Raw genomic sequence first — 64,660 nt, forward strand, 5'->3', positions numbered from 1 at the left:
TTTGAGATGAAAGCAATCATTCCCATTAATTCTGGAACTAAACCTATTAGAAGGTAAAATAAATAAATAAACTGAATTTCGCATTGAACGGAAGCTAGTAATTCATTTTGTGGAAAAGTTTTGCCATTTTGTCCGAAACTTTTTTGATATAAAAGTAAGCAACTCAACGAATCTCTATCAATGGGAGTTTATATTCTTTGTCATTCAATGATCTTTGTGTTCTTTGGTATGCAAAGAAAACAAAGTGATCTTTGGTATGCAAGTGTATTGATGACGCCTCTCGTATGGCAATCATGAATATATCGTCAAACATGCGTCATTTTATGACAGATTCTAATCCCCAGATTACTATTTGCTACACTTGTAATCAGTGTACCCAGAATTGAAAGACAAAGTGCACTCTGCTCAGATAAATTTTATTCTAGCATTTTTGTTTACAATTGAGGTTAATACTTAGGACCAAAACATAACTGTACCAAATTGACAGTTGACAGCAACAGAATTTAAGTCACATCGTCAAGGAGATGTGTCCGAATCCACACAGGTCTTCTGTTTGTATAGTTGTCCCTCCAAATATGTTTCCAGGAGGAAGAAAGACTGTGTGTGTGTGTGTTATACATATATACAGTATATATAGAGTGAATGCATCACTTAATCTCTAGAATGTTCAAGAATAAAAAAATAAAAATAAATTACCGTTAAATTATCTTTGCAGTCCCTTCCTAAGGTGTCAAAGTCAATTTTTCTTATTGTGACAATAACCCCGTATCCATTCGGAGGTCTAATAATGACTGTACAGTTCCTTCCAGATCTGTAGTTGTCTGCTCGCTGCGGCCGCATTATTCCTGCCGATTGCCTACCACTTTTAGATAATTTGTAGATAATTGGAGGAAGAGTTGATCCCACACATTGATCTTCCAAGTAGACTAAAAAAAAGTAAAATAAATTTGATTAAGAACAGAATATTAGCATATGAACTAAAAGCTTGTTATTACTTTTATATTCTACTACAGATTTTTTTTCCCCAAGTACTGACATACACTGCCGTTGACTATAATTTGAGAAATGTTGCTTTATTACTATCAGAAGGTTCGTGATTTTGTATCTGCTTTAATTTCCCTAAAAATATTATCTTATGGATATCATCTGTCATGATCACTAGGATTCATTCAAAACATGTTTTAATGTTCGTCTAGATTACAAATATGACAGATAGTGTCGGGGGAAAAAAACAAAATAATATAATAAGAATTAATCAATGAAGATTTAATAAAATAACAACTTCTATGTTACCCAACCAAAGGAATCTGAGAGGTTTCCCCTCTAAGAGATTATTATCAAGTTCTTAAAAGAAGTGGGCGATGGACTGAGTCCTTGACGCTTTATCCCGTCATCTGAATGAAGAAAATCTGTGTGGATGGGGGTGTTATTGAACTAAAAGCTCTAGTCATGGCTGGGTAACTGCAATAGCCGAGCCGGGATAAGGTGTTATTGAGCTATTAAATCTCTGATCATGGCAGGAAGTTAATAGCAATAGCCGAGCCTCAGTTAGAGCTTCATTGGCTACAGCATTGCCATCCATTACCCTCCAAGGGAATTAATCACCGCATCTCAGTCCATATAGCATAACAGCAATGGCCGAGGCTCAGTTAGAACTTCATTGGCTACAGCATTGCCATCCATTGCCCTCCAGGGGTATTGATCACCACATCTCATGGTCGATTAATCAAAGGTCTATTCCAACCCCAGTCCATTATGTACAGAAATATAATAATGTATTAAATCAATGATTAATAATGACGGGTGTTGGAAATAAAAATATTCTTTATTTAAAAATAAATTATTTTGATTAAAATATTATTCTAATAATCTTATTATAAAATACAATTTTAAATATAATAATATATTTCATGAAAATTAATTAATTAATTTAAATGGTTTATTTATTAGTAAACAAACAAATAAATAAAAGTAAACAAATGAAATTTGGGACAAAATATTCCGTAACATGTTAAATAAAAAAAACTATCTTGGAGTAAAAAATAACAAAGTTCACATTCCTTTAATTATTTTTATTATTCTTTAGTATGCATAAATATTTGTCAGTTGTAATGCTTGATTATTAGGTTAAAAATATGCAGGAAAATAGTTCAACTATAACGGCAAATAAAAAGCACCAAATATTATATACACGTGCCAGCTTCCAAGCCATTGTTGATTGCCTTCTCATACACATTCTATAAAGCAAATAGAGATTTGTTCTGTTATAGCAATGTTGTTATGATGCCAGAACAGATACTGCATATATGTTACACTTCGATCTTTCATATTGTAATGATTTAAAAACATTCTTAAGACATCTTCGGAATTTTAGTAACGTAGCAACGCTGAAACGGCTATGATCGAAGTGTAGCATCTGATCTTATTGAGAATGGAAGATTTTTTTTTATTTGTTTTTCCTGTGTAAACCAGTTAGAGCAAACTTGAAGTATATCAAATACACTTCAAGTTTGCTTTATACAACATTGAAGAATATAAAATATACTTCGTTTTTCTCTAATAAAAATCAAACTTAATACATATTAAATGAAAGTAAAAGAAAAAAGAGTGGCACTTAAAAAAAAAAACGCATGACTCAAATAGAACTAAAAATCTTTCTTCACTAAAGAATAAAAGGTAGGGAGAGAAGAAGAGTCGTTTTTAGGACTTCCAGGGTAACGAATGGCAATGCTGTAGCCAATGAAGTTTTAACTGAGGCTCGGCTATTGCCGTTACCCAGCCATGACTAGAGCTTTTAGCTCAATAACACCCCATCCACACAGATTATCTTCATTCAGATGACGTCATAAAGAGTCAAGGACTCAGTCCATTTTCCAGTTCTTTTAAGAACTTTAAGAATTAAGAATAAAAAAATTAAATAACTGCCTAATTCATTTCACGACATATTAAAATAATATCTTTATAGAAACTTAATAAATGTATAACAATACGATTACTTACTTCTAATTGTATTTTTTTAATTTGCACATTGTTGAAAATTATATTAAAATTTTAAAGGCTATAGATTAGAAAAAAATAAGAAAAGGATAAACAAATTCCCACTCTCGCTACTTATTCATACAACTGTTCACGAGAACACACGAAAATTTCGCATGATTTTTCTCTTAAAAAGCTCGGATCTTTCAACCTAAAAAAAGGCAAACACTCGTACATAGTGTAGTTGCTTTTCATGGCAACCAGTACACTAGTACTAGTTGGAAAGGTGACAGGAAATAGCATTGATATTGAATACTTGCATTCAAATATACGGAAGTAAGCCAATTGTTGAGCAAAAAACAGGAAAAAATAAATAAAAAAAAGAGTGGGTGGAATTGTACTGTTAGTTTGCAATTCAACTGAAAAATATGCATTTTAACCAATGCTGCACTTAGAAGAAACATTATCCGCGCAGTGAGATAGTGAAAAAACACGTCATGAGTACAACGGAAAACATAACATTGTCCTGGGCCTTTGTTGTGAATATCTCTGAAGCATAAAACTTCATGTAGCTACGAGTGTTTGAAATAGATATTTGCATTCGCATTTTATTTCTTATAGGAGATTATTGTCATTGTTCATTATTTAAAATATATAGTGGTGTTTTCTAAAAAATAATAATATTATAAATTCAATTCCAACTTATTAAAATATTTATAATTAATCCAAATTAGATTTGAAGAGCAAGTAAATTGCTTATAAATTTTTAAATTATAAATATTATTTTTGCATATAAATTTTCCCTCAGATTCTTCAATATATTCTTTTAGTTTAGCTCATGTTTAAATATAATAAACCAATTTAAAAAATGATTTTGGTCAAGTTAGCAATAACTCAAGTCTGTAGTCTCAGCTAATAAGTATTTCGTAATGCAGAGGAATTACATAAAAGCAGATATTTATGTAATTCCTTCTGCAAGCGATGATTTCGTTAATCATGTGAAATGTTTTATTCTTCGAATTTATGGCATGGTTACGCATTATTTGTTGGAACTGCAACTAACCATGTCAGGAATATAAATTCTGCAACTAGAATAAATTATATGATTTGACAGAAGGAACAATGTTTTTTACTGTGTATCTGTTATATGCAATTTAAAAGAGTAAAAAGTACCTAATTCAATCATATCCCAATTTATTCCTTTTTTTCTGCATTCAATAGAGGAAAACATAAAGTGAGAAGAGAATTAGGAAGATAGTTTCGTTTCTAGTGATTTTAAAGCCAATAAATGACATTTTATTTAGATGATTACCATGTTTCCACGCCTTGGATTTCTATCAATGTCAAGTATGGTTCCGTACTTTCGCCCCCACTCTACCACTTATACTGTCTGACCATAGATGCGAGAACCTTGGCTGGCACAGTGCCAAAAAGAATCAATTCATGATCAAGGGAGAAAGGAATAAGGCGATGTAAGAATTCGTCACCAACACGAGAATTCATGCTTTTAATTTTAAAATTTTTCAATTGTTGTGCAAATAATAATAACACTCATCATTGATTATCCTATTATCGGAATGGATTCGCTTTCTTCTGCCACGTGCAGAAGTGTCCATGGGTCTTGCATCTGTGGTCGGACAGTACAGTGGTCAGTGAGCGTTTCTCACTAACATCAAATCCTGTTCATAGCTTCGCTGACGACACTGCACTTCAATTCCTCTTCGCTTTGCACTGCTCAAACCAAGAGCTTACACGACTAATGTCGTAAACGTTGATCTTCTTACCACGAGGAAGATAAGATAGTGAGGATAATCTAGCGATCGACAATGGTTCCAAAACATTGTCTCGATTTATCAAAGAAAGAGCCATGCGGTTTCATTTCGGAGATGTGAAGTAAATATTTATAAGGGATATTAGAGAGAAATTCAATCTTATTTCAAAGCCGAAAGTTTCGAAATTTTAACCAGAGAGTTTATGAAAGTACAATCCTCAGCTTCGGATTTGCCTTAGCTTGCACTACTTAAAAAACAGGAGCGACCTAGAGTTCACTTATGAAAAATATGACTCTCTGACATAGGATTGAGAATTTTTTTGCACTCTTCAGGTTTCTGCCTGGTCTCTGAAGAGATCAAACAAGTTGAAACAGCGCGTTCGTGTCTTTTAAGTAGCTTGCGCTACTTAAACGACAACAAAATTTTGCTTGATGCTATCCAGGAAAGGGCATTCTGCTCTTTAACAGACGCCCCCCCACCCCCGATTCATTCAAAACCTCTTTCCAGTCACTCTCGTTGACATGCTGATTCCGCGCTGTCCTTTTTATAAGTATTTCATGGACGCCTTATCCACATGCAAAAATACTGCAGCTGCTGGTGAACATCCATAGCTTGAAGCAGAATTGTGTATTGATGTTAACCATACAGCCAGCTGTTTATTCTCCTCCTATTTCATTACATCTACCTCTCTTCGTTGGAACAGCCGTCCCCATGTTGTTTTCCCAAAGTCTGCAACCTTCAGCTGTCCAAGGACATATTAACTTTTTTTTTCTTCTCTTTATTCACTTGCACCAACACGGAACTGTTACGGTATAGATTTTGTGTCATCTCGTGCATGGATATATATAAGGGTTAAAAAAAAAGTAATACATCTAAATTAGTGCTTACGTCATGAAATCAATGAAATGTAATAAAATTATTCTGCTTTCCGTATCGACTAAAAAAGGGAAATCTCAACATAACATTGATTTTTTTTTAATTTCATTGACCAACAAATAAACTATAAACATCCCTTTTAATTTTTAAATCTACGTCAAATGATTTATTTCCCAGCTATTCTTTGTATTATAATAAAGTCTAAAATGTAAAAAAAAATACTTTTAATTAAGATTTTAAAAGATTTTAATCGAACATTGTTAATTATTTATTATTAAGTGTATATTACTCTGGAATTCAAACTAGAAAAAAGATTCCCTTATTTTGTTTGCGGTTTTGGACACTGTCTAGGAAATATTCGCCATCACTGTTCTATAGATTCATCAATTATATATATATATATATATATATATATATATATATATATATATATATATATATATATATATATATATATATATATATATATATAATATTAAATAAACTTTTCTATTATTCGATGTTAATAAAAGATAGAATTCAATTTAAAGTTTAGATCTCATTGCTCATGCATATCAATATTAATACACCTTTTTGTTTTTTAGAAATAAACTTATAGAAAAGTTTGCATGGAAGATTTAATATTATATAAAATTATAATAACGAGGTTTAGATATATTATATATATCTATGGGTTTATTTCTAAAAAATAAAAAGGTGTATTAATATTGATATGCATGAGCAATGTAATCTAAACTTTGAATTGAATTCTATCTTTTATTAATATCGAATTTTTGTATTACCGTATATTTATAGCACTAAAATATATTTATACTCATATAGGTAGTACAAAAATGAAAATACTTATGAAACGTCTGAAAGTAAATAAATCCTGCTGTCATTGACGTGGTTTCCCCTGAAAGAGGGCGCTACCATCTATTACGATTGATATGAGAAACAGCCAACACATATTTGAGTATTAATATAGTACTATATTAATATATCTATTGCTCTGAAATGACCAATTAAAATAGATTAACAATATTCAACTGACCTTTAGTATAAGCTTCAAATCCTCGGCTGCAACATAAAATCGCAAATAAAATATACCACCACAGATACATTACATACTTTTTGTATAATTCCATTTTCATGCAACTGTTGGAGACGCTATGTAGTGATTATAAACTGCTTAAATGAGGTATCCGTATGAATGTTATAAAAGCACTCAAACTCGGTTACCTTGTAAAACGCACAAGTGTTGCGTTCTTAAAGGAAATACTCTTTCACAAGCTAATTGTACTATAGAGGAAATTCCATGACGTCATGGTTTTGAAGCACGATCTTTGGTTAGCACGAACAAACAAGGAACATGACGTAGTTTGTTTCTGAGAACAGAATGCATATCTTACTTAACTTCCCGTTCGTCACAGATGAAGTTTTTTGTGGTGGTTATTAAGTAATTTAGTGAACATATAATAGAAGTCGGTAAATAGAACGAATAGAAATTCTCGTGTACAGTTTTAGAAATATATTTTATATTTTGCATAATATATAAAATATAAATATATATTTCGTCGAAATAAGAATAAATAATATAAAACATTATAAAATGTATTTTTTAAATATATATAAAAATTCTTAAAATATAAACTATGTTATAAAATATTTTATAAACTTATAAAATATTTAATAAAATATAAAATATTTTGTAAAATATAAATATATTATATAAAATATTATTTGTTTGAAACCACAAAAATTTTAATAAAAAATTTATTAATAACACTTTTACGAATATAATAAAACAATGGAACATGAGAATCGACCGTGAGATGCGGTGATTAATACCCTGGGAGGGTAATGGATGGCAATGTTGTAGCCAATGAAGATCTAATCGAGGGTCGGCTATTGCTGTTACCCTCTTGCTATGATCAGAGCTTTAATAGCTCAATAACACCTTATCCCTGCACTGTCTTCTACAGATAACGGGGAAGATGAAAAGCATTCTTGCTTCGCCCCTTTAAACCAGTCCTTATCCTTATAAGGACTAATAAAACAATTTTAAAAATAAGGAAGACAATTTACAGAGAGCGATATATAATTTAAACATTATAGTGGAACAGTTTGGAATGAAAATTTCCATAGATAAAACTAAAACAATGGCATTTTGTGGACAAACTCCAGTTAGAAGCAAAATAGTTATTAATAATAAAATAATAGAACAGATAAATACTTTCAGTTATCTTGGATGTGAAATATCATATGAAGGAGAAAAAGACATAAAATTAAAAACTTCAAAATTTTTACAGATTATAGGCCTGATAAATAGAGCACTCAAGCCAAATATTGTACAAAAAGAAACACGCTTGAAAATATACAATACTTTAGCAGTGCTCACATTATTATATGAAAGTGAAATTTAGACAATAAACAAACAAGATAAACAAAGAATAAAAACAAGTGAAATGAGATTTATGAGAAGAACTGCAAAATACACATTATTAGATCAAAAAAGGAACGAAGACATTTTAAAAGAACTAAAAACAAAATCAGTAGAAGAAAAACTAAACAATTATAAACAAAAATAGATTGAACATGTAAACCGAATGGCCAACACCCGACATCCTAAACAAATGCTAAAATATAAGCCAATTGGAAAGAGAAGGCAGGGTAGACCTCAAAAAAGGATATTGGATGGATAATGAGACCGGAACAGATCAATATGGCCCATACCCGTATTTAGCGTTATGATGATAATGAAAATAAGGAGATAAACATGAATTGGGAAGTATGAGAGACCCAGAGTACTAATGCTGTAGCCAATGAAGTTTTAACTGAGGCTCGGCAATTGCCGTTACCCACCACGACTAGAGCTTTTAGCGCTATAACACCCTATCCATACATTTTTTTCTACAAATAACGGATAATATGAAAAGCATTCTTGCTTCACCCATCTACCAAAACAGAAAAAAAATATATATATATATTAGTCTCTCCAGGCTCTACAGGAGATTTGTATTGTTGTTAATGAGTCATATTCAATCTTATGACATCCCCAAACGATTGGAAACAGCGCATTAATACCTTGGGCGAGCTTTTCTGAAAAATTTGTTCTAGAAACCAAATGTATTTATTTAACGCTACGATCCGATAAGCAGGATAATGGTGTTACAAGGCGAAACGAAACATCTACTTCGTGAAAACTTTCGCAAGCATCAGTTCTCAATTGAATTCGGCTCACATTATGTTGGTAACACTGGGGAGACGATGCCCAACTCGTTTGTAGACTAACACAGATTTAAAATGTGACACCTTAAACTTTATTTCCGTAAAGATAAGACGCCACTCATAAAGTGAATGGGTTCCGAGATTAAATTCCTTTTAATAAAAAGGAATTAGAAGTATTACAAGTACAACATTAAAAGTTTGGTAATAATATTAGTAGTTAGTACATGATCATTCTTTATAATTTTGCTGTTCATATAAATCGACTAATAAATTTGTCCCTATTCTACTCGTGTGTAATTTATTGTCTTTCTTAAGAACAGCCATTAGTAATACTTTTACAATGTTTTGCTATATGAGGTGTAATAAAAAAAAAAATCAGGACTGCTCTCCAAACAATATTGCTAGATTTAATACCAAATTTCTCCGATAGGTGTAGGTAGAGTAGAATCTCCAGAATCATCACTATTTATTTCGGAGTTGTAGCTTGCGTTATTAACGAGTAATACCTTGCAAATCGTGACGGTGTGTTGCGATCGTCATTGAAAAAAAATGGGAAGGCTTCAAAGAATAGCACGTGGAAAAAGTTCTAATTCAAAACGAGGAAAGTTGTCACATAAACCTACGAGATGTGGAAACTTGTTTTAAGATAAATCACTGAAAAAAACACCCCTTTGACTGAATTTTCCGGGTTCAAAAGTGGAATGACGTCAGGTGACCATGGAGCATGTTCATCGATTAGCAAAAAAAAATAAAATGTCGTAGATCAACAAATCTCATCAAGTAAACAGGCATCGCTATCATCAAGGTGGTACTCAGTATTCTCGCCTTCTTAAAACTGTTAATGCTAAACTACTTCTAATAGCAAGCCAGACTTAATCATACAATACTGTCATATCCTGTACACCCCACCCACCTTCCAGTGATTATGGTTAGCTTAATTGATGTAGACTTCCCTAACCAATAGAGCACGTAAGTTGATGATGTTCTTCGGTCGGTTTATACGTTTTGTGGGATAAAAATCCCTTCCGTACGAGACCGACGAGTTCATTTTCACTTGAAAGGCCTTTATAAAGTTTCCTGGAATCTTAAACAGGATTTATTTCCAACAGTCCGGCTCCTGGTAAGGAACCAAGAGGATTTTGTCAAATAGGTTCCAGGAAAGGTATTCAACACGGCGCATGTGTGTGAGACTTATTTTCGGCGTGTGTGTGTGTGTGTGTGTGTGTGTGTGTGTGTGTGTGTGTGTGTGTGTTTTCTATTTTATTTATAAAAATATATAAAAATTTTGGAGATATTTATAAAACTACATAATTCGTTCCATAATAATAATAATAATAATACAATGTTTCAATCATGAATTGCCTTTAAATAAATTCCCCTTATTTCGACTTATCTTAGCTAAATCTTAGTAATGGCCATAAGTCTGTGCTTGCGATACTAGTATCGCAAGCACAGACTCGCTTGGTGGACATTGACACCGTGAATCAGAGCTTTTATCAAACTTTGTTATAACAGAGGAAGGAGGGGGGGGGGACATGTTGACTGTACTTCTCGAAGACAGGATAGTTTCACATTCCAGAACTTTTACGTTATCTTAAAGAGCACACTGAAATACCGCACGTATTCATATTACAGCCGGTATGGAAGCACTTTTAATATATCCGTTAGACTAAGAATATTTAACGTATAACTTCCACTTAAAAAAACTATTAAACTCATCAGATCATCAACTCATTTATGCGTGATTGCTTAATAACATTTCACATAAGATAATGTATGGCACTTATATAACGATGCATCCATTAACATTGTAGTGACATCACTGTAACTATAGCAACGGAACTTCCACGAAATAACAATACACGAACAAAGTACTAACCGGATTTTCCTTCTCGCATTACAAAGAAATGTGTACTGAATTAAAATTGACCTTTGTCTCTGCTAATTAGACTAGTTGCGCCAACAGAATTATAATTGACAAATCCATTCTGTACATTTATTTAAAAAAAGAGAGAAAAAAAAATCCATTGTCAACAAAAATCGTTAATGTTCAACGTTTGTGTATAACGACTGCGAACGATCGTTCCTGATTTAAACTTTTTTTTTTCCCTTACTATTTTCGGACCTATTTTTAATTGTCCTGGAGAGTCCGTTTCACAACTTACTTACAGTTAGTAACAACATTGTACTTCATTTACAATTGTTATAAATGAAGTACATGTAAATGTATAATTTACGGTTCCTTCAGCCTGCTGATGAATACCGAGCTATTGTTGATGGATGTGGATTGTAACTAAATAACACATAATGAATGTTTATTAATGTAATTTACTACGCCTACATGAATTAAATTATTTTTTTTTACTTTGCAGTACGCTGGCTACCCTACCTTAATTGACAAGCATTCATTCTTCTAAACTCCTGCAAGTTTTGAGTGATAACAATAGAATAATCGTATACTTTGTTTTTTTTTTTTTAAATAAATATTATTATTATTATCAGTAATAGAACACATATATCAACAGACATAAAATACTTACCCTTAGAGGGATGTAGCTGCTGTATTAAATTACCTAAAACCCCTAACCAGAGCCTCAACCTACCTCGGAAGGACTAGAATTGGTATTCATGTGATAATTGTCCTTATAAGGACTGGCTTACAGGGGCGAAGCAAGAATGCTTTTCATCTTCCCCGTTATCTGTAGAGAACAGTGTAGGGATAAGGTGTAATTGAGCTATTAAAGCTCTGATCATGGCAGGAGGGTAACAGCAATAGCCCAACCTCAGTTAGGACTTCATTGGCTACAGCATTGCCATTCATTACCCTCAAAGGGTTTCATCCTTCCATCCAACTATTCATGTGATATTCTTATAGTCCTTATAAGGACTGACTTAAAGGGGCGAAGCAAGAATGCTTTTCATCTTCCCCGTTATCTGTAGAGGACAGTGTACGGATAAGGTGTTTTTGAGCTATTAAAGCTCTGATCACGGCAAGAGGGTAACAGCAATAGCCGAGCCTCAGTTAGAACTTCATTGGCTGCAGCATTGCCATCCATTACCCTCTAAGGGAATCACCGCATCTCACGGTCGATTCTCACCCCTCTGTCTTCATCTGATATCCTTATAGTCCTTATATAAATAAGGACTGGCTTAAAGGGGCGAAGCAAGAATGCTTTTTTTATCTTCCCCGTTATCTGTAGAGGACAGTGTAGGGATAAGGTGTTATTGAGCTATTAAAGCTCTGATCATGGCAGGAGAGTAACAGCAATAGCCGAGCCTCTGTTAGAACTTCATTGGCTACAGCATTGCCATCCATTACCCTCCAAGGGTATTGGATTGAATGAATCAATCGATCCATCTCATGTGATATTGTGCTATTAAAGCTCTGATCATGGCAGGAGGGTAACAGCAATAGCCAAGCCTCAGTTAGAGCGTCATTGGCTACAGCACTACCGTTCATTACCTTCCAAGGATATTTAATCACCGCATCTCACGGTCGATCCAACCATCTCTCATGTGATATTCTTATAAGAACTGGGCGATGGGCTGAGTCCTTGATTCTTTATCCCGTCATCTGAATGAAGTAAATCTGTGTGGATGGAGTGTTATTGAGCTAAAAAGCTCTAGTCATGGCTGGGTAACGGCAATAGCCGAGCCTCAGTTAAAACTTCATTGGCTACAGCATTGCCATTTGTTACCCTGGAAGTCCTAAAAAGGACTTGTAATTACTCCTCTCATGTGATATCCTTATAAGGACTGGCTTAAAGGGGCGAAGCAAGAATGCTTTTCATCCTCCCCGTTATCTGTAAAGGACAGTGTAGGGATAAGGTGTTATTAAGCTATTAAAGCTCTGATCATGGCAGGAGGGTAACAGCAATAGCCAAGCCTCAGTTAGAACTTTATTGGCTACAGCATTGCCATCCATTGCCCTCCAAAGGTATTGGATTGAATGAATCAATCACCTCATCTCACGGTCGATTGATTACCCCTTCCTCATGTGATAGTCCTTATAAGGACTGGCTTAAAGGGGCGAAGCAAGAATGCTTTTCATCTTCCCCGTTATCTGTAGAGGACAGTGTAGGGATAAGGTGTTATTGAGCTATTAAAGCTCTGATCATGGCAGAAGGGTAACAGCAATAGCCGAGCCTCAGTTAGAACTTCATTAGCTACAGCATTGCCATCCATTACCCTCCAAGGGTATTGGATTGAATGAATCAATCACCGCATCTCACGGTTCCCCCCCCCCTCACCTCATGTGATATCTTTTACATAATATTATAAATTAGTTTGTCATCTAATAAAACAAATGGTGTGCTTTATAAATTTCGGTAATCTGGAAAATATCATAATTGTATTATAAATTTCGCCCTTTCCTAAGGAAAGAGTTACATATGTCTAATTTTTTTATAGAAATAAAAAATGTCTTATTGAACAGGAGTGAACAGAATGATTTGAATAGGATGGAATTGTGAAGAAATGTTAATGGATATCAATTTAATGTTAGTAAGTAACGCACTGTATCATGATTAGATTTCCAATAGAATATTATATTGATGGAATTATGTTCTGATAAATTGATGAGGCTAGGATCTTAAAGTTATCATGGATAGGAATTTGAAGTTGATAGTCACCTTACAAAAATAGCAAATAAACTCAGAGGATAATTGAGATGCTGAAACGGACCTTCACATGGAAGGATATGGAAGTCATTTTGCCTCTTTATTAGGCTTTGATAAAACCACATCCAGATTATTGTGCACAGATTTGTTCTCCTGGATTCCAAGGGGATAAGAAAGCTGTGGAAAGGGCGCAAAGAACAGTTACAAAAATTATATTTGGATTATGGGATTTAGATTATGAGGACAGATCGAGAGTATGTAGACTGTGGACATTAGTGAACAGGAGAAAGACAGATGATGCGATAGAAGCCTATGAAATTTTAAATGGGATGGGGGCATCAGTGGAAGGTAAGTTTGTATGCGGTCAAGAAAGTGTTGAGAGCTAAATTTTTCTCTCACAGAGCAGGGAATAAATGAGCGGAACAGTTTGCCTGCTGAGGCGGTGAATGTATCTAATAGGAATGAGTTTAAGAGAAGGTATGATAGATAGTGTGAGTGACCTTCCTCGATAAGCCCGTGACTCTCTGGAGGCTCTATTACTGCTAATAATAATAGCGTACTAAAATACAAACATTTCTGTATGTCCCGTGGGCCTGGTTTGCCAAGGCCTCGAGTTCGGAATCCATGGGCATGGTTGTTTTGTGAATGTCTTCAAGTGGTAGATAAATTTATCGTAGGTATCAGACCACCACCCTTCCTACTGAAAGTCTGAAGCGATTTGAACAAGTCCCATGTTTGGTGTTGCCAAACAAGAACTTTGAACTTGCCAAAGTTAGTCAAGAAAAAAAATATTCCGTATATCAAAAAGTTGATTGAGATAAAAATTCCAATTTCATCCTATACATACAACAAAGCATAATTGCGAATCAACCATGAAGCAATCTCATGACAATATCCTCCCTACTCTGTTCAAAATATACAAAAAAAATTAGCGCCCATCCTATATCGTTATACATTCTTTCATACTCATCTGGTCTATCACACAGATGATGGAAGAACGCCTACAATCAGCCCCCCTCCCTAAAAAACAGTAATAAAAATCAGTCGGTTTATTTTCCATTGATCCACAGTTCATTCGAAAGTTTGAAACAATAGAAAACATCAATATTCTATTTCTTCGCTACCTAGAGGTGGTCCACCAAATAATTACCGACCACCAATGCGGATTCTGCAATTCTCGATTGAATGATCCCGTTATTATTAATAATTACCGGTTAAAGTGAATATTTAGAATTAATCACTTTAACCGGTTAAAGTGAATAATTCCTAGAGGAGTCTGGTAAATGTAATAAAAACATGTTTATAGGATTTATATATAGGTTTTCATTCTCAATAGAAATTATAACAGCTTAGGTTAGGTTAGTTTATAATGAAAAAAGTAAAGAAAGTACTTCTTTTGGACTCAATGAAATCAGAAATCATTATAAACTAACCTAACCTACAGTAACCTGGATGTCGCATGTCGAACCAGAGTGTAGTCGTAGTTTGTCGTTGGCAGATTAATGGGGATGAAAGATAAACGTTGTTGTGGGCCGAGCTTAATGATTGCGGGATGATAAATGGGGATAACAAATAAAAGTTGTTGTGGGCAGATGAATGGAGATTATAGATAAATCAGAGAGGAGCTGATCAGTGTTTTTCTCCATTGATGATGAAAGAGGTGCAGCAACGACGTTTATCTATAAACCCCCATTCATCTGCCCACAACTTTTATTTGTTAACCCCATTTATCATCCCACAATCATTAAGCTCGGCCCACAACAACGTTTATCTTTCATCCCCATTAATCTGCCAACGACAAACTACGACTACACTCTGGTTCGACATGCGACATCCAGGTTACTTTAGGTTAGGTTAGTTTATAATGATTTCTGCTTTCATTGAGTACAAAAGAAGTACTTTCTTTTGTATATATATATATATATAACCTATAAACATGTTTTTATTACATTTACCAGACTCCTCTAGGAATTATTCACTTTAACCGGTTAAAGTGATTAATGCTCGTAAATTATTCACTTTAACCGGTAATTATTAATAATAACCGGATTTATCCCTTTAACCATAACCTCCTACATATAACCGTAACCGCCCACATACATATAATTATTAATAATAACCGGATTTATCACTTTAACCATAACCTCCCACATATACCTCCTATGGCAATCCAATTCAAGCGAAACGAACAACTTATATTGCAATCCAACTCAAACGAACCACTTATATAGTTCTTAAAGTTCTTAAAAGAACTGGGCGATGGACTGAGTCCTTGACTCTTTATCCCGTCTTTATCCCACACAGATTTACTTCATCTGAATGAAGTAAATCTGTGTGGATGGAGTGTTATTGAGCTAAAAAGCTCTAGTCATGGCTGGGTAACGGCAATAATCGAGCCTCAGTTAAAACTTCAATTATTAGAATAATTATTATATAATAATTATTCTTAAGTTTTTATATAAAAAATATCTGAAAAAATAAAAAGTGTATTAATATCTTTGATAAAAAAAAAAAAAAAAGATTTGTCAGTTTTCCAAAAAATAAATAACGTATTTTTATTTTAATATAATTTTATTTAATATACCATATGAAATATTTAATTTAATAAACAAACCATACAAAAACAGTTTTTTCTCTTTATAGACTCTGACCATAGTTATATAAAACAATAAACCTAAATTTTGATTGTGCTTTTATAAGATTTTTAGCACATCTGGAATTAGGTGATATAACCAGATTTTAAAATGTATTTTGTGTTTTTACAAATGAAATGGATTTTACAGTGGTAGTATACACTTACTTAGAGGAAATTTATTAGAGATAGATGCCTAATACCGTATTGGACCATTTTCAAAAAAAGTATAACGCACTGATGTGGTGCCATCTGTTGACTGTTACATTAAAAAATTAAGAGTTCTTTAGAAAACCATTCTCAGTTTTCTTTTGTAAATTCTTCTAAATAGTCTTTTATTTATTGTAAATTCCTGCAATTTCATTGTGCAAAAAAAAATTACAAGCATTTAAAATTATTTAGCACAATTTTTAAACGTATGTGCTCCTGAAATAAGTATAAAGAGGGAACATTAGTAATCTGTATTTCGTTACATATTCATTATAATATATGCAAACAGTATTTCCATTTATACTTGGTAACGACAACAAAAATGAAACAACAGTAGACTTAAAAACATGAGAACTGCACTGAATATTCATTGGAAAGTTTTTCAGGATTTGACTCAAAATTTCGTTATAAAAGTTTGCACTGAAATCACTGGCCTGGTGCCGCGATACTTCCTGAAGACGAAGTCTGCAATGATTAGGATTATCATAGGAACAGTTATTCCGGATATGAGAGCAGCTCCATGTGGAAAAAATATCAGGGCGTCCGGGCAAATAAAAAACAATCCCCATAATGAAATTCACCTGAATTTTGTACTCTCAACTACTAACATGCTAATCCTTACAGTCCTTATAAGGACAGGCTTAAAGGGGCGAAGCAATAATGCTTTTCATCTTCCCCGTTATCTGTAGAGGACAGTGTAGGGATAAGGCGTTATTGAGCTATTAAAGCTCTGATCATGACAGGAGGGTAAAAGCAATAGCCGAGCCTGAGTTAGAACTTCATTGGCTACAGCATTGCCATCCATTACCCTCCAAGGGAATTAATCCACAAACTCCAATGATCAACGCTAACATCTTTATCCTTATAAGAACTGGCTTAAAGGGACGAAAAAATAATGCTTTTCATCTTCCCCTTATATGTATAGGGTGTAGAGATAAGGTGTTATTGAGCTATTAAAGCTCTGATCATGGCAAGAGGGTTACGGAAATAGCCGAGCCTCAGTTAGAACTTCATTGGCGTCAGCATTGCATCCATTACCCTCCAAAGGTATAAATCACAGCATCTCACGGTCCAACTACTAACGTCCTTATAAGGACTGGCTTAAAGGGGTGAAGAAAGAATGCTTTTCATCTTCCCCGTTATCTGTAGAGGACAGTGTAGGGATAAGGCGTTATTGAGCTATTAAAGCTCTGATCATGACAGGAGGGTAACAGCAATATCCGAGCCTCAGTTAGAACTTCAATGGCTACAGCATTGCCATCCATTACCCTCCAAGGGTATTAATCCACAAACCCAATGATCAGCTGCTAACATCCTTATCCTTATAAGGACTGGCTTAAAGAGGCGAAGCAAGAATGCTTTTCATCTTCCCTGTTATCTGTAGAGGACAGTGTAGGGATAAGACGTTATTGAGCTATTAAAGCTCTGATCATGGCAGGAGGGTAAAAGCAATAGCCGAGCCTGAGTTAGAACTTCATTGGCTACAGCATTGCCATCCATTACCCTCCAAGGGAATTAATCCACAAACTCCAATGATCAACGCTAACATCTTTATCCTTATAAGAACTGGCTTAAAGGGACGAAAAAATAATGCTTTTCATCTTCCCCTTATATGTATAGGGTGTAGAGATAAGGTGTTATTGAGCTATTAAAGCTCTGATCATGGCAAGAGGGTTACGGAAATAGCCGAGCCTCAGTTAGAACTTCATTGGCGTCAGCATTGCATCCATTACCCTCCAAAGGTATAAATCACAGCATCTCACGGTCCAACTACTAACGTCCTTATAAGGACTGGCTTAAAGGGGTGAAGAAAGAATGCTTTTCATCTTCCCCGTTATCTGTAGAGGACAGTGTAGGGATAAGGCGTTATTGAGCTATTAAAGCTCTGATCATGACAGGAGGGTAACAGCAATATCCGAGCCTCAGTTAGAACTTCAATGGCTACAGCATTGCCATCCATTACCCTCCAAGGGTATTAATCCACAAACCCAATGATCAGCTGCTAACATCCTTATCCTTATAAGGACTGGCTTAAAGAGGCGAAGCAAGAATGCTTTTCATCTTCCCTGTTATCTGTAGAGGACAGTGTAGGGATAAGACGTTATTGAGCTATTAAAGCTCTGATCATGGCAGGAGGGTAACAGCAATTGCCGAGCCTCAGTTAGAACTTCATTGGCTACAGCATTGCCATCCATTACCCTCCAAGGGTATTGAATTTCGGTCAACTACTAACACCCTTAAAGTTCTCATAAGGGCTGTTTTAAAGGGGCGAATCAAGAATGCTTTTCAGCTTCCCTGTTATCTGTAGAGGACAGTGTAGGGATAAGGTGTCATTGAGCTATTAAAGCTCTGATCATAACAGGAGAGTAACAGCAATATTAAACCTCTGATTGTGGCAGGAGAGTAACAGCAATAGCTGAGCCTCAGTTAGAACTTCATTGGTTACAGTATTGTCATCCATTACGCTCCAAGGGTATTAAAACAATTCTCCTACTCCTCTACTAACATCCTTATCCTTATAAGGACTGGCTTAAAGGGGCGAAGCAAGAATGCTTTTTATCTTCCCCGTTATCTGTAGAGGAGAGTGTAGGGATAATGTGTTATTGAGCTATTAAAGCTCTGATCATGGCAGAAGGGTAACAGCAATAGCAGAGCCTCAGTTAGAGCTTCATTGGCTACAGCATTGCCATCGATTACCCTCCAAGGGTATAACAACCCAGTTTTCTCTACTAACATCAAATTTACTATTATTTAAAAATTAATTTGTCATCTAATAAAATAAATAAATGGTGTGCTTTATAAATTTCATTCTTGAAAATATCATATTTTTATTATAAATTTCGCCTTTTTCTAAGGAAAGAGTTACATATGTCTAATTTTTTATAGAAATAAAAAATGTATTATTTAATGATCCTAGGAAAAGTCCAATTTACAGTTTAGTACACTAAGAGCAACCGCTTCATGGAAAGCCTATCATAATAGGGAGCATTTTAATGCATAGAAATCTAGATAAATTATTATTATCATACGTAACACCTGCAAGGTGCCAAAGGACAAGTAGTGTGAGAGTACTTCGCTCCACGTGAACTTCGAAATCATCCACCATGCGGTGAAAGGGCAGGTCTTTGATATGCAAGCCTGTAATAACACTTCTTTCAAAGTCAGATTTGAAAAATTCTCCTCCAAGTAGCATTGATGGTATACAGATGTACAATCGACTTCAGCATATAGATCTGTTTTGTATAACAATACAGGCCATGTACGATGAGAGAAATATACGTAATGATATATTTCGTATCAAAACAAGAAGTTTCTCAATAATTAATTAAGAACATGAAAGTAAAAATAACTGTGTATAATAACTGTGCATATTATACAGCTCAGATTTCTGTCAGATAACTGTCACCATAGTTATTTCATCCATCGCAGGTTAATTCGTCCCAAATGCATCTTTTATTCCAACAAAGTACAGGATAAATAAGACATATGTTTCAATGGGCAGCGTCAACTTGTTTAGTGGTGTACCAATGTGTACAAAGAGACGCATTTACGAAATAACAAGAGAAAAATGTAATCCATATTGTTAATCTGTAATACATCTTATAATTATATTTTAAATGTACAGTTAAAAGTGAACAAAGATTAGTGTACCTCATCTTCAGTATTTGCCTCTATTAATTTACTGTTTCTTTATGTTCAGATTACTTGATGAACCTCTGTTAATTGTAAAATAATTGTAATTATATTTTTTTAATATTAATTGCCCTTAGTAGAATTACAGTTCGTATTTATTTGGATGGATATTGTACAGTATTATCAATCTGCCTGGTTTTCATGCCGCTTATAGTAAACAACTAACCAACCATAGGAAACTAGATAGGAGAACACTTGTAATTATGCACTGCTGCGTATTCTCTAATTGATTTTATTTAATTAAAAAATACAATTTTGAGTCTACAAAAAAATAAAACATTCTACACACTTCTGGTTGTATAATATTTAAATTACCAATAAAACCATCATAAAAAAATCGAAGTCTGTGAAGTGTTAATACATGCTTTAGCTTACTTAGTAGGGTCACTTTTTTAACACCAGCATTCTGTAGAATAGTGAAAACATTTATTTGTCTTTGAATGCAATTACTAATATCTGTTTCTAGTTGACGTTTTGACAGAGTGGTAGATTTCTTCTACGTATTCGAGTAGAAAAAAAAAATTCTTACGTCTTTGTTAATGATGAAAGAGGAAATGACAGTTGCTCGTTCCTCCACTTACGATATTTTTTGATAATTATCATGGCAAGCCATAAGTTGTCGCCATTTTGTTCTCGGATCTTCCTTATGTTTTGATCAGAATAAAGAACGCCCAGTTTCGAATAATCCTTCATGGTCTCTTGCGGAGGTAGCAAGGTTATTCAATCAAAACTTTTGCTTTTTCATCTCGTGAGCTGGAGAAAAACTCACGTATTTGCAAACAATACAAGAGGCTCACCTTATCTGATATTAAACATGATTTTAGTTTCAGAGCCGCTATTTTAAAAAAAATACATAAACCACAAGACTGGGTTCTGGACATTTGATAGAAAGGTATTTTTTACGCAATCACAAATTCCTAAAGGTGAGAATTGACAAACTAGGCATTAATTTCTTAACATTCAGTGGATAGTTCGGAAAATACTGCCTTAGCTGTGTCTTTTGTAACTGTTAACTATTGATAGGACTATTAATCAGTTGGAAAAGGTTATTCGTGTATAATAAAAACCCGATAGGTAATAGAAAAGAGCCATGGAGTCTTCTCAGATGACGGTAATCTCATTCCTGACAGATTTTTTTTAGGACCACAATTACGCCTCTTAGACAAGAAAAGTGGGTTATTTTTACACTGATTAAACACCCGGGATATCTCACCTTTTAACAAATCAGTTAGCTCTGCAGTTTTAAACTCGTGACTCCAGTCAGATGGACATCCACAATAAGCCCTTTATCGAATACCGAAAGATAGTTTTGTTTTTCCCATTTTGATCAACACTATTGAGGATTACTAACCAGAAATACTCCTAAATAGTTGCCTAGAACACGTGACCAAGTATTCTGCATATACGCTGGGAAAGTGACGTTTACGTACATATGCATCAAGGTTTCTAATTCAGCGGCCGATTTGTGTAGATCCATATATAAACATGAACGTTTACAAAATGCCGAAGCCCTATTACATCGACCTAACCTCAATCATAATCACTGCCTTCTACTCGTATTCCTAAATTGTGGTAAATTTTCATCTTCCACTGCACTGAATAAATTTGTATTCTCAAGTTGTTGTTTTTCAACTCATCTCTTTTAATTTTAATTTTCAACCTAGTAGTTTTAACATATGAACACATATACACAGAGACATTTCAATTTATATGCTCTACTGTTCTTTTAGTCAGATTTCTTGGTATTGATCACTGTTCACCCTAATGATGTCTTACGATAAGTATGACGAAATACTTGTATAATAAATTAAAATTTTATTGTGATACATGTGGGTTTATTTTTACACTGATTAAACACCCTGGATATCTCACCTTTTAAGAAATCAGTTAGCTCGGCGGTTTTCAATATCAATGCTTTGACTTCATTTAGCATGGAAGACGTGTATAATATTGTATATTTTGGCTCTTTCTGACATTTGGGTGTTGTTGTTTGGATCGTTTTAGTGAATATTAGTAGAATATGCAAGCAACAGAAACTGCACTAGTCCAACAAAAATATAATCACGTGTCTGTGTGACGCGATCTGTTGAGTATTTAGATTTAAAACAGAAACGTGTAATTTTCTTTTGTAAATTCCTCTAAATTTTATCATGAAACTGCAAGAAATCGAGCAAGACCTGTTATTTAAAAATTTTATTTAATAAAAGTAAAAACTGTGTGGTAGTACAGATAATATTAGTGATTTGTGTTTCTTCATATGTTTATTACTATATACAAACATATTATTTCTATTCATTTTATTGGTAACTACAACAAAATTGATACAACAGTAGACGTAAAAACATAAGGGGATTGTTCCGAATATAGATTCAAAAAAAGTTCTTGAGGATTTGATCCCGAAATTTCGTTGTAAAATGTTTCTCTCATATCACTTGTCTGTTACTGCGAAACTTCCAGAAGACATAGACGGCAACGATTATGATAATCATTATGATTATAGGAACAATGATTCCAGGTATGATAGCTTCTCCATGCGGAAAAATTATCCCAACTAATAAAGAAAAATTCAATAATAAAAGTTATTTGAATTTTGTTCAATACATCGTTTGCTAGCATCGATTTCATTGTTGTTTAAAGACTTTATTATTATTATTTGTTGTCTAATAAAACACAAATCGTATGCTTTATAAAATTCAATATTCTTGAAAATAACACTTTATGATTATAAATTATAATCTGTATAAATTTTGCATAAATCTAACTTTTATAGAAATAACCGGTTATGCGTTTAAATAAAAACGTATTAATAAATGTGATCCTGTTAAGTCCAATTCACACTTTAGACCATTGAAGGCAAACGTTTCATGGAAAACAAATAATAGCAGACAGAGTTTATAATTAATAATAATAATAATATTATTAAAAAAAACTAGATAAATTAGATGCGTTTTATGGATCACATTATGAAAGAAAATGGCATTAAACCTGATATCAGAATCGAAGATATTCATCTCAGTTCTTTACTTTATGCAGATAATCTTAGATTTATGAATAAATCCATTACAAGTCTTCAGAATCTCTGATAAATTTGGAATGAAAATCAACAAGACATGAAAAGAGGCAGGCACATAGAAAACTTAAACCGCATTCCCAATGGTGAACCTACAGCATAAAACAAGTAAAATATTCGAAATCTACGAAACATAAATACAGATCCTTGTCATATTCCGATGATTTCTCAATTGTTTGTCATAAAGGGAAAATCTGATCTTGACAATCTTGATTTGATCTGAACCGAGCTTGTTCTTCTCCGAGTTTCTCTTCGACAATTTTTCTTAGCCGTTTCTTAATGCTTGCTTATATCTTACTTGTGTCCTCAGCCAGCGTGAATATATCGCTTCTTATTTATTGTGTTGTCTTGTCTTTACGAGTATCTATGAATTTTTGCGCCTCTTCATGTCGGAAGATGGTATTAGTAATGACTGGTTCACATCCTGAAGAGATATGGTAAGTACTTGATGGATACTTGGGTACAACATGTTTCGTAAATTTTACTGCTGTGGATAAACTAAGGATTAGATTATCGTGATATCCTGCAGCAGAAACCAATCATGAACCTTTTTTTTCAAGCAGTCACTTCGGACCTCCGGTGATAACGATGGTTGTCAGGTAATGAAATTGATGTCCTATTAAGGACATCAAAAATATCCAAACACCAGGACCTATTGATTCACTACAGGAGACGCTAACCCCTCAGGATGACCTAATTAAATAATCAATTAAGCTAAGTAAATAAATATTTTTAATATTCAGGCAGCTGTAACGAAGCCTTTAAGTCGGAAAGACCTAGGTTCGATTCCTGTCAGTGACGTAAGGAACCTTTATCTGGTCTCTTTCGACTAAAGATGGGTTAACCGGTCTCATACGGTGATGGAGGGTTTTCCATTCCTCAAAGTAGGTAAACCTGTCCAGTGAACACACACACGGCCACAGGCGTAAGATATAGTACGGCAAGGAAGGCAACGGGAAACCACCTTGCTCATAATCATCTCCCTGGTATGGTAGCATATAGCTACCCGCACCAGCCGTATGGCTGAGGGAATAGGATAGGATAGAATGAAAATCAGAAACAATTAAATTGTCTAGTAAATGCTCCTATAAGAAATCAACAATGTTCGAATATACAAACCTACATACACATGCTGAAATATATTAGGAGGCAATATATATATATATATATATATCACATGGGACTAAACTCAAAGAGGACTCTCACCCTGATCACATTTTTCGGACCATTGTTTTTCAGCACAACAAATGAAGACATTCTAATTAGGCACACTTGTTTGTTTTTGCATGTGATTGTCTAGCTTCCAGCTATTGGGTTGACATCAGGACTCTGTGCAAGCCAATCAAGTTTCTCCATATTTTCCTCAAACTACAGCAATCGCGCTCTTACAATCTGTGTATTGTCGTGTTGAAACAGACATCGGTGTCTCTTCCACGAAAGTGTCACATGAAAAAAGCGATACATTATCTTGAGATGTTGTATATCCATCAGCCATTTACGTAACAACAAAGTTCTCAGTTTATAAACCAAGAGAAACTGCTCCCAACCCACCTCCGTTACTAAACGGCTGGAGTAATACATCCTGGCGACAAAGATTGTAGCTTTTCCCAGTGTGATATACTTCCAACACTCTATCCACCAGTAACTATACTCTCTAATAGCAGTCAACTCTGGGCTGTTAATTGTTTGGTTGGCGTCTGGTTTATATGCAATAGCCATTCCACAGAAATGAAGATCCTTTTCTACATATACGACGTAACTTGAATCCTCACTTTTTTATTTAATTCCAGATTCGGTAGTTCCAGATGGAACTACCGATATTTCTGCATCATCTTTCCAATATTTCTTCAATCACTTGGTGGGTTGCTTCGTCGGTTTTTTCTTGACTTAGATGGCACCCTCACAGTTCGATCGGCTGATATTGTTGCTTGCAGTTGATTTTACAATGATGAAGTTATGAACTATTTTGATGAAAAGGCAGGTTTTCGATTATGCAAGCCTATAAAAAAAGAACAAGTCTTTAATATACAAGCTGGTAATAACGCTTCTTTCGAATTCGAATTCCAAAAATATCTCCTCTACTTGTGCTATCGATTCCAGATGGAGATAGATCTGTTCTATATAACAATGTATATTAAGGTGATGAGAATAATGTACGTAATATGTTTCTTTCTTAAACATGAATTATCTCAATACTTAATTCAGCATATTAAAATAAAGATAGTGGTAAAATGCGCTCCTTACCACATCCTCCACCATTTCGGGAAAAGGACTCGTCCGATCTGTCACCACAGTTATCTCGTCCATCGCAGGTTAATTCGTCCCAAATGCATCTTTCATTCCAGCACCGGAAATGTTTAGAGTGGTCACAGAGTTCTGAAACACAATGCATGTTAGAGCAGATGTAGTTGAATGCGTAGTCATAAATTGTTTACTGATATACAATGTGTACACATTGTACACCAGTGTACTATGTGCAGAGAGGCGCATTTATGAAATAACAAGAGAAAAATATAATCTGTATTATTAAACTGTAATACCTCTTAAAAATAAAATATGAATCTTTTTCATTTGCAAGAGTTCTACCTTAATCTCATGTCAGCGGACTCAGTACTTGGTAAAAATAAAATTAAAAAAAAAAAACCGAATCCAAACTTTTCTACTTGCCACTTATAGAGCCTTCTTTATCTTAAAAAGATGAAAAAATTACCTTAAACCAAACTTGAATTAAAATATTGGTTAATAATACATCATCAGGAGCCTCCATAGCTCAGTCGGTATAGACGAAGCCCTTTGGGTCTTCGTCTATACCGACCAGGAAAGACCTAGGGTTCGATTCCCGTCTGTGACGTGAGTAACTTTATCTGGTCTCTTTCGACTAAAGGTGAGTAAACGGGTCTCATACGGGTCTCAACGGAGGTAGGAGGTTATTTTCAGCGGGAATCTCGAGTTTTTTATCCCTCAGAACAGGCAAACCAGCCCAGCGAACATACACGAATTACAGTCATGAATATTTACGACAATATGTGGAAGAGAGAGGGGTCCTCACCACATGTCGTTATGCTTGTAGTTAACCATGACTCACATCATGGTAGTCAACCTCCTAGATAGGAGATGGGACATGAATGGGATGAGAATACATTATCAATTAACCAGGGGCGAATTCTCCATGCTTGCTGCGCAAGCTGATTACTTGAGAAAGAAGTAATATTTATTTGTTAATAAATGCACGCATTTATAAGCATTCCATTTAGGCCTTTATTTTTGTAGACAGAAGACGTCTTAAGCTCGAGCGGCAATAATTGAGCTTTGCGTTGTGTATCGAAGGCCGATGCTTGCTCGTCTAGTCAAAACTACCTTGGCTCGCTCGGTTGTAGGAGTGCCCAGGTCCTTGCAGCAGCACTATAATTTCATACGCGCGCATAGCCATTTCACGTCGTCTCACTCCGTTGCTTAAACACAGGCCATACGCAGTCAAAGTAGCTCTAGCCAGTGAGCTTCAGCCAACCTTTACAAGTGTGCGTGTTACTTGGGAAAATTAATTTACAACCAACTTTTTATGAGGATATTATTGACCAGTTCATAAAGAAGAACCGTAGGGTAGAATTTGTATTCAAGTAGCTAAATTGAAAAAGATAGAATATCATTTGTAAAATAAACGTTGTATTTGTATGATTAAAGGTACATAAATTTCTAAATTTATAGTTTTAAATGGTCAGTAATTCATTATTCCGTTAATCAGACTTCAATCACACCTGTCACTCCCTGAATGATAACAAGAGCAAGAGTGAATTTCAAGACCAGCATTCTCCCCTGCAATTAACAGCGTTTGGGAAATGAAATGAAGCAATTTTTTTGTGCACATGCTCAGAGAGCGAGTTGCGTACTACTTCCAACCTAATTATAACAAAGAAATCTATGTTAAAAATCGTAACATGCACTGAAATTATTCAAGTTAAGCACAGTTAAAGAGAACGTGGGTTTTGTTTGAATTGTTTGCAAAGTAAATTCACTGATAGAACAAAACTAGAAAAACAAACAAAAACAATTTACCCATTGTGTAAACTGTGTAAATTAGTTCGAATCCAACTAACTTCCGTCTTCTTCCAGGCACTGTTGAATACGTAAGATTAATGTTTTCTCCTACTTTACTAAAATAAGACTTTTGCCGATAAGGTTTATTACCACAAAACAAGAGACTCGAAGATCCGTTAGTTATCTGTCGAGAAAAAAAACTACGTAACATATTTTAAAATATATTTGACAAAATTATCAAATTGCAACAGCTTTTAAGAAGATTGTCCTTAATATATGAATGCCTTTAATACACCAACTTTTATTCATTCTAAAATATGTGTCTATATTGTCATTGCAGCATCACTAATATCAAAGGTAGTGTATATCGTAAAGAGAGAAGTTGGTCGATTGAAATTTCCTACTTCGGTGATTAGTATGGTGAAGAGTCTGTTTTTTTTTTTTTTTCGAAAGCGTAATCATATTAATCATGTTCCTTGTACATTTTAGAATCCTGTAGTGCATTGCAGTCAAAATCACTGTATATTTGGGATTGATGAATTCATTATTTTAGCAAAAGACTACACTGGAGATTTGAAGAGATTTCTAATAAATTTTAAATTCAAAGATATTCGTGATTTTATCTAATAAATTTTTAAGATAATAATAGGGATTCTTTTCAAAAACTGTTGCTACACACATTAAAATGCACATATAATTATTTTTTTATTGTTATAACGAATTTCTTGTAAAATAAATTAAATTTAAAGGAATTACCTGTAAAGTATCACTGCAGTTGACAAAATTGATTCGTTTTATAGTAAGTACAATCCCGTGACCCTTTGGGGGACTTAGGATAGCAGTACAGTTCTTTCCTCCGCTGTATTCATTAATGAGTGTGGGTTTTATTAGCCCTGCTGATTGGGATATATTTGATGAGAGCTTATATGAGATCTTTGATGCCATCTGGGTGCAGTTTGCTTCCAAAGCAACTAAAAAAAAAATATATATATATATATATATATATATACAATCAAATGATCACATGGTATATACCCTCTACAACTATAACGAATTGTATATTATCAGTTGATATACTCACAATACGAACATAACAAATTTTAGTTTTTATTTCATCTTATATCTCTTTAAAATTCCTCTTTATATTATCGGTAGTTTCAGTGGTTGTTAAGCTTACTCGGAAAGCAGGGAACTTTCCTCAGACCTTTAACAAATACGAATTAGTCTAAAAGGATAGCGTGGTAAACATTACTATAAAAGAAATACTCTGATGGACCAAAACAGAATCACTCAGTCTGTTGCTGGCCAACCAGTTTGCACGGTTGGCCCGACACAGCGTAGTGGCGGTATCCTTGTATGAGGATTGTTTCTCATGGACAATACTGGGTTCCCTCATCCGCCAATGAACATGCCTTGATTAACTTCTTACCTGGGACTCTTTCAACAAGAGAATGCCTCGTGTCACAAGGCTTGCAATGTGCGAATATAGTTCGAAGATTCAATCCAAGTTCCGTGTGTTCCCCTGACTCCCAGTTTTATAGATATGAATCCCATTTAATTTGTCAGATCATGTGGAACGCACTAGCCGTCGGTCGATGCCATTTCCTCGCTGGTTGCTGGCCTCTGGGACGTTTTCCGTCTAGTTTGGCCAATACCTCAGGATACCTTCTGTGGTCTAGTGCAGAAAATGCCAAGATGCATCCGATCGATTATCTGTTCAAATAGAGGTCTAACACTCTACTAGGTAGGGAGGTGGTCGTAATGTTTTTGCTCATGAGTGTATATTAGTAACGTCAGAGTTCAGAAAGCAATTATGACTTATATTGTTGAGAGTGCGTGTCAACCTATCCTTTGCGGTAGTCAACCTAACGAAAACAGTTACGGCTATTTAGTATCTGTAGTACATTTGCACAGATCTCATAATCCGAAAACCCTTCTGTTGAAACCAAAGATGGAACTTCTTATTCAAGTCATTTTCAGGCCCCTAACCAGCATGCTGGTGGTCATATGCTAAGTGATGACAATCATTTCCCACCAAATCCATGCGTATGGATGTTTAGTCAACCAACTAGGCCTATCATTGTATAGCAAACCATGCAAATATTACAAACTTTAATTTATAAATTCTAGATCGCGAATTATCATCATTTTGTAGTAAGTAAACGAAATCATTCCAGCAGCAATTGTTGGAACATCCAGCAACTAACTACATTGAAACGGAAAGATTGACGATGATCACATCACATTATTCAGAATAACTGATTATGGAAAAGCAATACTGTTCTCATCAGTCAATACTATGTGACCTGCCTGTCACTGAAAAGTCGAAATACCCATATTTTTATTAAAATCGTTTTTTCAATATACGAAAAAAATACATAAAAATTAAACGAGGTGTCTCTTCATCTCAGTGTACAAAACCGTGGGTGATTTGTGCTGTCCCCTTTAGCACAAATATAAGACTCATATAACAAAAGTTGGCTATTTCAAAATACGAGCATCGAATGTTGTTATTTCAAATTACTGCGTAACTATGGCTAAGATAAGTCGTACCGTTTTATATCTGTAAATTCGTGTGTTTTTCTTGCCGATTTTTCTGGGTGAAAAATCTTGGTTTCGTTGAGGGAAAAAGCTTCAGTTAGTGAGTCTCATGCCTCCATATGAGATCAGCTAATTAACCTTCGAGTGAAGTTAGCTGATCCGGTGAAGTGATAATATCACATTCACAGGATGCGGAAAAAGGGAAAGTGTGACATGTTAAGAATACCTTCATTAGGTCCTCTTTCCATGTTTTATTTTTTTAATTAATAAACTATAATAGCTATTTTAGAAGACCTTAAAAATCAAGGAATTGAAAAAAAAAACTTACATTCATATACTTAGTTACATATATATGTGAGTGTGTGTGTGTGTGTGTGTCCCCGCGATTAGCCTAGTGGCTATTTCTTTCGCAACCATATGCCTAGGAAAGGAGGGTCCTTGGTTCGATTCGATTCCCGTCGCTGATGTGAGGAGCTTAGGATCTTTCTCAGACATATAGCCTGTCTTGGATGTGGTCATTTCTCCCCAGTTTATCTGGGATTTTTCGTCCCGCAAGCAAGCAAACCGACCCTTGAGAACTCAACGCCTCTGCAGACATAGGATACACCGGAAGGCGTAGGGTTAGGTGTCATATATATATACAGGGTGTTCGGGATAAATTTGACAGTTTCGTAAGGAAAAAGAAAATCTTCTTTGTATCTATTAAATTTAATGAATTGACAAAAAAACATTACAGGCAGAGTTAATTACAATACTATCAACAAGATTTACTCAAAATAACCACCATTAGCATCGATCACAGCTTCAATTCTGCTTCGGAACCTCGAACAAGCTGATGCTACAGTCTCCCTGGGAAGGGCCGCAAAAACTGTTTTAATTTTATCCATTAACTGGGCTTTTGTATTACTGGAAGTGCGATTGGTGTCTTTTTCAACTGCGCCCCATACAAAATAATCCATGGGGTTAAGGTCTGGGGAGTTTGGAGGCCAAACATTTGGACTGGTGAAGTCGTAGAAATTTTCAGACAACCAGTTTTGACTTTTCCCAGAGGTGTGGCAAGGGGCCGAATCCTGCTGCCATACATACGGCCTACCATTGGCTACCCTTGTTATCCAGGGCTTGACTACAGTTAGCAACTCCACGAACAAAGCCCGAATTCCAATGCCAGGGTTCTTCAACACCTGTTCCTGCAGATTTGCGAGGAATTCTGCTGTACGAACGCAATCAGATCGTCTGCTAGGGATCTTTCTTCTTGCTACATCCTCGTAGTCACCATTGCAAGTCTCTAGTTCATGCCTGATTGTTTTTACTGTATTCAGGGAGCATTGGGCAGCAGTCGTAATATCCTTATTTTGATGGCGGGCACGAATCATCATGATACAAGTTATTCTCTTCCATGATTCAGGTGGGTTCCAGCTATCCATCCTTTCTGACATCTTGTATATGAATGAAGAAGGGTCCAAACTTTTAAATGAAGAGAAGTGTGTGTTAATACATGTAACTTACGGAAAAATATAATTAATTATAAATATGTGAAATTTATCCCGAACACCCTGTATATATATATGACACCTAACTTATTTACAACAGCCCTAGAAGAAAATTTTTAAAACCTGGATTGGGAAAATAGAGGAATTGTGGTAAATGGGAAAGAACTAAATCACTATGATTTGTTGGTGATATTATTCTTTTAGGAAACTCTTCAGAACTTCAAGAAATGATCACTGAATTGGATGCATAAAGTAAAAAAGAAAGGATTAAATATAAACAAAGACAAAGCAAAAATAATGTATAATAAATACATTACCAAAAATCCAGTACAAATAGAACACCAGGAAATTGATATAATAACTTCCTATGTTTACCTGGGGCAAACGAGCAGAGTAGAGGGTGACTGAAAATAAGAAATTATACGCCGAATTCAACCTGGATGTATAGCCTTTGGAAAACATCGTGAAGCGCTCAACGGAAACCTCTTAATCTGCTTTAAAAGAAAAGTATTCGACAATTGCCTACTTTCAGTCATGTATATGGAAGCGAAACAAGCACACTTTGATACAAATATTAACGAACAAGTTGAGGATTACCCAGAGGAAAATGGAAAGATCATTACTTGGTATTACTGTTCTAAATAGAAAAGTTCAGACTATGGTGAGAGACATTGTAAGTATGAGATCCAAATCCAAGATAAAATGGCAATGAGAAAGTCATATTGCAAGAAGTAACACTCAAAATTGCATCCTAGAGATGGAAAGGGAGCTAGAGGAAGAGCTAAAGAGACTGTGGAAGGATGAGATTAAAAAGATAGTAAGAACTCAGTGGAATAGAAAGGCTCAAGATAGAAATGAGTGGACACAGAATTGATGATGATGAAATTAATGAGTGGTGGCCTGGATACCATGGAGTTTAACAAAATCATTCAAAATTATCAACTAGAAGCAGAATTTAAATTCTCCAGGCTTTTTTGTTCGGCCGATTCTAAAATTAATCGATGCCTGGTGCACACAAGTAAGATTTTTGTTTTCTCTCACTCTCTCTCTCTCTCTCACACACACACACACACACAGAGTGTAAACAATAAGTCATTGTTAGAACTACAACAATTCCACATAGCACGCCGAAGATAAGATAAATTTCATAGATAATGATTGATAGAGATATTCTACCAAACGTTAAAACAGTGCCAAGTAAAAAATAGGTTTTAAGAGGATTTATAAAATTAGTAAATTAATGTTGCTGCTTCCTAACTGACATCATGTCCGTAACAATTTATTACTAACATCTATGGCGAATATGACTGATTCTTTTTAACTTGTTTATAATGAAAGTTTGACTTTTTTTTTCTTCTCTTGATTGAATTATACATACCAGATGCAATTCAGGTTCTCTCTCATTCCGTATATTAATAATTTGTAATGACTTCATTTTGATTAATTTCTACCAATGGATTTTTGTATGTATAATAAACGTTATCAGATCACATTTTTTGGTATTATTTCTTTATAGAGAAAGAATAGCATAAAAAAATTATATCAGGCATAACCGTTCTCTCATCCATATAAGTTGGTCTTAAGACATTGATTTATAATTGATAATTAAACACATCCAGAAAGAGAAATGATGGTGAAAACTGTACTTACTTGTTTGGTATTTGGCTCCTTCGCATACATAGAGAACAACGAAGATAAAAAAGCACACAAAAAATGAACACCGGGTAGTACAATACGATCTCATCTTTACTCAGTAGAACGGCGCTATTATGTGTTACCACTCAATATTATGGCAGTGAAAGAAATCTTTTCTCGAGTACTCAGTTATCCCTTTCTTATCATTGCTTTTAAAAATGGCCTATCACCAATAACACATTCGCAACCACTTGTGATGATAAGATGTTCTATTGCCTGTCCGATAGTAAACTAATGTAAAGGTTTATCACAAGAATTAGTAAAAAATGACAAACTCAAATGTCTATTATTCAACTGTAGAATATTGGAAAATCTTCATAAATTACTGAAAGTAAGGAATAAATTTGATTCGGACTATGTTTCTTTCTAGTATCATTATTTATAACGCATTTTATATACAATTGTTTTCAATAGTTTTGAATAAATATACTTACGCATCATCCTGATGCTGGTAGAGATGCGCGCTGCTAACGGAGAATCTTATGTGTACAAAAATATAGGGTGTCCCAAAATTCACGCAAGATTTAAATTTAGCGCCATTTGTGCGGGGAAAAAAAGACAGCGTGACAGCTGACAGTTCAGGGTTATTAAAAATGGAGCGCTACACGAAAGAACAACGCATTTTCATTGTTGAGCAATATTTTAAAAATAATGAAGGTTTGGCAGCGCAATTTTCGTACAAAATATGGTCAGAATAGTGATTTAACTTCATCAACTGTGAAAAGATTAATTAAAAAATTCAAGGAAACTGGATCAATTAGTGATCTTGTACACTCTGGCCGTCCTTCAACAAGTCGTTCAACAGAAAACATCGAAGCAGTTCGTGAGAGTGTTGCTGAGAGTACAGGAACATCAATTCGGCACCGTGGTCTTGAATTGGGCATTTCGAGAAGCTCTCTACAGCGTATTCTCACGAAAGCTTTGCATCTTTATGCTTACAAAGTTCAATTGACTCAACAACTGAAGCCTACTGACCACGCACAGCGAAGAGAGTTCGTTGAATGGATTATGGAACAACAACAAGCGGATGCTTATTTTTCGAACAAAATCATCTTCAGCGATGAGGCTCATTTTCATCTTGATGGCTTCGTTAATCGACAAAATTGTCGCATTTGGGGTTCAGAAAATCCACGAGTGATTGTTGAGAAACAAATGCATCCACAACGTGTCACTGTTTGGTGCGGATTTTTGGCTGGAGGCATCATCGGTCCATTCTTCTTCGAAAATGCGGCTGGTAAGGCAATAACAGTTAATGGTGATCGCTATCGCGACATGATAATCCAGTTTTTGTACCTAAATTGCAAGATATGGATGTGGACGACATGTGGTTTCAACAAGACGGTGCGTGCTACATGCCATACAGCCCGAGAAACAATTCAATTACTGCATCAGTAATTTCCTGGTCTTGTAATTTCCAGATCATGTGACTTAACGCCGTTGGACTTTTTTCTTTGGGGTTTTTTGAAGTCTATGGTTTATGCCAACAAGCCCACGACCACCCACGCCTTGAAAGAGGAAATTGAGCGCGTATCAACGAAATTCAGCCACATTTATGCAAAACGGTCATGGAAAATTTCGACAAAAGAGTGCGTATGTGCCAGCAAAGCCGTGGAGGCCATTTACCCGATATTCTATTCCATGCATAACCCTATACTGTATACTTTATGAATCAATAAGAAATTACAATTTTTAATTAAAAACCTGTGTTTTCTATCAAAATTACTTCTTGCGTGAATTTTGGGACACCCTATAATAGCATATTATTCATTTAGCTATTTCTCAACATTAGTTTGGAAATGTGCAAAATTATTTTCACATGAAATGTTTATAAATGTTTATAGTTGCTAGTTTAATGCAATTCTTAAATAAATAAATATTTACGTAGTATTACTAGAATGTTTGAATATAAATAAGCAAAACAATGGTATGTTGCTATTCGATCCTTCTATATACTTGCTCAGAATCTACTCTATATTCAGCACTGTGAAAACGCTTGTTCATGCATAAAATACCTATTATATTTAGAAATTAACTGGCTTGTTGATTTTGTACTACAGTATAAAAGCAAATATACGTGATAGAGGATAAGTGATATGATGGTAAGATACCGGTTGAAAGGTAGGTGTAGGAAATTGCAAATATTTAGACTGTTTGCAAAAGTGCTGGAGTTAAGGTGATCCAAGAGCCGAAGGATAGTGGATGGACAGAACAGCTGTCCCTGGACCAGTGATAATCCCCAATGCGATATCCATGCTTAGGGTGAATGCAGGTTATCCAGCGTTATGCATGTTTACAGAATGAAAACTCTAGAGGCTGACCATGAAATTTAACTAAATTACGAATGTTAGTGTCTTCCAGATCAGGAACTGATGTATTCTCTTCATATGAAACTCCGAAGTAAGCTCCAAGTAAAGGTACCTATGCTTAACCTAATCAAAGAGGACTATGACTGCAGCCCGAAATTCAGAAACCTTGTCATTGGGTCATTGAAAACTGGATTTGATTCTATAATTCTGTCCATCATGAATACTCGTAGATCTATGGGATACAATCTCGAGCACGTGGTAAAGCATACTACAATGTTCCAATGTAATGAAGGGGGTTCTTTGATGTTTATCTGCCAGTAAGCGAAACTCAAAAAACTGTACAGATAAACATCAAAGAACCCCCTTCATTACTATTAAGGTTGCCAGAAAAATAGCCTTTTGGCTTTTATTCTATGTTATAATGTTCCAATGTATTTTAAGTCCATGCTACGCCTTGTCTGTATCGGCAAAAAAGGAGGTCTATTAAGATGGTGGTTATGATATTTTAACAGGACTTTATTTTCATTTTGCTTTATGATGCTTGGTGTTAATATTATAGATTTAAAACATTATTCTTTACTTTTTTTTAATTAATTCCTTAAAGAAATCCGCTAAAGTAGTTTGTTCCTCATAGGAAGTAAGAGAATTCGTTTAAGCTCGAATTTTTGGAGACTAAACAGATAAGTCAATGTAAACTGTTCGAAAGTCAGATATAATTAACCGAATACTATCACAAATTTTAAATTGCACCCGGTGAAGAGAGGAGGACAAGTGTCGTCATCTTATGGTTAACAATCCTATCAAAATATATTATTGTCTGAAATAGTTTGAGTCCTACGTCAATTTTGTTGAGTTATAGTACGAAACACCCGAATTTCCGGGGAGTACTTTGTCTATACCAGAGATCGACTCACTCCGTTCGAAAAAGGTTCTTCTGGTCGAACTTAGAACGCCTTTCTTCAGCAGTCTAGCGCTATGGGTACAAACGTATTTACACAGGGATACCTAAGATTTTTTTTTTTATTTTAATTAATCCTTTGTGGATCGATCATGTAAAAATGGCTGTTCCCAAAAAAATGAATATCTTATTAAAGAAACCATGGTTTCCTTATTTTTAAGTAACTAAACTAATCTTAAATTTAATTGAAGACGAGAAGAATAAAAGTCGGTTTATTCGCTTATTTAGAGAAACTACCTCCTATACTAAATATCTTAAGTGTTGGACTAGTGTCTGAACTTTTGCGAGGATTCTGAAACCTGCGTAACCAAAAATTTAATCTTAAAGATCTTAAAAGTGCAGGTAGGAGAAGAAATAGTGGAGTGATTCATCATATTTCTATTGTTTATTTATGTAATTCCGTCTACAGTGCAATGATCTCCTCCAAGCTGATAAGTGAGGATTTAAGACAAATTCCTTGAGACGACTCTCCATGCTTGTTGGCATTTGCTTACAGATACATAATAACGAAAGTAATTCCTTTGATAACTCTTAAATAGCTGTGTGAGTACCATCTAATGAAATGATTTTCTTGTTTAAAACACATCATTTGAATATATTAGATTTCAGAACTCAAATCTTATCGTTTTTAATGAATTTCTGTATAGTAGCGAAGTTACAAAAAACATTTTAAAGTAAGATGTAATAGATCACACAAAATTACCATTCCTTATCATCCTGTTTGAAGAATCTGGCGGGAAAAAAGATTGCTGTTTTCAGTATACAGGAAAATCTATCACAAGTGGAAGATTCCAGCATGCTGCTTGACATGCTAAGTCCGACAACTTACGAATCTTGAGGTGTTATATTATTTATTTTAATACAATTTATTTTTCTCTAAAAACAAGTGGTATCCATATTGAAAATTTAAAAAAGTTTTCATAATTCTTAGAATTATTCATTAACAAAATGTTTAATTAAAAAAAGTAAATACCCCCATTCTAGAAAAATATCATTTTATTATGAAATAGTCTAAGTTATATGTACATTTGAAATGTTTATCATGTATCACATCACGTATCACAGGAATCTTCATTCACCTCTATATTTTCTGATGAACCAGAATCGGAAATTTCAACTGCAAATTGATTCACTGAGACGGTACTGTGTACAGTCTTCTGGACTAAAGAGGTTTCTAAAGTTTTCCGCTTACATATTTTCCTGCAAAACTTCTTCACTCTGACGAGTATCATAGTGACAAAAAGTACACAAAATACTACAGCAAAAATCATTGCAGTTACAGTCCAATACTCCAGCACTGAAATAAGGAATAAAAAAAGAACTATTAATAACTAGAACATCGAAGAATTTTATGAATATGTTTAAAAGAATGTCATTTTAGATCTAATTTTTCATATTTTAATTAGATCCTGTGATTGTACGTACCACAAGTTGAGACCGATTCATCAGAACGATCTCCACAGTTATTATGGCCATCACACCTCAGATCGTTCCAAATACATTTTCCATTCCCACAGCGAAACTTAAAGGCATCATTGCATTCACCTAAAAATAAAATAAAATCATTACTTCAATAATATATAGGAACATGACTCAATTATTTAACACTAAAATTATTTTGTTTATGACAAGCTAAGCTAACTTACATATCAAGTATAAAATTCGTCGTGATTTGATCTCCGTAATACAGGTAAATATCAACACCAGCGAATACTTTCTTAAATTTGGAAAATGATACTGGACAGACCAAGATGGATTTAATCTACTTGCTAATGTTGAATTCTTTTCTAATCAGCAAATGCTTGCTTAATACGTAGTTCGGATTTTTTTTTCTTCTTGGTTTTGATGGGTAATGAGGAATCCAATTGTGGTTCCTCATTACCCTTTAGGTGGAAGACGAATTTCATTACCTGATGAGACCAGATAGATATACAGGTTGGCTATAACTTCCCCTATTCAGAGCCTTATCCAGCAACATTACAAAAAACTTCTCACCAAATGTGGTAGGAAGGGTAATCAAGAAGTGAAAGAAGGATGAAGCAAAAAAAGTTTGAAAAATTGAAAATAGGAGGAACATTAACCGTTAAAATTGACGAACAGACAAATGAATAAAAAAAACTGAAAGATTAACTTTATGTCTTACACTTATGCTTATATAACATTTAATATCAATTTAATTTAGCAGATAATTACATTACTGTCATAAACCTATTGGACAACTCCAGCACATTGAGTTCACCGATGCAGAAGAGGACCTGGTTCTGTAGCCACCGTTCTCATGCACCAGACATTGCATCTTGGACCCAGCATTCTCAACAGCAGAACGTGACATGTCTGAAGGAATGTTCGTCACAGTCCGTGATACATCCCACGATAGTCGTTGACCTTCAGTTAACCCACAAGCAAAAATCGCATGGGTGATATCAGGGGAGCAACTGGAAAGAAGCGACTAATCACGCTTTCCTCTGTGAAGTGGTGTTGTAAAAGCTGCTGTTACAGTCGTGCAGTGTGTACAGTTGCTCCTCCATCTTGCATAAAAATGGTCTCGTTCAGATGTCTCCGTTGCTGAAGTTGAGAAACAACGAAATTATTCAGCATATCGCGATATTTCGTGCGGCAATGGAACAAGTTACTAGTCTTGTCAGAGTGATATCCTCAAAGAATGGTCCTACTATAAAATCTGCTGTGAAGACATGCCAAACGGTGATTTTCGGGAGTTCCTGGACCATGGGAGTGATTAGGAAGTCCAAATTCGACAATTTTAGGTGTTTACCGTAGCGTTCAGAAAAAATGCCCCTCATCTCCCCTACAAAATTTTTCAAGGCTAAACATCATCGACTTCCAATCTGACCAAAAACGTCAAAGCAAATGTCAGTCACTTATCATAATCATCGTGTAGCATCTGATCTTTTATGGCAGCGCTAAATTGCAGCGCTACTCAACTGGCACTGCTTCTGCCGGCAACATTTTCGTGTGATCTGTCGATAATCGTGGTGGAAATTTCTACAATTACACGTGGTGGCACTGGTTTCCGTCCTCTGCCAGGTCAAACCTCCAAAGATTCTGTTTCTTCAAACTTCCGAATCATCGATCAAACTGCTTTAGCTGACAGAGGACCTTTCTGCAAATTCTAAATTCACCAAGAGCGATTGATGCATTGCACTCATTAAGGTAAAATAACTTTATAAGTAACGAGTTAAAATGAAGCGCATGTTAAACATGATTATCAACAGAAATGGGTTTATGAAGTTGTCCCTTTACTTTATGTCTTCAGTAATTCTACCGGACATACTTTCAAGAATCATACGACAGCGATTAATTAGCATATTGGACCATTCTTCCTGTAGGCGTGTAATGAGGTCCTACAGTGGACGTCTATTGACCTCATTCGACGCTCAGGTTCATCGCAGAGATGTTCAGTAGGGTTGAGATCAGGGTTCTGCGAAGGCCAGTCAAGCATGGTGAGGTTCATGTCCACAAACCACACAGTTACAACAGCAGTTCTGTAGAAACACCACAAAGTAAGAAGCATTGCATTGTCCAGAATATTCAGATATCTTTTTGAATTCAATGTTTGTGACACCATAAACAAAGGTCTAAGGCGAAACTACGACCATACTATCACACCTCCACCTCCAAATTTCATAGCTCGGGTTACGCACGGGACAACTGCATACCCACACCCGTTCATCTGCTTGCCACAGGGTGTAGTTCGATCCATCGCTCCATAATACAATCTTCCAAGTCCCACCACTGAAAAGACGACACTGCATGTTGGTGCGAGTAATGCAGAGCTTGCATATTGCAGTCCTACCATGAAACCCATCTTGTGACCTTAGTTCTGAATGTTTTTGGGGGCAGATTCGTTTTCTAGTCGATGCTAGGAACTCGACAATCAACGTGTCAGCCAAAGAATGGCATTTGTTTTCGTATTATCCTTCGTAGCATCCTACAGTTACGTTCGGAAAGTGTGGTGGGTCATCCACTGTGGGTAGTACTTGCAGTTTATTCCCTGCGCTTCCATCTCGGTATGGCGTCACTAGTTGTTGATCTGGAATAGCTGAATTTGACAACAATTTGCCGAACAAATAGACCTGCAACATGGCCTCCTATGACAATGCTTCCTTCAAACATATTAGTTCCCTTCTCATAGCCATTTCAGTGGCATCGTGTATATATATATATATACACACACACAGACACACACACACACACACATATGTGTGCGCGTTTCACTTTACTTATTTTTATTATATACTTCAATACGTTGTTTTTTATGATTATATATATATAAAGTTTTTTTTACCTTGGGTATACAATACGTTAAAGATACCAAAGCAGTTTTATATAAACTTGGTTTTTAATCCTATTTCCCAAGTAAGCAAACAGACATGTAAGTCAAGTTTGCGCCTCAACGTAGTTCAAGTCTGAGGCAACTCGTGCCTCACATCCTGAGATTTTATTTAGTAAGGTGAAAGCACCTTGTGGCAACTTTTTTAGGTAAAATTTATAAGCTCTGCATTACTTTAACCTTGGCATTTTTAGGTCTGGCTCCCACTGACAAGACCTCAATAAAGGTCGAAACCGGTCTGGGTAGGGGTCCTTGCCTTTAATGCATAGTATCATATATCACCGCAAGGAAATGTGCATGTGCTTTGTATTAGAGGAAAATACTAAGAAAAGTGATCGCAGCTTATCCAACTTTATCACGAGTTGCCTCAGACTTGAACTACGTTCAGGCGCAAACGTGACTTACTTGTCTGTTTGCTTACTTGGGAAATAGGATTAAAAACCAAGTTTATATATATATATATATATATATAATATATATATATATATAAATTCTATATGAAAATAATCCAATTGCCACATGCTACAAACAACCAACACGTATTCTTACCTTTCCAATATACAGTGTAAGAAATCCTAAATCCAACCAGAAAACGCTCTTTCCCTGGCATCGTAGTGTATATAAGTTTCATGTCTTTGTCACTGTAATAAGATTTCCTTTCGTCCGAATAATATTCATAATCACAGTGGGTAGGACCAAACATGTCATCGATAATCTAAAAAAAGAAACAATTATGTTTAGGGATTTGCAAAAAGGTAATAAAAATTATGCCGAATCCTTTAGTATAGTTGTTGTTATTTTGTAATGCAATAAATACAAACTGAATATTAAAACTATCAAATACACGCATAAAACTAAATAGCGCTACCAACTGCAATTTAGGGAGTTTCAATAGAACCAAGGAGATTCAACGTCTGTCTGTCACTGAGAAAAGAAAAGTGATCGGAGCTTTAAAAAAATCAGAGTTTTTTACATGTTTAAAGCAAAAATTAATCGCATAATAAAAACTATCGCACTTTACACGAGGTCGAAAATATATTTTTGCTACTGGACTCCTGCGTATAAGTTGAATCAAATTTGAAGCAAGCTGATTTTAATTGTTCCAGAGAGCATAAATCTAATTTTCTTTTTACTTTGGTTGTTGGGTAGCGGTAGTTAAAACTACGTTGAAATAAAAATATTGAGATAGCACTACGTTTCTGAAAACTTTAAAGTTCTTACAACAGCATGCTGTGTTGAATTCATTGGTTTGTGAATTCAAAACAGGTATTTTTCTTCGGTTGAGATCGGGACTCTGAGCCGCCCAGCTAAGTTTCTTCACATCATTTTCCTAAAAGTATGTCGCAAAGGAGTGTCTACAATATGACAATGTGTGTTGTTATGTTGAATGAGACATGCGTCTATTCGTTAAAGGTAAAACAACATAGGAAATATTGCATTCTCTAGAAACTGCTCCAAACCAATAAAACTGCCATGATTCTTGCAGAAGTAGCAAAATAAGCAAAACGACCAAACACACTTAGTTAAGGATATCTTTCATTGGCCTTATTGTCTTACTTTCTTTGGCTATAATTAAAAACAATAAGAACCCGACAAGTATAGATTCCATTGGGACTATCTATATGGACTAATTTCAGTTAAGTAGACATATCGCAAACATGCTTATTTCAGAATTTCTTCCAAGAAAAATAGATTATGTTCATATGTTGTAAAAATATCATTTTTTGACAAATTATGTGGTTTTATTTTTCCACAGAGAAAAAAATTTTAATCGGAATTAAATGTTTATTTATTTATTTTTTGACCAGACGGATGGCTGATTTTTAATATACCGTATTACAAATTTATGTGTAAAATATTTTTAAAAAAATAAGATTTAAAAAATCTGTTTGATTTCAAAACCGTTTACTAAAAAATTAATAAATAAACTAGAGAAAATTTAATACCGAACACTTGGTTCGAGGCTAAAATCCTGAAAGGATAAAGGAATCCTGTTCTTAGTCAAAGCCATTGCAATCGATAAGCACTTTGTTTTTACATATAAAATAATAAGTACATATTTTATAAAACAAAAATTAAAAGAAAATAGTAATCTTCAACAATCCCCAAAAGTATAGCAACCTAAATTTTTGTGTTCATTTCTTAACGCATGCGCACATGGAAAACAATCATTCGTGATCTGCAATATTAAAAATAATAAATATATTATAATGAACACATTATAATTGCGTTACTTACTGTTAAGCTATCTCTACATCTGCTGACAAACTGTATTTTCATTATAGAGACTATCACTCCATATCCCTCAGGAGGATGGAGAATGAATGTACAATTCATCCCGCCAGTATATCTATCAAGAAATTGGGGTTTTATGATTCCTGCTGATTTTCGATAGTTTGCAGAGAGATTGTAGATAACCGGAACATCCCAAGAACCACATTTTTCCTCCAAATGCACTAAATGGAAAAAAACAGAGAAAATATTATTACACTCAGTAAAAACAAATCAGAAAATAACAGTTATGGTCATTATGAGATCAGATCATCATATTTAAAAAACACCATTGTTATTGATACAAACTTCATCTTTTCCTAGGAACAATAGCCTAACAATGATAATTTTAAATGAGAGGGAGCCGGTACCATTAAAGAAATTATTTTCTTGATTTTACTGGAGTTTTTTTAGCAAAATCTATAGGGGTTTCTGAGCTCATAATTATCAGTGAACTTTGCTTAAAGAAAAAAAAATATCTATCCACAATAATAGTATGTGCTACTTACCTTTGTCATATAGTGCACCTTTACATTGGCTACCTAGCAGGAGATAAAGAACAGCCCTTAAGAAAACCCAGTTTTGGAAATATAAGCCCATATTGGCATACACTACAGGAACGAAAAATTTACCACACTGACTGAAGACTGAAGTCTCAAAAGTGACTGGAATTTCTTTGTGTATTGTGAAGTCCCATGATTACCTTAAGTTCCCTCTTGTAGGACACACTATTGGTCAGTATTCCGGGTCATAAAACTCCCGAGGGGGAAATAATGAAAGAACAGCCAACAGAATCTGCACATGCGCTAGACTAACCAGCCAATCAGAAATGCCCTTATGTTTATGTATTCAAGGATTTTTGCTAATCCTTAAGATTAGCAAAAATAAAATTAGAATAAATAAAATAATTCAAGACGTTTGCTAATCCTTAAGTTTATATTAGTCAAGGATTAGCAAACGTCTGATTTTTTTTTTTTTTGATAATTCTTGATCATAATGCATTTCCCCATCTTCTCTAATGATGTCCTGGGATGGTTAATGGGTCCACGATTTTACATTTTATTTTATTTATGTAATTTCATTTCGTTCGCAACTAATAAATTGTGATAGGTAGTATAAAGCAGATATTCAGATAACAGTTTCTGTAGGGTGTGGTAAAGATTAAATCAATCTATTAGCAAAATATTGACCTGAATGTATCTCTTCAACAGAAACTCGTGAAGTACAGATTATTTTAACTGGATTATTACTTCGATTTTGGATAATTACACAATGATTTCACTAAAATGCGAATTTATAGTAGCTTGTCTCAGAGACTGCTAACATATCTCATCAGAAGATGGGTAATGGCTAATGGTCACTTTGGACAACTTTCCTAAGAAAATAAGGAATCGTTCTTGATGACATTGACGGGTCTCATTTCTGTTGGTCTTGATCGGAAATCATATTTTTAAAAGTTTTCTTTTTCACAAATGAGCCATTTCGTTTTTTGTATCTTCTTCAGTATTCATGTTGTCATTCTGAGATCCTTTAAGTTCGTTTTGTTGTACTTTTCCCATTCTTACAGACTGAATACGATCTGCAGTTGCACTAATGAACGATATACATTTTATGGTAAAATATTTCATGAATTCCGACTAAATGTCAAAGGTTATTCTTGCTGTCTTCCTTGAAAATAATTGTAATTATTAATTCTTTCCCAGTTTGAACATATATTGTACTTTATCAATTGTAACCCACTTTTTATTTGTGTTTGGTTGTTAAACCCACTTTTAATGCAATACCCTCTGACCCAAAGGCTTAAAATACAAATAATTCGAACCTACAACCCTCTTTAACCACCCGGAATCCTATAACTCAGTGACTTGTTTAAGTACACAATCCTTATACCCAAAACAAATTTTATAGCTGATTCTAAATGAAATCACTGCTACCACTTTCACTAATGCAGAAATTTTAACTCGAGAGCAAAGAATTCTTGTAATCTTGCATACATCCGGATGTATTTTTTATTTACCTCCCATTCTAAAATTTTCTCACAGACAGCTATATCACGTTTTTGTAATGAGATTGTTTGCTTAGTCTAATAAAAGGGAAAATTTTCGATGACGCCAATCCAACTCTTGAACAAAAAAAAATACCAGGAAATATCCCTATTTATTAATAATTATTCAATATTAATTTTAGATTATTTACTCCATTTCATGTTATTATTAGTTTGCTTCAATTTTATTTTTATTTTATAAAAATCATTTTCATTTCCCGTAATGCACTTAATCTTCAGTACGTTTTTTTTTATCTTTGTGGGAAGATAGTATTGAAACATTTCTGGATGTTATCTTTTTTCGATATTTCTAATAACATTTACAGTAGCTGTCTTGAATTCTGTCACTGATATGATAACCTTCTGTCCTAGATTGTGATCCTCTGTCATTCAAATTCCTCTCATTATGACTTTTATCAGTGAGATTACCTGAAAGACAATATAATAGTTTTTCAGTTAATCTCACTGACAAATTTTAAGGACAGCGTTACATGTCATATTCAAACCATCTATTCTGATATTGCCATGAACTTGTAGATACATCAAAAAGGTTGTGGATTATTTGCTTATGATGACGATTTTTCTTTTTCACTTAGAGTGAAATTCTTTTTTTTTCTTTTATTCATTATGCCCTTCATGTTCTGAACAAATGATATGCGATTTCATGCACTTTAAGTATGAATTATTCTTTAGTTTAGCTGATTTTTTATAACGTATGGTATCTAACAATGATATCACTTGCGATACACATTAGCTATGTTATTCTTGTATGTAAATCAGAGTTTACTTTAAACAATTATAACTATTTTATACAAGATGTAGGTCACTGTAAAGAGATGGCCTATTTCTAAGGGAAATAGTTGATCGCTGAATGTGTAAATGTGCTTCAAAATTATATCAAATACAATATGGCAATGAGGAATCATTGATAAACAATCTCATTTATTCATAATCTGCAAATCACATGAAAAAAAAAGGCTTCACGAACTAATACAATAAAAGTAAGGTTATCCGGTGGTTTTTATTGCACTTAAATCCATTAACACTCAAATCAGCAACTCCGATATGGACAGACATTTGGTTTAAGGAAGTCGGCAAGTGTTGGAATTGGTCATGTTTTTTAGAGACACCTCAACAGGGAGAGTCCCATACGAAGGATTGTGTCGACTCATATGGAGGTTACATTTCGTAGTAACACCGTGACCTGGGGTGTCTATGTCTACGCACCCTCCGAAAGTCAAACGTGGTCCTCTTGTCTTTTTTCTTTTATTTTTTTGTATCCGAAACATTCCAAGGACTATCCCAATAATAAGAATTATTCCGAATGAGATGCCAGCAGCCAATTCTCCGACATTCCTATATTCGATTACTGTCAAAGAAAAAAAAAATCATTAAATGAAACATTCTTATAAGTCAGTAGTGAGAAAGAAATTGAAACACACACACACACACACACACACACACACACACACACACACACACACACACACTAATACGCATGAATTGCAAATTCTTAAATGAATAGATAAATAATTTATAGACCCACCCATGTTTTAATATACAATAGGATTACAACCTATCGTTAGTGGAAATCATATAACCAAAAAAGAAATTTATTTTATATTTTATTGTAATTATATATGAAAATTATTATATACGTTTTACATATTTATTTTTATTTCTAAAATTATTTATCAATAAAATAAAACTAAATATTTTTTATTAATTATTTAACGTTTAGCAAATTGAATAACTAATACCCTTTTATAAAGTTTATATACATAATTTTATAAGGATCTGAGGTGGTTGATTTTGTTGGCAAACGTTTTATGGTTTGTTCAGTCTTGTACGATAAATAAGATTGATAGAATATAGTTTACAATCTTGTAAAGATTGAAAACCACATTCTATCAATAAAATAAAATAATTCAATATAATAAAATAAAACTAAACATTTTTTATTAATTATTTAACGTTTAGTAAATTGAATAAGGACATGACACCATGCACGAAGCAGGAGTTGGCTTCCTTCTTAGTAAAAGAGCTCGAGAGGCACTGTTAGGCTACAAACCAGTTAATGAACGAATCATAGTAACAAGATTTCAGGCAAAACCATTCAACATATCAATAGTCCAGATATATGCACCCACATCTGACAGCACAGATGAGGATATTGACTTATTCTACAAAGATCTGATAGAGACAATAGAAACAATACCAAAGCAAGATGTGCTAATTATTGAAGGAGATTGGAATGCCAAAGTTGGAATAGATAATGATGGTTGGGAAAGAGTCATGGGAAAATATGGTTTTGGAGAAAGAAATGAACGAGGTGAAAAATTGGTAGAATTTGCTGTGGACCACAAGATGATGATCTGTAACACAAGACTCCAACAAAAAGAGTGTAGAAAATGGACGTGATGATCAAATGATGGGAAAACCAAAAACATGATTTATATGATTATGATTAAAAGAAGATGGATAACATCAGTACAGCAATGTCGAACTTTTCAAGGAGCGGATATAGACTCGGACCATAGTTTAGTGATTGCAAACATCAAGATGAAACTGAAAAAGAAATATAAACCCCAACATCAGAATAGAAGAGACACATCACGAATAAGTGAAGCAGAAATAGGAAGAAGGTACAGAGCAGTGTTAGAAGAGAAACTTAAAAGTGTGTAGAAAGAAAAAAAAACTCGAATTCAAGAGTGAAAAGAGTAGTGAAGGCGATAGAAGATGCAATTGAAGAAACAGTACCAGAAGAAGAGAAGATCAAGAAGAAATGGATTACACAAGAAACACTGAAGTTAGTACAGGAGAAAAGAATGTTGAAGATAAGAAGGGCTACATCAGAACAAATAGAAGAGCAATATAGAAGAAAGTGTAATGAGGTGAAAAAAGCAGTCAGAATGGATAAAATGAAATGGTTAGAAGCCCAATGCAACAATATAGAACAGTACTATGGAGAGCATAAAACAAGGGAGGTATACAAAATCATCAGAACCATTAATAGAAAGTGGCAACCAAAACAGACCACAATTAAAGATGAAAAAGGCAAAGTATTGATGAATAAAGAAAAAATTGCACAGCGGTGGACAAGATACTGTGGTGAGCTATATGAAGAAAAACTAGATTCAGATAGCATTGGGAAACTGACTGAAGAATTGAAGCAAATATCACCACCAGGTAATGAGCATGATATGGACATTTTAAGAGGAGAGGTAGAAAAAGCAATAGGACGGCTAAAACACACAACAAGAGTCCTGGTAACGATAACATTACTGGAGAAATGATTAAATATGGTGGTGAAAGTATGGTTACAGAAATGAACCAACTATGTAATATGGTATGGAAAGAAGGTAAAATGCCAGAGGAGTGGGTGAAATCAATATTAATGACACTATACAAGAAAGGAAATAAGCTAGAATGTAAAAATTATAGAACAATTGCCTTGATAAGTCACCTTGGTAAAGTGATAATGATCATATTGACAGAAAGATTGAGAACACAATTGGAAGCATACCTTGCAGACGAGCAAGCAGGATTTAGGGAGGATAGAACTACAATTCAACAGATTTTGACAATGAGGTTAATAGCAGAGAAAGCTAGGGAAAAAAACAAAACCATATATACTTGCTTTGTTGATTTTCAGAAAGCATTTGACAGTATTGACCAGAAAGTGATATTAGCAGTTCTGGAATCCTATGGAATTGATAAAAACTAATAGCTATATTAAAAAAATGTTTATCAGAATGCAGTTGCAACAGTTAGAATAGGTGATGATTTGGGGAAATGGTTTAAAACAAGCAGAGGTACTAGACAGGGAGACCCAATATCACCAAACATTTTCATCGCACATTTAGAAAGAGCAATGGACAAATTGAAGGAAGATGCCAAAGGAATATCTGTACGCGGAATGAGAATTAACAATCTGAGATTTGTAGATGACATTGTTATTATTGCAGAAGATGAAAGAGAACTACAAAAAACACTGCAACTGTTAAATGAGGAAGGGAAGAGATTTGGACTTGTTATGAACTTGGAAAAAACAAAGACAATGGTATTTGGTGAGAAGAACATGAAACAAAAGATACAAGTGCATGGAATTGATATAGAAAATGTAGAACAATTCACATATTTGGGAAGTAAACTGACATTATGACTTGGACTGTAAAAAAGAAATAAAGATCAGGATTGCAAAAGGAAGAACAAATCTGAAGGCCATGGATAACATCTGGAAAAGTAAAATGATCGGTCTGCAAACAAAACTAAGAGTATTGGAAACATGCATCTTCAGCGGTGTACTGTACGGATCTGAAACGTGGGTAATAAATAAAGAATCAAGAAAAAGAATTTTGGCATTTGAAAGAACTTGTTACAGGAAGATTCTAAGAATAGGATGGGTTTAGAAAATCACCACTGAAGAGCGCTATCAGAAGATACAACCAAACGAGAATCTAATGCAGAAGATTATAAAACGGAAGCTGCAATTATTTGGACATATCTGTAGAATGAGTGAAGACCGGAAGATAAAGACATTTATGTTTGGTATTTTGGATGGTTTAAACAGAACAGGAAGACCATACAGAGAATGGATAGACGATATAAAAGAGTGGTGGGGAATGGGTGTACAAAAACTGCGACACTGTGCATTGGACAAAGAAACGTGGAAGAAGATAGTGAAACAGGCATCAGACATCAACGGGCAGTGAGCCCATGGTTCGTGATGATGATGATGAAATTGAATAACTAATATAAAGATTGAAAACCATATTCTATCAATAAAATAAAATAATAAAATAATTTAATATGATAAAATAAAACTAAACAGTTTTTATTAATTATTTATTTAACCTTTAGCAAATTGAATAACTAATACATCTTTATATAATAAAATAAAATAAAACTTTTTTTTTATTAATTATTTAACGTTTAACAAATTGAATAACTAATACACCTTTAATCGTCTCACCATAAAACTTATTTTACGTTAAAATTTCTCTTAAAAATCTCGCTAATGATTAAGTGAATCAGTCTCACTTACTACATGTCTCTGTAGATTCGTCGGAAAGATCACCGCAGTTGTTATGGCCATCACATTTCAGATCGCTCCAAATGCAATTCCCATTGTTACATCGAAAGTTGTAGGCGTTATTGCAGCGACCTGGAAAACCATACAACTGCAATGTGGTTAACATATTAAAAGCAAGAATGTTTTAAAAAGTGAAATAAAATGCATTTAGAAGTTACAAAAAAAAAAGACCATAAATTCATAAAGAACCATAAATTCATCTCTCTCTCTTTTTTCTTTTTTTTTTGCAATAATCTCTTTTAAACAAGTCAAAATGTTTCAGTTGGCATAAATGAGATACTGAAATGGAACATATTATGGATCCATCCATATTTTATAGCCAAGTATAGAAAGAAATTTAAAATTGTCGAAATTTACTAGAGCGCTTATGATATATAATCTTAAAAATATAATCTTGGAAAATAGAACCTTAAGAAACCTTTTAATTTCTGATTGGTGTCTGGTGAGGACCAATTGGAACAGCTCTCATTTGAGTGAAATCTAATCTAAACACTAATAAAATACGAATATTCAAGCTCCTCATTGCAATACAAGGCTGCTCCACAAAGGTTATATTTTCATAAACTCTCTGATAATCGAAACTTTTAAGTTTATTTCTATATTTGACTATAAAACATGAATGTATTCATAATATTCTTTATTTTTTATCTCCATTTTAAGTTTCGTGATAATTTATAATTATATATAGAAATATTTCAATTTAATACTTTACCTGATATTATACTTTACCATACCGTAACGTATGCAATATAGATCGATTGTATGTGAATAATTTAAAATCATCACTCTGTAAATAGCATATGCCAATTAGAAAATTAAAAAAAAAAGAAAAGAAAAGATTTTGCATGGTCCACTTTACAATAAGAATCTACCTAGATACATTCAAATATTTGCTTACCTTTCCGATACACAGTATATGAGAGCTGAAATCCAGTGGTTTCAAAGTGTATTCCACCTGGTCCTGTAGAGTAGATTAATGTGATATTGTTGTTGCTGTAGTGTGATGGTCGTTCATCACGATAATATATAACCCCGCGATAAGTAGTTTTGTTCCTGCCGTTGACAATCTGCAGAAAAATAGAAAATAATTGAATAAATATTTTGATTTTTTTGTAAAGTACAATAAACATTTCGGTATCAGAGATAAATTAAAAGCTTTAATATCTTATTTTAGAAAATTCGAATAAAAAATAAATTCTTTGTGTCTGTGTGTCGCAATTTACGTCTATGCAAAAGGAACAAAAAATATCTGACAATACATTGGTTGTCCAAGCAGTTTTAACACGAGCATGGCGATATGAAGCTCAATCAAGGACTTGAGCCATCACTTACAACATTTGAATTGCGAGTATTCTACCATTTAAAGTAACAGACATTTCAAAACCATAGAGCATTGTTGATTATCTGTACATTTCCTACGGAACCCCTTACATACGACAGCATCTGGGATTGCCTGTTAAAAACTGTTAGGCCTAGTTTATTACTTAATAATAGTAAGTGCAATAAAAAATAGTTGGAACCAAAAAAATTTCTCCTGTTCTTTCTTGAGATTCTTTCTCAGCAAAAGAATTAGCGAAAAATGTACTCAGAAGGGCGGAAAGTGTAATACGACCCATACATTATTGAGATATGTGCAATTTTGGTGTATGCAAAATATAGTGTTGTCTCAATACAGATGTCAACGTAGTGTTGGCTAGGTTCGAGCGAAAAACTAGTGGATCCATTTCTATGCCTGTATTTCATCTGCTATTATTTCCATGGATATCGTGATTAAAATCCTAGAATCTCCGTAACTTGATCAGTATATAGTCGAATTCCTTTGGTCGGAAAGACCTGGATTGGATTCTCAGGGCAAGATGGGGGGGGGGGGACTTTATCAGTATTAACTAAAGGTGAATTAACTGTCTTATAGGAAGGTGAAGGGATGTTTTCTACAGGAACGTTTGATCAGTACTTCATCTAGGATGCTGGACTCTCCCATACTCTAACAACAACTTTCCAATTTAATGAATAATTTGGCACATATAAGTTGAGTTTTCTCTTCCAGAAGTCACTTGAATTTTTAATCCTGAAATGCAGAAAAATTCACCATACCTGATATCTATGGAAATAATACCAGTTCAGGTTAAGTCTATGACATAGCGATAGTTGGTTACTGTATTCTTGTGTTACCTTTCATCTACCACATTGGCAAGAAATGCACTCACCTACCTACGTTGATGAAAAGGAAAGCACACCACAGCGCTTGACCGCACGAAGGAAGATTTTGTTTCGAATCTAGTCGGCGACTAGAAGAAATTTTTCTAAGTCGTTTTTTTTTTTTTTTTTCGAGCGGTTCCCGAGTGAGTCGATCTCTGGCACGGGCAAGCGGGTTTTTTTCTCCCGGAAACACTGGTCGTCCCATAAACTCAAGAAAATCGACCATAGAACGCACATTATTTCAGACATTAAATATATTGTGTTAGAGTTAGGGACTACGAAATGGTGGTCCCTAAGCCGTCTCTCTTCACTGCGTTCTGCTTAATTAGTGATAACCTTGGGCCCAGCTGTCTCTGATTGAGTACCAGTGGAGATTGAACTGCCCACTCAGTCTTCAAAAGTTAGATAGGGCTGAAACGGCCTCGCCTATTCCCTAAACGGGAGTAAAAAGGCGTTAGCTGGTTTTTTTTACTGATTTACGAAAACATTTTTATTATTAATAATCCTATTATTGCTTAAAAATATATACTGAAAGTTTACAAAAATCATTATAAGCAGAAAAGACAATTTTTAAGATATTGTACATGGTTAAAGAAGTTATATACTCTTCGATAAACTCGACTATATTTTGAATATATATGAAAGCAATTAGCAGGCATTTAAACCTGCTAAGTGTTAAAGGGAAAAATACCAAATGTCTGGCCAAAGAGCATAACAATACCACCAATCTTTAAGAAAGATCGGTGGTATTGTTAAATACCACCGATCTTTCTTAAAGTTAAATGACAATACAAATCCAAAGAACTACAAAGGAATAAACCTGATTTGCATAACATTAAAAGTATACACAAAAATAATTGGAAATATTATAAATAATTTGATTTAATTATCTAATGAGAAACAAGGATTTAGGGAAAATAAATCGATAACAGATGCAATATTTATATTGCATCTGTTATATACAATACTTATATTGTCTGTTCTGGGGGACGAAAAACCCGAGTTTCCGGATGGAAAAACACTCTACCTACGTATGAGACCGGCTAACTCACCTTTGGTCGAAAGAGACCAGGTTCCACACGTCACTGACGGGAATCGAACCAAGGTCTTTCCGACCAAGGGCCATTTTGTCTACACCGACTAAACTACGGAGGCTCGAGAAACTAAAATAACCAAAAAAAATTAGACAAAGTGATTCATTCACTCTGATCTTATTCAACTTAGTGACGGATGAAATAATAAAAGAATTAAAAAAAATGGAAAAGTGTGGAAAGTAAATGAAAAATGGAAAATAATTGAATATAGAAATGATGTAATATTATTAGAAGAAAATGAAGACGACTTGCAAATATTATGAGATATATTCAATAATGTAGTAGGAAAAAATATATTAAAGGGAAAATAAAGAGGAAAAATATATTTGGAATTATCGGACATATTATCCGGAATCTTCTATTGTAATATGAAATATTAGTTTTTTGGAAGAATTACAATGTGTTTAGTTAGTTTGCTATAAATTATGAATAATACTTTTATTTAAGCTCTTTTATTAATAATAATAATAATAATAATAATAATAATAATAATAATAATAATAATAATAATAATAATAATAATAATAATAATAATAATAATAATAATAATAATAATAATAATATGTGCGTGCGCGTGAGAATTTCTCAATCAACGGCTGCAGTGGAAATCAAGCCAATTAAACATAGATTTGATTTCATATCTTCCCAACACAGCAAAACCAATAAATAATAACTGGTGTCATCCTCAGATAAGCTCACAAATAAGCGTCGAGGATGAAAGCTGAGAAAATACATCTCATCTCATCTCATCCAAGGAAAAAATAATAATAAAAATAAATAAATAAATAACAAAAATAATAAATATATCATATGTAATCAAATGCATGAAATGTACGTATCACATGTAAACAAATGTATGTAATGTTGTATCATATGTAATGATAAGTATGTAATGTATGTATGTATCATACGTCATAAATTATTATAATTATTATTGCGAAAAAAATTATTATTATTATTATCAGAATACATGAATGTATCAAATGTATAGAAATGTATGTAATGTTGTATCATACATAAACAAATGTAAGTACTGTAATGTTGTTTCATATGAAAACAAATATATGTAAAGTTGTATCATATGTAATCAAAACTATATAATGTATGTATCATATATAATAAATTATTATTATTAAAATAAATAAATAAATTATCATTAATACATTATACAGGGGAAAAAAAGAAAAGAAATAAAAAAACCTGTACGAAGTTCACTGTTAGAAAAGAAAAAAAAACAGAACTAAACCTGTTGTAAATAGGTAATCATAATATTAATTAAAAAAAGGATTGAATGTTTTTAAAAGAAAAATACGTAATGTAATCAAGTATGTATCATATGTAATCAAATGCATGTAATGTATGTATCATATGTAATAAAAAATATATTATTATTAAAAAATAAATAAATAAAAATTATTATTATTATTATTATTATTATTATTATTATTATTATTATTATTATTATTATTATTATTATTATTATTATATTGGAACAATGAATAGGTAAATGGAGATGACTTTTATGTAAGTGGAAAAACGACCAGTGGCGCATTGGGAGATTGATTTGGTTCTGTGAATAAGATATATTTTGTAGTGTCATTGATATGAATATTCTAGAGTCTATTTCTTTAGTCAAAAGACTAAAGAAGTGGTCTTACTGTTTGAGGTTGGCAGACAAACTTCGTTGTGCTCTGGTTTCAGAGTAATCGTTTCGACAAACTATGTGCCAGGGACAAATGTAAATTGTGTGGATATCTTGGATCGCTGTTCCGACGAACAGCGATCCAAGATACCCAGAGTGCTTTAAAGATAAGAAATTAGCTATGCGAATTGGATTTTAAGACCAATGTGTGTGTGTGTGTGTGTGTGTGTGTGTGTGTGTGTGTGTGTGTGTGTGTGTGTGTGTGTGTGTGTGTGTGTGTGTGTGTGTGTGTGTGTGTGTGTGTGTGTGTGTGTGTGTGTGTGGACCTATACTAACTTCACAAAAGTACATCTGCAATCCCGTATACCTGCAATCTATCTACATATAGAAACAATCTCCTGTATTTTGAGTAAATGTTAAACATGAAGATCATATGCTGTGTTGTAGGTTAACACAAGCAAAAATTACTACTTCACCGTCAAGTTATCCCAGTGTGCAGCAAAGTCAATTTCCTTAACCGCCACCACTATTCCATAACCTTCTGGAGGACGCAGAATAAAAGTGCAGTTTACGCCTCCATAATACAAATCTAGATGTTCAGGTTTTATAATTCCCATCGAGTTGCGTTGTTGAAAATTGAGATTGTAGATGACAGGAGATTTCTGCGACTCACATTTATGGTCCAAGTAAACTAAAAGAAACAAAGAAAAAAAAGTCAATTAAAAATATAGGATATAATACAGTAATAATAATAATAATGAGTAACAATAATAATAATACATCGCGAAATCAAAGGAATACTTATTTGATTAATGGTTATGACAAAATATTTTTTGCCATAATCATTATTGGAAAGCACAGGAATCATGAATGCCAGTTCAGTGGAGCAGCCATTGAAGTACTTGTGCAAGACGCTTTAAGGCTGAAACGCCACCGTCTGGTAGATCTTAGTCAATGTGAGCAGTTAGAGTCGGATCATTGACCAATCTCATGAAAATTCTTAAAATTTTCCTTAAGAATGTTTAGGACAGTCCTTGTTCATCCCAAGTATAAAAAATAGTGTTATAAGATTGAATGGATTTGAGATTTGCACTAAGACAGTATCGCAAACGCAAAAGAATTATTAGAAAGGTTTGTAGAAGCTGAGGAAATCAAATGATATGTTGTAAGTAAGATTAAAGATTGGAATTAAATGTCAGTCCAAGGAGAGAGAAAGAGCGTCATCTGTTCCTTTCTGGAGATGTGTATTCACCTTCCTCTGTCCCTGAAGATCATTTTGGTAGCGCTGAAGTTGGTTAGATTTTCCGCATCCATTTAAGCCTCTACCATATGAGGCATTTTGTATGTGTGTAAGTTAAGAATTAGATAATCCAGAATACAAATATATGAAAATTTTTCAAGCCACTTCAGGCTTCCAATAAGCAGGGTAGGGGATGTTGCCTTCACCGATCGAATTCATCTCTTGGTTCAAGATCAGATAATCACTTGGCTAGTTTGGTCAGTTTAAGGTACTGCTTGTAGATCTTAAAACTTGGAATTTTTGACCGTATGAAGTTTGTCCAATTGAGTACGAGGAGTAGAGTGTACTACAATCGTAAACTATGGATGGGATCATTGATCAGTGAGAGAAGAACATTTATATATAATAGAAATAAACAATAACAATTTATTGAGCAGGAGCGATTTTAAACTCTATTAATTGCTCTTGAAATGTCAACAGCACAGATTTCTTCAAACTTTTGCATGGCATATTCTGATGATGATATTTAGGAGATCTGCCGTGGATGTAGAGTGGTGAAATCCATCCTAGTGGTTGTGATTAACTGATGGGTTTCCGGGTAGCGAAGAAGTTGAATGTTGATGAGGTGAAGTGAATGATCAGTCATTTGTCGGCAAACTCTTATCTGCCTATATGGAATAGGGTGAATATAGAACTTGCTATTGAGATAAATGTCAACTTATAAAGGTATACAGAGACAATATAGGACAGGCTTTAGTTCTGAAGCGCATTTGAATACAATTGCAGAATATATGACTACTACCAGAAAATCGTTTGGAATTTAGATTATTCACGATGTCTTTCATTAGAAAGGCCACAAAGAGGATTGATTTTCCTCAGTCGTTTATGCAAGAATTAGAGGAGGACCAGAATAATGCCAGAAGACATTGTTATCTCAGTGTTAGAGCAGTGCCATCTGGATAACAAAGAGATAAAAGCACACAAATGAGCAGAAGTAACGCCCGATTGTCTTTCCATGGAGAACAGAAGACACGGCTGACATGTTTAAGATAGGTAAGGCTTATTTGGATTTAATATAAAATCCTTTAGTGGTTGTCCATTCCATTTCTTCGAGTATCATGGGATGGTGTGAGCATGTACTGCAGAGCAATACAGATCCAAAAGTTTTGAATCAAAGACAAAAACAAGGTTTGCGACCTATTCTGAAATATCCTGTACGGTCTTGCAGAATGTAAATATGCAAATGAAATTAATTGTCCATTAAATCTTTGCAGGCGTTACTACTTTTTCCTCCACTGTTGCATTACAATTACACCAGTTTCCAGCACCATTCCACTTTAAATAACTTTACACCATGGGAAAAGTGTACTTCAAGCAGTACTTCCACCTTTGTAAAAATACATTCCCCAGGAGGTAGCTGCAACGTCTTTACTTGTACGCTATTGTGTTTTGCTATAATTTTGTACAATCTTGCTGTATCTGGTACGTTTTGCTACGTCATCACATAAAAGATTTCCATACTTTCTTTTTTCAAACTTGGAATTTTCTTTTTTGTATTACCTTTTTGGAAGCTAAATGATCCTCTTAATCAGCATGCAATCATCAATCACGACCAGCCGTCTCCGTGATAATTATTATTACGTTCTTGTGAATAAAAACATAACCGTTTATTTTATTTATATTGCATAATCCTGAGACCAACCAGGCAAATTTGTTTTACTGATGGTTGATCGGTTTTGAGGGATAAAGAACCCAAAGGAAGAAGAACTCGAAATTCCCGATTAAGCCTTTTTACCTTCCACTTTCAGTTGAAATGACCTTCTAAAAATTTCTCCTATCTTAGAGGGATTTGAACCTTGGTCTTACCGACTAATGCCCACAATGGTGCCATAAAATAGTCAGAAGATAGATAAAGACGAAGTTTAAAAAAAAAAGTTTAAGTTACACAGAAGCTTAACTCATTCGTCGACTTCTGGCGATTGTTGTGCGGATGAAACATGCCAATTGGGAATGGATAGGGAAAGACAACGCAGGAGAGAATGGAACACACACAAAAAAAGTTTCGTATTGTCGCCACCATGATGGAAAAGTGTTGCTGTTATTAATCCTCAACAGTATAAAGGGTTCAAATGATCAAAAGAACGCCGGATCTACAAAAAAATCTGAGAGAGACAGAGACCAACTTTTATTGTCTCTATTAAAAGGTTTGTAAAATTTATTTTTTAAAAGCATAAATGTTTTGTACTTCAAGAAAAGAAAAATATGTAAAACATCATACGAAATTTTATTTTCTATTAATAAAAAATCAGTAAAATATATTAAAGTCCTTCGAAATTTTACTTTGCGGGCTTCCTGATTAGCAAATAAAAAAACGATGAACAAATCTATGATTTGTTCATCGTTTATTTTATGCGCTCTTTCGTTTTCGATGGCAAAAATTGCTAAGTTTGATAAGAGTTTGTGTCATACATCGTAAATAATTTTTTATAAGTTTCACTTTAATGAATCTTCGCTCGGAACTTGTGGATGTTGTTGGTAGCGTAGAGTAAATTCTCAATGCAAAGCAAAGACTTGAGAACTCATTCTGCCGGTTATTTTTATGTATTTGCTGCCGAAGATAGAAAGCAGCTGACTTTTATACTGTCGAATAGAAACACGACGAGGTTCTTGACAGGAATTTGCTAAAGTTAGGTCTCGAGAATATTTTAGTACTAGATCTGTTCTATGTCTTGGTAAATCCATATTGAGAGTGGCAATCCACACCGGTTATTTTTAATTAATTAATAGGCCTCGGAGCTGTGAAGAAGTTCGCTGTTCATATCTTTGATTCCAGAGAACCAAAGTGAGAGCGCTGAAATGGTAATTTGATGAATTACTTGGCCACCCTTTGTTATATTAAGTAAATCTATTTAATGTTGCATGTGAGAAAATAACATGTGGCAATTAATTTTTGGAGCAAATTATCATCACAGTAGTGCAGGTGTAAGTAGAGCGCTTGTTAATGTCGTAGGTATTCAAAATTCTTGTGATGTCGTTCTGGCGAATGAGCAGAGGAGGAAGGCGTCACAAGTGGAGATGGATGAAACCTGGTCTTCAAATATTCTTTGGTGTTATAGAAAATATTTTCATACACATAACAATTTAGAACACCAGTATTTGTTGCCTTCAGGGAATAGATTCACTACAGATGACATATGAAGTTCCGCTAAAGGTTTTGATCAGTTCAACTACAACTTTCATTCGCAGGTTCATTTTTTTTAAGAAAATCATCTCGACGATCCTTCAAGCATGTCTGATTATGGTCAGAGACATAATGAGACATGCTTGAGACAAAAACCATTGTAATTCTCGAACCGCAGCAGCAAAGATATCTTTGGACTTCAGAGTAGTCATTTCATCTTCAATATCTTCGATTCCCCGTGATTTTGAGTTATGATGTTCTCTTAATGACATTAAAACGTTGGAAACTTAACTGACCTAAACACAGCATCATTTAAATGTAGAAAGGTTGTAAAAGTATAATAATATTAGTACCGTGAGTGAGCTGGGAATTTTTTGTTATTATTTGCTTATTTTTGTGTTTTACATAGTCCATAAACCCTGTTCTAGAGAGCTAGCATGGAGCTTTTTCAAGTCACACCAGCTCTTCAATAAGCAGACATCTTTACCGGGGTTCGAACCCGCGACGTATTCTTTAGAGAGCAGATACCCTAACCACTCTACCAACCAGACTGCATAGGCGATGTTTCAGAATTTTAGAAGACATCTTAAATTATTTAAAGTATTCACTTACATATTATAAGAAAATTTTAAGTTGCAATGTTCAGTTTTAAGTATCAAATAATGATAAAAATTAAAAAAATTAAATGTGAAAAAATATTGTTTATTATCGATAAAATTATACAATTTGGTATAATTCAAAATTACTTAAAAATGAAATATTTCTTGTTTTGTTTCATGAAAAAAATATTGTTTATTATCACCGATAAAATTATACAGTTTATTCAAAATTGCTTAAAAATAAAATCCATTATCATAATCCCATAACGTTCTAAAATAAAAACTATAACAAATGTTGTCTTTAATTGTAATGTCCAAATATTTAAAGAGACGGAGTAAACACGATAAGCACTACGAACACTCTACTACTGGCATTACGCTAAGAGCTCGTATCTCACTATGACGTGCATATGCTTGCGCGCGTAGCACTATGACACTGTGGTAAACACAGTGCTGCTAGCGTCCTTCGCCCTCCTAAGTGCTACAAGATGGTTTTTTATTATTTTTTATACAAAATAAGAGAATTGTATGGGATTGTTGATGATAAAATTACAAGCAAATATAAATAAATTAATAAATATATTTATATATCGAGAAAAATTGGGGATGCTGCAGTTCCGCAGTGCCTATGCACGAGTCTCCCCTGGCATTGTTCTTTCTGAGAAAAATTTTTATAGATAAGAAAAAAATTCACAAACCCTATGTACGCTCTTTCAGTTTTTCTTTCGTTGAATAAATACACTTCTTTTATCACTCACCTTCAGGGTAAATGACACCTTCACACACACCATTGAGAATCACAAAAATAATCCACCACAAGGAAGCTAAAGGCTTGACAACATTTGATGACATATTTCAACACAAATATAAGAAATTGTACTTCATATTCTGTTTTCTATGGCCATCTACATTTCTCTCTTTAACATGAACTGTTTTACTATTCTAGATGCTAAAAACGTCATTCGACACGATAATAAAAGAGGTGGTTTAGGACTAATACGCATGCGCCGCTTATCTACAGTTTAACATGCACTTTAACCCCTACTTTAATCATCTTCAAAAACAAAACCAATACTAAACGCGAAATAGCTTTAGGCTAGTTAATTATACTCCTATCTTAGACAAATATCAGAAGTAATTTCATACTTGTGAAAGTTTGACATTATAATGAATAAAATAACGATCTCACAACAGACTTTGTTGGCAAACTCAATGGATAAACAGTTATCCAGTCTAGGAATGAGTTAGAAGAGTTCACCTCTCCCTTAGCATTACACAGATGCAATTTAAAAAAAGGTTTTGTTTTTGTTTTGATTGTACCAAGTCAAGTGAATGAAAGTTGCATAATAACGTTAGCATATCTAGTTTCACAACTGTCATTATTTGCTGTTTGAATGGTTCCTGAATGTCTGCCAGGACTGTTGTAATGATTAGCAGTGACATATTTTACTGCGTGCAAAAAATCTTACAATGCAGTTTTTGTATGTGGTATTATAGAAATTATTTAGTAAACATACTCGACAATACTAACGAATGGAGGTAAAACTACATAAAAAAGAGTATAACGTACATCAAAAGATTATAACCTAAAAGAACTTTCGAAATGTAACTGGCGCCATCTACACGAACAGTTCCAAGATATTCCAAATTATTTCTGAAAGCCGCATATTAATAGAAGTTCGCCAGTTAATTTCATTTACAATTAATTAATTAATTTAATTAAAAATCATTTAAAATTGCTTTAAATAAATTTGAAAACATCGAAAATAGTAATATAGTTTCTTCATTCCTCTCTCTTTTGATCTATAGCTACAGAGAAATCTTTTGATAGTTTAAAATACAGTAGCTGCAACATTTTTTATATTCATTATTCTTAAGATAATGATTTTACTTATATTTTACTTTTAATTGAATTAAATATTTTATTTAAAAATATATTTTAATAATTTATTTAAAAAAAAACAATGTAGACCTTTAAATGAATTAAAATATATTATAAAATTTTAAGAATATTGCATACGCCTTTCGTCCAATACTCACCTATGCTTCACCGGCCTGGAGTCATACTTCAAATTTTAATTCTAATATTCTCAAATTGCAACGTATCCAGAATAAATGTCTCAGAATGATCCTGGGTGCCCCATGGTTCATCCGAATTGTCCAGCTGCACCAGGACACGGAGGTCCCCTATATTTATACTTTCATGCAGACTATAGCAATCAAATTCTTCTCAAAAGCATCTGTGCATCCTAACAAACTGTTCCAACTGGCTGCAGACTATGACGCAATGGATTATTTCAAACATAAAAGACCTAAAGCCATCCTAACCTTCAACACTCAGGACTAATCTCCTAGCCCACTCAGGGCGAGCAATTAGCTCATAAACTTTCTCCATTCACAGTTTCTCTCAAGATAGCCGTAATATGGAAACTTTTGCTTCACCCCTATGTCAGTAAAGTTGAAAGTTGAAAGTTATTATTAGTAGGCGGTTACAGGATAGGTGCTTTGAGTCCTTTTTAGGACTTCCTGGGTAACGGATGGCAATGCCGTAGCCAGTGAAGTTTTAACTGAGGCTCGGCTACTGCCGTTACCCAGCCATGACTAGAGCTTTTAGCGCAATAACACCCCATCCACACAGATTTTCTTCATTCAGGTGACGGGATAAAGAGTCAAGGACTCAGTCCATCTCCCAGTTCTTTTAAGAACTCTTATTAGTATTCCCGTGTGGTTGCCTGGATAAGAATAGCATCAATGTAGCTCATGCATGTCGTACAAGGCGACTAAAATGGGTATCCAGGGAGGGTAATGGATGGCAATGCTGTAGCCAATGAATTTCTAACTGAGGCTCGGCTATTGCTGTTATCCTCCTGCCATGATCAGAGCTTTTTATGGCTCAATAACACCCTATCCTTACAGTGTCCTCTTCAGATAACGGGGAATATGAAAAGCATTCTTGCTTCGCCCATCTGGCCAGTCCTCTTAAGGACTTTTTTTTTATTATTAGTATGCTAACTAGAGTTTCAGGCTCTGCTATTTGTAGTTTTCCTGATTTGTTTTAATCGTTTTTAAGAAGTACACTCAACGAAATGGACAAAACAAAGATTCCTTCAGATAAAAACACTCTACGAGCGAAAAAAAAAATTCTCTTTACCACATTAGATGAAAAATTTGATGTAATTGAAAGACATGGACGTGGTCATAGCAACTGCAAAATAGGACGAGCTGTCGGACTGTTGAATCTACGGTACAAAATATTTCAAAACACACAGGTTGGAAGTTAAAAAAATATATATAAAAAAAATAAAAAAAACACGTTAAGTTGCATCAGAAGAATACATTTTTTATAACAAATGTTGATTTGATCGATTTAAAACCGAGTTCACCTGCATAATGTTAATATTACCAGTGCAAATGAGGACGTAGCATCTAAATATGATTACATTTCTAAGAAAGAAAAAAAGACAATCAAGATGTTTTCGTCAGTGTAAGCTTACCTTCAGGAGTGATATTTAGATTTTTTAAATGTTGCATTAGGTTATAAGTATATTATTTTTTATCCTTTACTGTAATATTTTGTTAATAAACATATAAAAACTTATATTTAAAATTCTTCATTGCCTATTTCCGTCGAGCTGAAATTAATTACTTTATTTTACATGTAATTATAATCTCGAATAGTGCAACTTCGGATAATGCGACCACTTCATGGGATTCCTTAAATACATTAACTGAGACCTACCTATATAAATCATCATGAAATAATTAAAGAAAGTTTTTTTTTTGCGCGGAGTGCTCCCAAATATCAAAGATTCCGTAATTTTTTATATATATTTATTTATTTATATTTATATTAAATTAAAAATGTTTATATTGAAAACGTTTGTTTGTATAATTCAGTTGAATTGCATAATTTCTTTAAATTTAACAAAAGAAAAAATATATTAACTTGAAAGTTTTTTCGTAGCTATGTTGTATCATGTGGTCTATAATGTTCCAGGTAGTGTAGTCTAAACTGTCTGAAATATCGTCGAAATGGTTCCGGCAATTAAGGTCAATAACATTCACTTCATACCTCATGTGTTGTATCATTTCTCGGATTAGCGCCAATGAAGTTTTGTGATAGATTCTTTTGGCTTGTTTAGACTGAATGTGTCCTTTGACTATTAAGAACTTTTGGGATGATAAAAAATTCTCTACACCTCTTAAGAAATGTAAGGTGGTTCAATAACTTAGCCTTCCTGCATTTCTCTTTTTCTAGACACCGCACTTTATGTTTTATCTGTCTATTTAAATTATTCATATTTGGTCATAAAATACTTAAAAACGCAACTTTTTGTGGTTATAAGACCATAGGTTCTTTATTTATACATATATTAGTACAAACACGCCTACTAGTTTTGCTGGCTACTGTCTAGCTTTGTCAAGGCTCTAATGGTACATGCAAAAAAATATGAAAGAATACAGAAACGTTTGTAACTGTTAGGTAGCTAAGTTTGAACGTATACGTGGCAATGCGTGCATGTGTTGAGATTCTTCAGTCAGTATCATGGGTACGTGTTGTATGAGAACGCGTTACATGATTTTTCGCGTACTGTAGTTCCGCTAAACTGAGTGAATTGATCAGATTTTTCCATATATCTTTGAGTATAGCACCTTGATTTCTGTTAAGGTTGTTGCTTGTTCGTAGTACCACTGCTGCTTCTCGAAAATTCGGTAACTGTAATCTTTTTTCTTTCCATCTAAGGCATACAGCTATTTTCCCGATCTATTGTATGGTTAGAAGTTGAAAAGTGATGTACTAAGCCTGAAGAAACGTCCTGTTGTGATTGACGTCTCCAACATGCTCTTTCTCTGATTTCCA

At 34.1% G+C, this 64,660-nt stretch overlaps 4 protein-coding genes across 6 annotated transcripts in view; all 4 read right to left on the reverse strand.

Moving 5' to 3' along the window:
* LOC150105554 (uncharacterized) overlaps positions 1-6,877 on the reverse strand; it is a 9,103-nt gene extending 2,226 nt beyond the window's left edge. Inside the window, exons 1-2 of one of the 2 annotated variants that reach the window (XM_090394896.1) lie at positions 6,658-6,877; positions 697-926 (exon numbers count right to left, since the gene is read on the reverse strand). In XM_090394896.1, coding sequence (XP_090251022.1) covers positions 697-926; positions 6,658-6,757 — 330 coding nt within the window. In that variant the 5' untranslated portion in view covers positions 6,758-6,877. Of the gene's footprint in view, positions 1-696; positions 927-3,000; positions 3,106-6,657 lie in introns of those variants that run through there. The other variant, XM_090394898.1, reaches the window with a different exon arrangement.
* Positions 6,878-22,270: 15,393 nt separating this feature from the next.
* On the reverse strand, positions 22,271-32,919 carry LOC150105555 (low-density lipoprotein receptor-related protein 10-like). The gene is made up of 5 exons (XM_090394899.1): positions 32,775-32,919; positions 27,850-28,064; positions 27,112-27,277; positions 25,303-25,434; positions 22,271-22,539 (listed from the first exon to the last, which is right to left on the reverse strand). The coding sequence occupies exons 1-5, from the start codon at positions 32,866-32,868 to the stop codon at positions 22,412-22,414; spliced, it is 735 nt and encodes a 244-aa protein (XP_090251025.1). The 5' UTR covers positions 32,869-32,919; the 3' UTR covers positions 22,271-22,411.
* Positions 32,920-37,135: 4,216 nt separating this feature from the next.
* LOC150105556 (uncharacterized) lies at positions 37,136-43,893 on the reverse strand. The gene is made up of 4 exons (XM_090393981.1): positions 42,673-43,893; positions 40,984-41,149; positions 37,509-37,628; positions 37,136-37,380 (listed from the first exon to the last, which is right to left on the reverse strand). The coding sequence occupies exons 1-4, from the start codon at positions 42,769-42,771 to the stop codon at positions 37,136-37,138; spliced, it is 630 nt and encodes a 209-aa protein (XP_090250107.1). The 5' UTR covers positions 42,772-43,893.
* A 1,765-nt stretch (positions 43,894-45,658) lies between these two features.
* LOC150105557 (low-density lipoprotein receptor-related protein 12-like) lies at positions 45,659-60,729 on the reverse strand. 2 transcript variants are annotated; one of them, XM_090394900.1, is made up of 5 exons: positions 60,558-60,729; positions 55,256-55,470; positions 50,743-50,911; positions 49,797-49,916; positions 45,659-46,118 (listed from the first exon to the last, which is right to left on the reverse strand). In XM_090394900.1, the coding sequence occupies exons 1-5, from the start codon at positions 60,649-60,651 to the stop codon at positions 45,832-45,834; spliced, it is 885 nt and encodes a 294-aa protein (XP_090251026.1). In that variant the 5' UTR covers positions 60,652-60,729; the 3' UTR covers positions 45,659-45,831. The 2 variants fall into 2 exon arrangements, with proteins under 2 accessions (XP_090251026.1, XP_090251027.1); XM_090394901.1 differs by having other exon boundaries at positions 60,498-60,627.
* Between the last annotated feature and the right edge of the window lie 3,931 nt (positions 60,730-64,660).

Source organism: Typopeltis vanoorti, chromosome 6, assembly GCF_054136105.1.
Source record: "Typopeltis vanoorti isolate ZY-2024b chromosome 6, IOZ_Tvanoo_1.0, whole genome shotgun sequence".
Classification (NCBI taxonomy): Eukaryota; Metazoa; Arthropoda; class Arachnida; order Uropygi; family Thelyphonidae; genus Typopeltis; species Typopeltis vanoorti.

Excerpts from the sequence above, each read along its gene's own strand:
- LOC150105555 (XM_090394899.1), bottom strand. The coding sequence starts at position 32,868 with ATGAGATCGTATTGTACTACCCGGTGTTCATTTTTTGTGTGCTTTTTT. Across the intron at positions 27,278-27,849 it reads ACTGCAGTGATACTTTACAG|ATAACTAACGGATCTTCGAG; the intron begins GTAATTCCTTTA and ends TTTTCTCGACAG. Across the intron at positions 22,540-25,302 it reads CCGAAATGGTGGAGGATGTG|TTGGGATAATTTTTCCGCAT; the intron begins GTAAGGAGCGCA and ends TTTCTTTATTAG.
- LOC150105556 (XM_090393981.1), bottom strand. The coding sequence starts at position 42,771 with ATGAATTGTACATTCATTCTCCATCCTCCTGAGGGATATGGAGTGATA. Across the intron at positions 37,629-40,983 it reads TTACACTGTATATTGGAAAG|GTGAATGCAATGATGCCTTT; the intron begins GTAAGAATACGT and ends TTTTATTTTTAG. Across the intron at positions 37,381-37,508 it reads TGAATCGGTCTCAACTTGTG|TGCTGGAGTATTGGACTGTA; the intron begins GTACGTACAATC and ends TCCTTATTTCAG.
- LOC150105557 (XM_090394900.1), bottom strand. The coding sequence starts at position 60,651 with ATGTCATCAAATGTTGTCAAGCCTTTAGCTTCCTTGTGGTGGATTATT. Across the intron at positions 50,912-55,255 it reads CACACTGGGATAACTTGACG|ATTGTCAACGGCAGGAACAA; the intron begins GTGAAGTAGTAA and ends ATTTTTCTGCAG. Across the intron at positions 46,119-49,796 it reads CGAATCTACAGAGACATGTA|TAATCGAATATAGGAATGTC; the intron begins GTAAGTGAGACT and ends TTTCTTTGACAG.